Below are 70,736 nucleotides of genomic sequence, written 5' to 3'. Positions count from 1 at the left end.
TGAAAACTTTGTTCCGGCAAAACTTTCCTTTTTTAAACAAACAGCTTTTAGATTTAAGTTGATCGTGAAACAAAGCTTCTAACGATAACTACATTAAACTTCAGAACATAACTGTACTGGAAGTGGATGCTGCATGACGTCAATCAACAGAAATTGGCATTCCCCACCCCCATCTATTAATGTATTGATACAATTCCTACAACCAGGTGAAACTTGTTACAGCGACTAAAGTAATTTTATCGCAAAAACTATTTATGTGTCTACTTTACAATTGTTCCAACTGTTTGTTTTTTTGTGCAGGTTCATCTCCCTCTGTTTCTGGTTCTGGTTATAGAATCTCAGTTAAAGGATACGAAAAATGTGAGATTTACAGCTAAGAATCAGCAAATTAATTTCCGCACATTATTTTTAAAATTGTGAACGATTTGACATAAGGTCGTACAATTATCCCTAATAGCATAAGTTTTAATATAAAGTCGGAAAAACGAATAAAATTGTAATAAAATCATTTGAAAAAGCAAAATCAACTGCGAAATTTTTCAAAAACAAACACATGCGAAGGTTGAGGATGTCCCAAATAGGCACTCAACAATCGGTCAAATACTCGAGGCAGCTTTTCCACATATAAAAGTCTGATATAATTGAAATATTTGGAGAATACCTCATTTTCCACGCAGGTTTTTAAACTCATGCTTTTATTTGTTGGTTTGAGCAGAAGTAATACCATGCTTTCGCTTAGCAAAGCAGGATTGCCCGACTGCGCAGGCCTTTTATATTTGGCGATTTCTTAAATCAAGCTTAATTGTGTTCATTATTACAGGTTTTCCCAATGATGATTACGCATCAGTTTCCTTATCACAATATCCAACCACTTGCCTCAATCTATCACTTTACCACTTGCCTCAATCTATCGCAGTAAGTGAATTTAATAAAATCACTCAAAACATAAAAAAGCATCTGGTCAAATTTTATTGAAGCAATTTTTGTTAACGTTTCCCACTAAAAATATTACAGATTTTTCAATAAATTCGCAAACAACCAAAATCCCACTGACAACTCTACAAGCCACGACAATCAACCAACCTACCATCATCCCAATAACCAACCAAACATCGACCACAACAAACACCAGCTGGAATGAAAGTATTCGTAGTGAGTAAGTTAATGCAAAATCCAACGAAAAAATGTGTATTAAGTGGCTTGATATTAACCGTAGCGCTTACAAGTGGTAACAAGTCATTTTGAAAAAGGAATGGCATAATTTTGAGATATGCGTTGTTATGGAAGCAATAAACGCTTGGTTTGTCACCACGCAGGCAAACGCGTGCTTTTCTTAGAGTTACGCTGATCAGCAGTTGAAGCTCTAATCTAAGAAACTCAACATAACATTTGCTCAGGTGTGGAAAGTAATCTGTATTCTATACAACCGGCTGATTCGGATGATTTAACAAACATCGACCAACTTGTGGAGATTATCACACGTTTCTATCAAACTTCAAACATAATCACTTTCCACAATGTTAAAGCCCAACTTTACTTCAATCATACGACATTGAATGGTCCCCAGACACAACTCACTGCCAATATCTTGCTTGGTTCAACTCGCATCGACTTAACGTTGGAAACAAACGGAGCAAACCAAGTCGCATTTTCAGTTCTCCAGTTTAAGATTCCAGAGGATGTGGAGGTTGAAGGTCCGACTGACCAAGTTGGCTCCCTCGCCACGACACGTTACATAGCCATCAAAAATACGAGCTACATTGTTATTGTCGGTTTGAGCGTAGATGAAATTCCCCGACGTAGACAATATGGAAAAGTGAAAGACAACAATCGATTGCAAGGCAACGTGAGATTCGTCTTTCCTACCACGTCACCACAATCAGCGTGTGACGAAATTGAAAACATGAAGAAAAACGAAAGCAACCAGAAAATCTCCCAACTATCACATTCTTCGACGGAGCAGCGTCTTTATATTCGGATGAAGGCTGTACCACCGAAGCAAGCCCTGATCACGTGACGTGCAGTTGCAACCACCTCACTGTTTTTTCCGTCCTTCTGGCGGTAAAATCCATCGTCGTTCCACACGGTGTTAAGGCAAGTACACATATAATGTTTCATTCATAATTGCACCTTGTGCTTTATAAAATCAGTCAGTTCCATTATAATGAAACTTAAAAAAACTTGGTCGATGTCGTTATTAGGAAATACTTGAAACATTTATGACTTATCAATGTATTAATTGTTCTAGATTACTACATACGTCACAGAATCAACATCCGTCTTCTTCCTCCTGCTCACCACAATCATCCTGCTCTGTTTCAATGAGGGAGGGGACAGAATTTACATCCAGATATGTTTGACGGCATCACTTCTGTTTCTGCACGGCATCAATTTACTGCACGATATTATCGTCACGCATGATCAGCCATGCATGGCGTTAACAGTGCTATGTCATATCTTCTTGATGTGTTCAGGTAAATGGTTTTTAAATAACAACAAATCAAACATTTTTTTGAACCTTTTTTTACCATAGGAATGTGGTTTCTGATCGAGGGAATACGACTCTTCCAGGCTACCTCTAATCCAATCCACTTCCAAGCCCAGGATTCAAAAGATCGACTCAAGTACTTTATGATGTTCGGGTGGCTTCTTCCCGTCTTGATTGTGTTAATATCCGCATCCGTGGGATTCCACTTGGGCGTCTACATGAAGCCACAGCCTTATTATGAGGCGTGCCACCAATATCAAAACAACACTTCACCAATTCCCAAGTACGACAGATGCTGGTTGGCTCCCAACACTCCGGTTTTCTACACTTCTGTCATCACTCCTCTTGCTCTCGTCCTTGTCATCAACCTCCTTGTCATCGGGAAAACATCTTATGTAGCATTAACCTCCCGAAGAATGCAAAACAGAGTAGATGACCCTGATCAGGAAGATGCAAAAAGAGTTGCAAAAACGTTCATTTTCCTCTTCATGATGCTCGGTGGAACCTGGAGCTTCGCATTCTTTACTGGTGAGTTTCAATATTCTTTACTGGTGAGTTTCAATATATTTTACATTGGTTGTACCATTTGTTGTTCCATCTCACTGGTAAACAGCAGTCGCACGCAAATAAACGCTGATGCCCCCTCCACAAATTTGTGGTAATTATTACGGATTTTTTCCATGGAACGCGGGTAAAGCGGGTTTAACATTCTTGTCTTCTTGTTATTAACGCGCATGACGAACGCTTGTCGCGTTTTGTCGCAACAATTTCTCCTATCACAGTTTATGACAACATGATGACGTAAACGCAATGAACCCGATTGCCGAGGTGGAAAATTTGATAATGTCGCATAGTTGGTTTGTTATATTATGCTGGGTTGTTGGTCATTTTATTGTGTGTTCCGCAGGAAAATTTATTAAATTGTTAAATCATACATGTTGCTTGAAAATAATAACAGCTAATACCAACCAACTACCTACATATGTTTCTAGCGGCTGTTTACAATATATGTTTTTGTTGTCTTCTGACGAAACGATGTGCCGTCAGCCAATTGGACAAGGGTTGAAAAGCAGTCGTTTGGTATTGTTGGCTAACGTTCCGAAATGGGGCGTCACGTACATTGAAGCTTCCGTTTAACACTCTCTAAGACTCGCAAGCTGACTTCTTTTACTTTCGCAAGATACACGATTTTTAAATTCGTTTTCGAATCGAAGGGACACACACTCACAATCTCGTTGTTTTAATGCATTCATTTGATCTTACGACGAAACTGAAGGTTGTCTAAAAACGGTTGTTTTCGCCGCGACTGAAATAAATCAAGTGGAAATCTTCCTTGTTTCGGTTTATTGTTTGCTGGCAAACGAGGTGAAGGAGGCGGTTGGCCGCTCCTACGACAGGATCAAGCTCCTATATTCGTCTGATGATCCACCGAAAACACAAAAACTCACAAGCACTTACCCCACCAACCGTAACCTCGTAAATATCGGCACGAGTTGGCGGAAAAATTGACATCCAATCTTCGTCAGAAACATTTCGTTTCAAAAAGCATGGCAGAATTGTTTGTGTTGATTGTGTTATATAAATACGTACTTGTCAATGTTATCGTCAAATAATCCTAACCCTCGTTAGGGCAAAAGTCTATACTACTGATGTTAAATTAATTTGCAAATGTTTTGATTGTAAATCAGTGTCAATGCGAAATGCGCGCAACGCTTATTCCCTGGAGACAATCAAAATTTCCCAGTCGAATAATTGGTGAAATGATCAGGTGACTTGCACCATGGATATACAATGTGTTAAATGGAGAAAGATTTGTTTAGTTTAAGCCTACACCCTAATATTATAATTCCACATTGGTTTTGTACAGCTTACAATTATGTCCCCCAACTTGAGAATGAAGATGGTAAATCTTTGTGTTCTACGTCACAAAATTCGTGTAAGTTCGTTTAAAAATTAAGTCGGTTTAAATTTGTGTCGAAGTTTTCTTGAAACTGAAACTAAATCCATAGCACACAAAGGATGACTTTTAAAGGCAATTTTTTTTTCTCACATTTGCTCCACGAGAACTGTAAGGCAAGAGTTTTGGACATAAAAATTTTCAAAAGACTTTCAAAAAGACTGAAATTCCAGTGTGATGACTAGCATGACGTTGATGCATAAAATCATCATCAAAAATCGTTTTTCCTTTTGTAGATAACATGACAACTAAAATTATTGGCAGTAGCAGACATGGATTTTCCTGATCTTACAATAAATAGATTTACAGAGACACGTCTGGATTTTTAAAGCGATGACGACGGGCCTCGTGGACTTGACAAGACCACGCTTTTTACGCATGAATGAATCTGAAAAAAATAGCGCGTCTCTCTGCATTTTTTCCTACTAGATATTAATGAAAAAAAGTAAGCAATATACCCGATTAGTAAGTTGCAGACACTAAAAAAGTAACTAAAAGTAAAAGAGGCTTTGCTTGAATATTTACACTCCGAACACGGTCGTCTATAGACGATATATATCACCACACCTACACTGATATATCACCACACCTACACTGTTAAGACCTGGGCTACAGGACGAAGCAACTTAATACATTGATTGCACTCTAAGTTAATTTAACTTTATTGAGACAACGTTACGTCGGAGATATTAGGGGAAAGCTAATAACTTCGGTGCAAAATATTTGGAGTTAATAACTTTGAAGATGAAAGCCAAAGCTAAAATGCTGTTATACATTAGAAATAGTAAACGTTTCGAACACTAACTGCGTTCATCATCAGTACTACAATGAGTGCGTGCAAGAAAAGCGTCAGGGTAATAAAGGACTAAGCAGGCAAAAGGGGAACAGCAGCAGCACCAACACGCAACAAGCCAGAGGCATGTCGCGTGACAACAACATGGGAGCACAGCAGCGACGTCACCATTAACGATTTGTCAGGCCGCTGTACGGACCTAGATGTTGAATAGGTAAAGAGGTTTTGAGCTATCATCCACGTTCAGAACTGGTTTGTGGTGTTGGATGTACAGTGTTTCCAGAATTAGTAATTTAGATTTTATATTACAAGTGTGTAAAACTTTGGGCAAATTGAATTTAACCTAATGATCCGAATTTTCCCACAGATGGTTGCTGACCTCGCTTTCAGCTTTTGTAGAAGGATGATGCTCCTTCATGCGGATGGCAAGGTTGCGCGTGGTCTCACCAATGTAAGTGGCCCCACAGGAGCAGGTGAGTTGGTACACAACATTACAGCGATGGAGAAGCTGTTGCTTGTCTTTAAAGTTGAAGAGTTTGGAGAGGGAAATGGTATCGTGGATCATGCGCAGTTTGATGGGAAGAAAGCTGCGTGTGTTAATGAATTGTCGTAATTCCTGACGTATGTAATAGTTTACAGGGCCAAGGAAGGGCAGTCGAAATACCAAGTACTTGGTTGGTGCTTGAGGAGGGGGGGTCGGTGGGCTCACGTTCACGGTAGTATACCGACAATTGAGGTAACGCCTAATGCAAGTGGAAATGAAATGGGATGGAAAGCCATTGTTAATGAGCATGCGAGAAATATTACAATACTCAGCATGCAATCCTTGGTAAGTGGAGCAGATTTTGTACGCTCTATGTAAAAGGCAATTGACTAAGTTTCGTTTATAGATGAAAGGCACGAAACTAGACCATTTGGTGTATAGGCCAGTGTGGGTAGGCTTTCTGTAAACGGAAGTGACAGGAGTTTTTTGATTTTTATCTACCAGTATGTCTAGAAATGGCAGAACCCCGTCTTGTTCGAGTTCCTTAGTGAATGAGATATTACAATAAACACTGTTGATGATGGAAAAGAACCCATCCATTGACTGCAGATTAGGGAAAACCAAGAAAAGGTCATCCACATATCTGAACAGGGCCAGTGGTTGTTGGGCTAAACTAGCCTTTTGCAGGGCTTTGTCTACAACGTGATTCATTATTACATCAGCTAGGAGAGGGGCAATGGGAGACCCCATTGCAACACCGTCAACTTGCTGGTAGAGTGCGCCATGGAACTGGAAGGTTGTGGATTTTGTGACCCAATTGAGTAAGGATTTTAACCTCCTCTTATTCAGGCACGAGAAGTTGTCAACATCTTTTGTGAATATTAATTCCAACAAGAGTTTGATGGTGTAATCTAGAGGTATGTTAGTAAATAGACTTTTGACATCAAAAGACACCATGATGTTGTTTTGCAGGTCGGTATTGCGGATGGCGTCCACAAAGGCAAAGCTATCCTTAATGTTCGAGGGGTGAGCCCTGAACGGTGACAAAATTTCAGTGAGCCAAGTGGCACAGCGATGGGTGAAACTTCCCACTGTGGACAAAATGGGTCGCAGAGGAGTGCCAGGCTTATGTACCTTGGGAAGGCCATAAAGAGTTGGAGTGGCAGCCGATGTTGGATGAATGCGCCTATAGTCCTCATCTGACAGGGCAGCATGGTTCTTTAAGTACATTGTAGTACTGATGATGAACGCAGTTAGTGTTCGAAACGTTTACTATTTCTAATGTATAACAGCATTTTAGCTTTGGCTTTCATCTTCAAAGCTAATAACTTCATTACTCATAATTTATGGCACTCCATGTTTGGGGTTTACATGAGTAGTAACCACACAACCGCAGGTCGGGTAACCGCCGCAACGACACACTTTAGCCTTGTCATTTTTTTTAAGTAACTGCCAAGCATGGTAACACCATACCTTAGCCTTGTATGTATGAACTCCGTTTGTGTGCTGTTCACATGCTTGGCCACACAAGACACGATTGTGCGAAAAGAAAGGCCACAGATGACCGATGGGAATTTTTTGTTTGGGTAGGAGCGACCACAAAATAACGATTTTGTGTCCTATATAAATCCATAAAAACCCTGTCCAATTGAGCTAATTGCTCCTGAAGCTTGGATGCAATTCTCATTATAAATTGTTTTAGTTTGTGCTTTAGTCTATGTATAAAATGTAACAGAAGTTCTGTAGATAGTTACTGTTTTCTTAGGAAAATATGTTGGGTTGTTGAAACAAAGTTTATTAGTCATGTCGTTTGATCTACTATGGCATATCCATAATACAAATTACACGTTTTGCCACATCCGTTGATGGCCCAGCTGGAATAGCCGTGGATGGCAGCAGCTGAGCTCGTTAGACATCCATAGGTCACTGTTTCGAAAGTATCTTTTCTTCGTTGGTTGGTTCGAAAGTAGCTTAAACCAGCGTTAAAAACAATATGGGACTAGGATGGGTTTCGAACCCAGGCGTAGAGTGAAGAATGGATTTAAAGTCCAACAAATAGTTTTTAATTGTAATAAACCACAGCCAGCAGTGATTACTAAGTAAATGTGACACAGTTTAAAATTGTCACAAAGTTACTTGGAGATTCTTTTAACAACAAATGGATGTTTTCTTTTAAAAAAGCGTTATTTTTGTTCGAACAGTTTTCCACGGTCTTCGTCAAGTCTAAAAGCAAAATAAAACGTTTTGTTTTAGGGCATATTTGAAAATGGTAAATAGTGTAAACAGTTACATATTTTTAGGAAGTTTAAAAACCCTCTGTAGCAAAGAACCATCCATTTTCTTCCTATAAAATCTTTCTGCTTCAGGAAACGTCATCATCAGTTCATGGTCTTTGGTTTCAACAAGAATTGCAGCTGCCAGAGCTCCAAGCAAAGAAATCAAACCAAAAATTGTCTAAAACACAAGAAGTCTTTCAAAAAAATATTACACCCTCGTTGCGAGACATTGATTTGTTCAGATTTATCAAAAGTTTCTTTTACTTGAGTCAACCATGGGATGGTGTATTGTAGCTGAATGGTCCATGGTGTGATAATGGTTCCGATTCTGCCAGCCATTGAAGATAGTCCAATTGCAGTGGTTCTACAGAAATGCTGCCAGTAATATACTTACATAACGTTTGTCGCAAGTTGTATTGCTTTGTTTTGTTTAAGAGCAGATGCATTTGATTTGCTACAACTAGAGTTGCTTTCACTATTTTAATCACTAACAAAACCAAATATATATCAAACAGTTTTATTTTGTGATCTCACCTTCCGCTTGTCGGAAACATTTCAGCAGTATGAACAAAAATAAAAGCAAAACACATGCTTACACCGAACCGACCAATGAGAGCAAGAACTGTTCCAAAAATATGAAGACCTACAAATGATAACAGTTGTATGAACGCCGACAAATTTATATGTAGTGACATTAGTTTTTAATCATACAACATTGAGTTGTCCAGAAAAAGACCCTGCAAAGAGCACTGACCGCACAAACGTTGGTAAAAACTATCACTCTTAAAGTAAGACCTTTAACCAAGTCGCGAGAGGATTGCGCCCACAAGCCAACAATTCCCAATTGTAGCTGCTCACCATAATTATCGTCAGCAAGTTGGACGACCAAGGTGGATCCAAGACAAGCTACACCAGCCATACTGAGTGTAAACACTTCAATTTTCACTGCACCAAACTTTCTGATGACGTAGATCCCCGCCGTACAAGCCACTGCCTCCATCGCGCCACCTAGCGCATTGTTGACAAATGGATCGCCGGCCAAAGATCCGCTGTTTAAAACCAGTCCGTAATACACCAAGCTGCATGAAATAATGCAGTTTCAACAAGATCTTTATTTTTACATTACGTACACTCTTTCGTAAGATAAATGTGAACATGTCAACAATGTAGCAAGTTTTATGTGATAAATGCTTTGCAACATAAAAGTGCATTTCAAATGCTAATATAATTAATTTTTAGCGGGGCGCCAATTTGAGTGTTTTTTTAAATGCTTTGAAATAACAAAGTCAGGTTTTATAAGTTAATCCAAAACAAGGGTGAAATATGTTTTTCTGTTACTACTACCTATACTGGTTTCTTCATAATATTATTGATTAGTTGTTTTTTTAAGTTAGTTCTTACCACCACATCTAGTCTTTTCTGTGGTAATTTACATTGACCCCAAAAATTTTGAAAGTTTGTGCTGCATGAATTTTAACATGGGAATCACAGATTGTAAAATTCAGTTTCTTATCAAGGAGGGAAAAATTCCAATCTTACCTGGTTACAAACCACACAAACATGTTGCATATGATGAGAAGCCTGGAGTAGGGACGTTTGAACATTTCCTTAATTGTGTTCAACTTTTTGTTGGAAGTCTGTTTTGTTAGAGATAGGTAAAACGAACAATAGTTTTGGATAACAATGTTAAAACATCGCACTTGTACTAATCAATTTTAGTCACTCATGTTTATTTGATCAACGTATAATACATAGCGTTGAATGCAAAAAAAATCTTACTGGAACTATTGAACAGAGAAAACGTCAAAACGTGACTACAGGAATCAGCCTTTGCAAGTCGGTGAACGACGGATCTGTCTTTAAGTCTTTACAATTTATCGTTTTAATTGCTTTGGATTTTGTCTTCACAGTCCCAAAAGTGGACTTACTTTTGAGTTTTTTTTTATTTGTTTTTTATTTTTTATTGCTATGTTTTTTTAGACAGAAACTGAAGATTTTCTAATAGGCGAAATTAATATTTCTGTAAATAAATAAAGATCTTATACTGGTCCAATTGCCAGAATTTAATTTTCAGTTTCAAATTCAAATTCACCAACGTTTTGGTCTTCTGTTGTGTGATCTTTTATCACATCATCCCAAGTTTTATCCGGAAAAGGTTTTCCAGATTTTTTTGCAATTTTTTCGCAGACTTTCTTAGATTGGTTTACGCTTCCCCGTGCAAACAACCATCTGGAAAAAAACGACTAAATAAAACTTGTTAAATTGATCTACTGAAAGGAAACTTGGTTGGTGTGCACATAATTGTGTATCGAAACGGTGACGCCCGATGCAAACTCTGTATGCAACGTACGAAAACTGTCAATCCACGTTACCTTGGAGATTTGGGAAGCAGGAATGAGTAAGGTAAGATTGGAATCAACATGATGAGAGTGTAAGCACGTTGCAAGTCTCTCCATTTCCTCCAATAAAATGCAAAACCACTCAACACCATGCATTCCAATGCAAATACTGTGCTAAACGAAAGGGTAACTGCCAATCTCCAAGATGGTGGACTTACTTCCGAAACTAAACGAAATAATTTAATTTTGGTAATTTAGTTTCGGTAATTTTTTTTGCTTGGGGCACTCTAGTTTCAGTTTGCTTTGACATGATTGACACACAGTCAAAATTGCACTTGACAAAGATATATTGTTTACTACCGTATTTTAATGGTCTGTTCTTCTGTCACAATAAAACATAACTTGTTTTCACCGACGTTGTGCCTGCTATTCAGCCAAAGACTTCCTCAGGGTAATGGTACAGCACAGAACCAACACCAAGGAAACGTACCAACACGAAAAAATAACTCTAACAACGCTTGTAAAATCACGTGATGTAATGAAAAGGCAGGGAAACAATAATTCCAGCAAGTTGTTTTAAAGCAAAGATGTTGACCCCCTCGCACTCTCCACATTGAACAAACCACTTCTGGGTTCCGCTGCTTCCATAGCAATGTAATGCGACAATAAACTACGGAGTGTTGTATGGGGTCTAATGTAGACCTTAATCCCATAATCGGTCAACATCCGCTGTAAATTCTCGGTGTGTGTGGAGACATAGGGAAGAACCACCGTACCAAAGGTTGGCGTCGGGTCTTTTGTGTGACGGCCGATCTTCCACGTGATATCCACGAGGGATACCAGTTTTCCCGCACCGCGTCTTGGATGATATTGATCTCTTCAACATGATCTTCATTGCTTGAGACCAAAGCATAAGCTATCTCTTAGGGATAGAAGCAGCGGAACCAAAAGGAGTGGTTTATTTAATTCCATGTGGAGAGTACGAAGGGTTTACACATGGAATTAAATAAACCACTCCTTTTGGTTCCGCTGCTTCTATCCCTAATAGAGATAGCTTATGCTTTGGTCTCAAGCAATGAAGATCATGTTGAAGAGATCAATATCATCCGAGTCGCCGTATTAATAATGGGGAACAGTGCGTCTATTTCCCGGTGCTTCATAACGATTAGTTGTAAGTGTTGTTTCCCGTCTTCTAATTACATCACGTGATTTTACAAGCGGTGTTTTTTCGTGTTTGTGCGTTTTCTTGGTGTTGGTGCTGTACCATTACCCCGAGGAAGCCTACCTAAATAGCAGGCACGACGTCGGAGTATACCAGTTACGTTTTAATGTGCCGGAAGACCAGAGTATTAAAATATGATATGCCGGGCAGCAACATTATATTTGTAACAACTTATATGTTTACATTATACTTGCCGTATGTAAAAGCCGACGTGACGGATTGATACGAAAACATAACCTGCATAGCCCTTAGCACAGAGAATACATATATGTTTGGCGAATAAGATGTAGATACTCCCATTATAATTGCGAGTATCAACCCAAACCGTATAGTGAACAATCTTCCAAACCTGCAATAAAAACTTAGGTACAAACAATGCAATTGGATGGTATTAAACACAAGGTTTAGACAATGCAATGTAATGCATGTTAAACACAAGGTTCAAGATGTCAGTTTATATATTAATGCCTGCATATTCCCTATCATATTTACCGACTTTAAATTGATGTTAGTTATCTGTGGTACAACACTCACGTGTCGGATACAATTCCGCTTACTACAGAACCAATTCCAACACCGATGAAAAACAGAGAAGTTGAAAATGAAACGAGAGAACGTCTTTCACACACGAGATCCCACTGTAGATAAACAAGCACGGGAAAAACTTTATTGTAACGAATAAAACGAAAAGAAGATTATAAAAACAATCGGGTGATTTTACATACTTCTGTAACAATAGTTTCATCGTAGTGTGTCCTGTCGTATATATAACCATCCCTGCATGTGGTTTTGCCAATAATTTCGGATGAGTTCAAGCAAGTAAGTACGGATATATTGGATGAGCACCAACTGTCGTTGATCAAGTTTCGATGGCATCTGTCCGGTTCCTAGTTTTGTACAAATAGGAATATGTGAACTGGTCAGATTTCGAGTGTTAAAAACTTAAATTAACGAGGTTTTAATCAACAAACAAGAATGAAATCTTTCCATTTTTGTAGAGAAAAAGAAGCTCGTGTTTCTGACTACAGTAAACCGTAAATACCCCAGTGGCGTGATTCCAAGGCAGAAACTTAAAGGAGATGACATCATCAGTAAGTTGCGAATATTGTGTTGAGTTGTCGTAGGGGTCTATGTAGCATCGTGATAGGGGAACTCCCGCTATGTTCGTTGATGGTAAAAAGATTTTGTTTATTTTAGTGCATTGACTCTAGTTGTCACTTCTGCGTTTGTTGTGTCAAACTGACGGAAATTATATTCAATGGCAAACTTACAACACGGGACAGCAAAAACTTATATATTTTCACAACCTTACAAAATTCATAACTCGCAGATATCAAAAGATCATAATTTTGACGTAAGTGGTTAACGACTTGATTTAAATACTAATCATATTTTTTTATATGGGGTATTTTAGAAAAGTAGTTTATTCTAACAGGAAACACAAATAATGTCAATTTAATTTAAATTCACACACACTGTTTCGCACACAGTAAAATGTCACATGAGAGTCTCGTTTGAAAGGTATTAGTATTGCATGTACTATTTCATACCTAGAAAAACCGAACCAGTCATTATACCAGATGACGCAACGTTTACCAACAATCCAGGCAACACCAGGAAAAGTGCGTACCAACTCTTTCCCACTATTTCCTCCGTGAGTTTGTCAAAAGAAATCATATTTATTTCATATGTGCATAGCAACCTGGGGAAGAATAAATTTATGCTATGATTTAACAGACAATGAAAGTCACCAAGTCCATTGAAACTGCAAATAACTAACAAATCAGTTTTCTTGTCTAAACTTACGTAGAAATATAATTACAGTTGTCAATTTATTGGTGTTAACCAAGGGATAGACATTGGTTTAAAACACAATTCAATTAACTGCACGGCAGTATAATCACGTGACAGACCGCTTTCCATGGCCGGCGCGGCGACCACGCCCTGATGCCAAGAAACAAACACCATTTACTCTGCATCCTGTAATATTACCGTTTGCAGCAAGGAACATTTTAAAATCCATATTAAATGCCTAATTTTAAATTATGTATTTATGTGTATCAATACAACAACGCGATTATACAGTCAGTACATTTAGTTGAGGTCTAGAAAAATGTATTTCGCCTGACAAGGCATCATCAGATTCTGCAACTGTCAGAGGTGAAAACAAAAACAAAGAATTTCTGTTGATTCTCGTAAAAGTGTTTAAAATTATAACGTATTAAATGGCTGTCGTTAAAATAATAATAATTATAAAATGTGCGCACGATCGCTGTGTTGAATTTACACACACAAATCCACATCGTGATGCGCAATGCGCAAACGGGACCTTCGTTCGAATTGATCCAAATTAGTTTAGTTTTCTGAATACATATTTAATTTTCGGTTTTATAATATGCTCATTTTTTTACGTCGTTAACGCCTTTATTTGCCTGGGAAAATTAGTGACCATAACACCTTTGATAAACAGATTTTGTTTCTTAAACTTTTACCAACCCACACATCATTCGCTGAAATCATGTTTTAACTAAAATAAAGTGAAAGTTAAGGCAACTTTCCAAACTTAACCTTAACACAATCTAGGCTATACACTGCCTGCCGTGTAGATGCGTTGCATCAGACTATTTTCTTTTCAGGCGCAACATTAGTTCTTCATAACAACACAACTACTTCCTTTTCGTCTTCATTACTCCATTATAACCAGAAAGGAAACTCGTGTATTCGTTTCAACGATGGGTCGGTTTTCACAGTAAAGCGTTTATAAACCTCATGACATAAAAAATATGCGCGGCCACAACACACAGGCCAAGAAACCACCACAAAACACGGATAAAAAAATAAACCTGTCTTCCAATATGTTGTGGTCTGCCATGCGTTAAGTTGTGATGCAGAAATACATGATGTAAATGTATCAGCAAAGTAAAATTTTGCTTTTATATTGTGTTTTGTAACATCGCTGCTTTTTACCACACCGTACTGAACTTTCTTTTGCTGGAATCCCACACATACGTGCAAGGACTGCAGTGCAACATATTATTTTAAGCACAAAGAAATTCAACCTTCCTCCCAGTATTTTGAGGTCACACATGTGTGCGTTAACAACAAGTCCGGGGCTCTAACGAAGTGTTTACAAAACCTCGTGTGCGACGCACTAGAACGAATTTTACCCCTTCGCACAAATCATATATCTATCGTCACAGTTTGTTCTAATGTTATAGTTTCTAGTCACAGAAAGATGAATTAACTTGTTATTTGTTATGTTTCATAAGCGGTTAAATCAATTTCAACAATATGTAAATCGATAACGCATCCTGGTGTGCAGTCACTAGAAATAATGCACAAAATTTCAGCGTGTTAGTTCTATTTACACGATCGCAGCTCTATTACTTTGAACTGAACACTTAAGTTAATTCCTGTTTTGTAAATACTGTATTTTTGTCTTGTCACGAAACTGAATATTTTGTGCTGCCAAGAAGTCGCACCTGCACTGCTTTCGTTGGCAATTTTCGCATGAGCAATTAACCAACGCACGCATTTTTCTTGCAAAGTGCGTCGAGCGCTAATCCACTCGATCGCTTTTTTCTCTTTCGACTCGCTGACTCGGGGTTGCGGTTGTAGATTTCGTGGTGTCGGAATGTGTTTAATTGGAAATTTGAAAAGCTTTTTGCGACTTTTTTACCTGTAAAAATCCATTGAAACTATGTGTGGTCGAGCTGAATGCAAATGAATGAAGTCAAATTATTCATTGACAAATAAAGCAAGTATTTAGTAAAGTATTAGAACTGGATAGTTTGCACTTAACTACGAGGTTCCGGTACTACTTTTTATTTGCTGTTAATCACTTTACGGTTGGTTGGAACAGAAGTTTAAACAACTAAATAAACTAGTGTTTCTTTGAATATTCCAGTGTGTAAACGGGCCTTACCTTATGTTATGTATGTTGTTAAGTTATTGTCCGCATGATGTCGCCCAGGGCGAGGCACTGTAATAGTTTTGGGTGATTGGCGGCAATGGTCAAGAGCCCGACCCATACAACAGGATAAAAAAATTCGTGAAAAAAAATTCCTGGGTTCAAACCCCGATATCGTGAAAAAAAACCTTCAAATAAAACTTACTTATGTCTGGGAGTTGCTACGCACATAAATAAGTGTCAGAAACAAACGACTAATTGCGGAGAAATTGTGGTTTCTGCAGAAGCAGATGGTGTGGGATGGCAATGCAGCCAAAATTTGGAAGAAGTTTGTTTTGGAATTAAAGAAGCTTTCCGCAAATTGTGAGTTTGAAACTTTGCAAGCTTCGTTAGTAGGAGGTGAAATTCTGTATGGGCCTTGTAATATTCTATTGAGAAAAACTTTACTCAAAAAAGAAAATTTCACGTTGACTAAAGCTGTACAAATTTGTGTTGCAAATCAAACGGTGGCAACGCAAAGTTTGAACATGCAATAACGTGTTAAGACTTTTTCACTTTGCTGCACACCCATAACATCGACGAAAAAGGCCTAAGCAATAAGTTACGACTTTGTTGCTGGTTTGCAATCCAAACAGCTTACAATGTTCCCGCAAACTCCCAACTGTCCACGTCCGCAATACATATGCCATACGCAGGGTCTTTGTTTTTCATTTTGCAACAAATATTTTAAAAACAACTCCGAAATGTAATTATATTCGACATTTACTAACCGAAACCAATCATTTTCTATTTTTTTTTCACCCCGCACAACTTGACCTATGACCCCGTTTCTCGCGCATTGGCGTTGGTGCGAATCATGTGTTGAATTTGGTATTACAGCAGAAAGTGAATGGAAGTATACTTTCATTGTGAGTCAATTTACAATGCAAATATGGGGCATCATGTTAAATTACCCATGTTTCAAAATTATTTGTATTAATGTCTTGCAATTTTTAGGTGACGTAGAAGCACCTGCTGCGCAGACATTTGATACAGAGGATGAAGATGCGCCAAGCACCTCCACTGGCAAAAAACGTTAAAGAGGTATAGTGCTATACCATCTGAAAACATAGTGTGCAATTTAATTTTTCTCTTGTTTGCAGAAGAACATGTCACGAAAAAGAAGAAAAGCAAGGGTATAGCTGCCAATGTATTACATCACGTCTGTAAGTGTAAAAAAATTCACCTTTTTGAAGGCAATGATGGTTGGGAAAAATTTATTTGGGCGTATAACGATCAATGCGAAAAAGACCGTCAAAGCAGAGAAAGACTGGTGGCCACAATCAATGAATGGTTACTTTTCACTGCACTGTATTTTCTTTGCATTTTATTCAAGAAGGGTTGTGTTTCATACAGGTGATTAACAATGGGGTGTCTTCAGACAGCAAATCACTTTCTCCTAATGAGTTTGTAGATGGGTAATTTCAAAGAAACTCATTGCTACTGACATACGGCAGAAGACAGTCTGCCTGACGCCATGGAATGGCAAAATTGTTGATATGTAGCAACATGTGTTTCTTTTAAAGCGTCATGACCAACGCAGAAATAAAAACATAGCATAAAAGATTTGTCTGCGAAATCAATGACAACAATGTCATTAAAGGAAACAACAGCATCAATTTTGAAGATATCTCATCCAAATATGTGTTTGTTTTTGAAACTACGTTATCCAAACAGATAACAGATGTCATTTTTTCAATTCGAACTATATCCGCAAATTATTGAAAGGTGCTCGCGTACCACATGGAATGCGTCGCGTACCATTTGTTGGGAAACACTGTGTTAACTGAATAATGGCCTACAACGATAGTCCTTCGTTGTTAAAACTAACCTGTTTGGTGACATTTTGGTGTTGCATGTGGTTGAATGAAATATTTGCCAGCAAATACAATGGTGTCACAAATTACGTGGTTACACATCAAGTTACGTTGTATTGTGACGTCATAGTTGATTGTGATGTGTGAGATACTGTACAGTGGTAACGGAATGATTATTAAAAAAGTGAGCAGACTGTCAACAGCTTATTCTGCAGCAGTAAAGCCAGTTTCAAAAACACACCAATTAAACTAACCCGACAGCGTCGCCCAAGAAAAACAGTCTAGGGTCAGACGCGACAAATGGTATCAAACATTTTGAATAAAACGTAAATGGAAGAAGTCATGCTGGTTGAATGCACAGTAAAGCTGATATTGATCTGCGTTACAACATATGTTCGGCAAAGCAGTTTTAGGGAGGCATGCAAGCATTTATATCAAGGACATGAATGTCTAGTGGCCAGATTCGATTCCAAATTGAAACTTCGTAATGTATCGTAATTTGCGAAGTATTACAGACGAACGCAAGTGCTGTTTGTGCACTCATTCATGATTGGGGAAACAGGTCATTATATAACATTTGTTAATAAACTGGTATCATCCAATGACAATGATGTAATATTTTTGAAAGGAGGGTTGCTCAAAATACTATAGTTGGATAACACGCGAAACGCCGGTTAATAAAGTTACGTTTTTGTTGTGCCAGAAGAACAGACTATTAGATTACTTTAAACTCCGTATATCCAATACTAATTTGAGCAATGCATATCCGTAAACACTCAATAAAACCAAGAAATAGCCTGGTAGATTGAACTTGGCTTGGTTTGTGCGGTTTATTAATATAATGGGAAACCTCAAAATAAAAGCTCCAACTCAACGGCCAACATAAGCAGTAACTTAAGTCTTTAATACAACGGTACATAAATGATTTTCAAATGTGACAAGTACATATCATTAAAACGCTCGTGACAATACAGCCAGGCCATTTGAGATGCACGTTTTTGCAGCTAGTTGCAGAAGGATACATCCAAGCTTCCTGTCAAGGCAAAGACTAAAACGTTTTCAAGCAAGTTAGTCACATTTTAGGGACAATGAAAAAACTCTGTTGAACCACTTGATCTTTCGGGTTGCGCAGGACGTAAATAATCTGATGGAATTTGAATAAGTATAATGTAAGATACGATTTATTTACACCGAAATCATTACTTTTGAAAACTTTTTGATGTTGAACAACTCAGCAGGCAGATGAGTGCCCAAAATACGCAGAATGGACTGCGGCACATTCCACGAATCACGCGGCTGTGGCACACAAGCGCACTGTTGCTGTCGTGTATACGTAATGAGGCGTGACCTCAACAGGTCTTTCTTCTTTAAAGTGAATATGACACGGCCATGACAACTTTGCGTAAAACTAAAGGTACATCTACAACAAAGATATATCCAAAGTTTCACGGTTCTACGTCAACTAAAAAATGTAGAAAACTGCACGAAAGTAACGGCGATTAAAAATCGTAAACCATTTGCGCTGTGGCTTAATTGACATCACACAAGGCGCTCGCGTCGAAAAAATGCATTGTTTACATGGGAGAAGGCGCCTTATATTGCAGATATCGAATAGTTTCAAACATAGGAGAATCCACCGACTACGTTGCCTCAAAGGTCAGGACAAGATTTTACATCACACAAAAATATGTCACTGTGACGTCACAAACCAAAGGCTTATTTGTCCTAGATCATCGGTAAAGCAAGGGTATAGCAGCAACGACACTACTCTGTACTTTGATAAGACGGGATGGTGCGTTTTTTTGCTCAGTGACAGTACATGGCGTCAATTTGGGTGTGATGTCATAACTTTAACCTCACCTTTATGTTGACTTTAATTTGATGATTCCAACATTTCTAGTTACAACTATATTGCGAAAAATACATTAGTGGTTGATTGTGGCGAATTAAATAAATCATTTATGACGCGAAATCGTAGGCAACGCCACTGTCGGACAAAAAGTGGTACTATGACAGAATAACAGTGTTGTGTTGCATAATCAGCTAATTTGGTCGTTTTTTCTCGGTGGTCTTTGCCAGCCTCAAACTTAAATTAACCTACTAATTGCACGGCTGTGACATGCAAGCGCACTGTTGCTGCCCTTTATACGTAATGAGGCGTGACCTCAACACCTCCCCACCGAAGATAGAAAAACCCTCCATCAGGTTAATAGGGAAACCGCTCTGGAGGTTTGCGCGATCGCTTGCAGTTTTGTGGATTGCTGGAACCGAACGCAGGAGTGCTGGGAATAGTTGGAACGTTAAATTCTGGAGACGGAGGCTGCAGAAATCTTCCTTCTTCCACCGGTTCCAAATCTTGGTCAGAAACGTATCGAACGCGTATAAATCATAACATGGTGTTACGTCTACGTAAAATGGACATTGCACATTTATGCATTTCATGAACATTGATCACAAATAGCCAAATTGCGTCATTAAATTTCGGGAGTTTGAAATTCGGATTGTACTGTGGTAAAAAGGGATGCGCATTCGTTTGGGACTTCATAACCTACTGTATGGTAGAATTGTGTTTTTTTGAGAATCTCGCACGCGATGTTCGTTGTTTTGTTTGATTAACATGTGGTTATTAACTGACCACTCTTAGCACACTTTATTCGGTTTCTAAGCAGTTTGTTTGTCCATCGAATATATGTTTTACATAGGTTCGTCTTCGGTTGTGTGTACCTAACGGATGTATGGCACCTGGATTATGGCAGCACACATAATCCAGGTCGGCTTAGACAAAAGTTCAGGATGGTTTTAAAGAAACAGTGAACACCTTTTTGTGTAGTTTTTTGCCATTGTAACGCCACTGAAAAAGGATTGCCGGACCCTGATCTAATTTTTGGTTGATTTTGTGTTTAAAGCGTCACGCACTACATAACGCGAACCTTCAAAACCTGGTTCTTTCGTATTGTTGTTGAATCGTTATGGGGAAAGGTGAAAAGAATTTTTTTTTAATTTTTTACAGAGTGCTGCAGACACGGCCACTATTTCGACCTTCTCATAAGTGCAGTTACGGCGCGAAGACTTCCACTCTGTTGTGACTATAAAGTCGCCACCTTTGGGTACCAAAAAAGGTGTTTTTTATTGTTGGCTCTATTTTTACCTTCCTACTGATATTACTTACAGTAGGATTATTTACACAAAAATTGTTGTGAACATTTACATGTGCTTACAAATCATGTCAATAAACAGTAAATTATTTACATCATACAGTGTCGATTATGATGCGCTATAAAATTAAAAAAATGCAAAATGAGCTTAGAAAAGATAGAAGTGGAAAGAAAGATACGTTTTTATTAATATGTTTTGTTAAATATGTTAAGTATAAAGATATATACAATGTAAATCATAGGCTAAGAGTTTAACGAAGAAGTTCAGGTGGAATGTACATATTCCTTGGATCAAAAGCTGATGTTGTTGCTCCGTCCATTTCACCTGCGAGTTCGTTTCCATCATCAAGTCGGTGGGAAACTCCTCCTACATCAAAACAATCATCATTATCTAACATGAATAAAAGACCTGTTTTACAAGCATGGTCTCATGGATATGATTGTTTCCGTTAAGATCGTTGAATTGTTGTTGAGTTAACAAAGACTTGGTGATGAGTAACAAAGACTTGGTGCTTGAATTTTTCGACAAAACACACTGATCCTCTTAATTCTACAACTAACTGTCACGATTACACAGCATCAAGACCAAGTCGGTACCAAACAAACTTTCCATGGTACAATTTCGAGTACAAGAGCTTGCCAATCTATAATTAACTTAATACCAGGTAAACGTAACGCAAACATACACAAATATCAATCAACTAACCAATATTTTCATTGCATTCAGGACAACGGCTTCGTTGTGTCGCTCCACCACATTCCCCGATGGCGTACACGTGGCCATTCCTACACTTGTACCAGTGACCTTTGCTCAAGCTCATCGCTCTCAAAACCATCTTCCGCTCATCTTCCGAAACCCCCAACACGGAAAACAGGGATGGATTCTAGAACAGCGTAAAGATGAAATTTTTTATTTTTGTTTTATTTTTTTTACTCAGCCACCTTTGACTTGATTTCATCCAGAAGTTTTTTCACTTTATCTTCCTTTATTTGTGAGTAGGGAGAAAGATCTTTCAACAAAACATTTTCAAGTTCTTCCACCTCTTCGCAATCCCTGTTTGTTTTGCACGAGTTGTTATGACAACGTTTTGTAACAAACGAATATTTTTTGACAAACTCACTCCAAAATTGGGTTCCGTTCAATCGAAGATTTGATGTTGATCAAAACCATCCAATGTTTCAGTCTCGCAAATTCACGCTCCAAGTCGTCAGTTTCTTGACCAGAAAAGTTGTTTCTTTTGTTTGTTAACCACCTGGAAATTCGACGACAACTTTTTTCAAATTCTTTCTTCATTCCTGGAAAAATTAGCTCAAGGAATAAAGGCGGAAAGAACTCAATTTATGACGTTGATCACCTTGCAATGTGGAGTTTGTCGACGGTAAATATATCTTGTTTGAATTTTGCATTAAACTTGACAAAAAACTTAAACCATTGTATTTTACTTCCACCACGTGGACGTCGGTCATCGTTCGAATTCGTCTCTGGAAATTTGAGTTTGCATAAATTTTGTCTGTGACAAATGTTTAGAATATCCGATACCTCGTTTATTTCGTCGATGATTCCTTGTGCTTGCTTTTCGAAGTGAAGTTTCAGGTTTTGGTCGCTTTTTATTTTGCTTTTTAAATTTCCCACTTCGGACTTGATGTTTTTGCTGTTGCCAGCAATTTTCATCTTACATGCGTTAATCAGTCTGTTATAAAATAAATCAATAGTACAACAAAAAACGCAACTGCTTTAATCCCACAATTTAAAAGGAAAGCAACGTTTAAAAAATTTATTTAGGAAAAGAAAAAGTATGTTTTTCGTTGGATGAATCCGGCAAAAAAAACAAAGGCATTAATTATATCATCACAAAATTGTACAAAAGCTAATTTTACTTTTTCATTAAAACCTGGTAAAAACTAAAGCAAGAATTCTGTTTTTACTCAAGTTGTTTATTGATGACATTTTTGTATCTCCTCGATTTTTTTATGGGGGTTTTGCATCGTGGGCATTCCTTCAAAGCAATATTCATTTCTTCGTCTGTTTCTTCGTCGTTCATCCATTTATCCAGTCCTTGATACGTGAATATATCTCCGCACTCCTCAAGCTGTACAAATCTATGCAGATAACACAATCAACTGTAAGTTCTTCCTGGATCAACAACAAGTTAAAGTTTGTACCGAACTTCTTCTTCGTCACGCAATAAAAAATCGATGCCCTGCTCTTGCATGGTAATTATTCGCAATTCATTGTCCTGAAAGCTAAAAAATCCATACACCCTACCTGCTCTTCTGGTAATTGGACGCAACTAAAACATTGATGCCTCTGTCGCCCCTGACTATCTCACCCGACGCGTTGACGTCACTGGTGCTTTGTCTGCTTCCTTTCAAATCACAAAGAAAGCAGTTTTGATGTAGGGAAACCACCGGCGCGTTGACGCAGGTTTTCGGAGGTTATGAATAATGTACGTCATCCGTCAAGCTTTTGAAATTTTCCTCATGTATTTCAGCCTGTATTAAGTAAATATTATTATTTTGCGAACAAAGCTTTCACAAGTATCTCCAACGTTTGTGTAATGCTTGTTTTTTTTAAACTTCTTGCGATTGATTGTTGAACGACCAGACTTCCTTCAATAACACGGATCTTTCAAAGCAGACACAATGTATATCGGAAAGCTTTTGTTCGACGAACGATTTCAGACAATAGAATGGATCGTAAGGCTTTGCACACATTATTTATGTAGCAGGTGAATGGCGTAACATGGCACACAATGTTTAGACAAATAAACACACAAGGTTGTTTACGGCACACGCCATAGATAAAGGTCCGAAACACCCAATCATATCAATTCGACAAAGCGTAACGCGGACCTGTTCAATTGTTTGTTACGTCATACTACCACGAGCATTGTTACGCAACACATGCATCTGGTTATTGTGGAACTGAATAATTCGAAGGTGAATCCATGCATTCGGATGTGAATTGTGACATACCGCACAAAAAACAGACGTTAATGTTTAACGACTAATCGGTAACACGTCATAGTGCAGGAAACTGGGACATGCGGCAAATTAATGTTCCGACCAACAAGATCATACATTTATTCCAAAGTAAGGATAGCTAGAGAAAAATATACCGTTTTAAGGCAAAACAAAACGAAACAGTCCTTTCTGCATGTGACACGGAAAACATATTAAAAATTGAACTAAGATATGTTCATAACTTTTTTGGCGAAAAACGTAGCTTGATATGGCGACTGGTTTCTGAGATACAGCTGATCAAAGTCGCATTTTTGCCGCTACGAACGAAATTGTGCGAAAGCGAGATTATTGTTGCGTGACGTCATAGAAGGCGCTTTGGTCGTGCGAGTGCTGGCAGCAAGCTTTATGCGTAGGAATGGAAAACATTGTAAAACTGGTTTAGTATAGTATTGCATTAAACAGGGGACAACAAGTGAATAAGTACAACAAACGGATTATAATGTTAATTTGAGCTGCAGACAGATGGCTGCTGTTTCGACCTATTATGTCTTATTTAGTTGTGTAATAATAAAACAGTTACTGGGACAGGGTGTTCTTGTTGTTACAGCATTTATCATCGCTAACGTGGTACATGAACTTTGAAAACACGACAGATTGTCGTTTTGTCCACTCACGGCGAAAGATATAATAGGTTAATTGAATTTTGGCAAAGACCGCTTAGAAAAAAACGACCAAATTAGCTGATTATGCAACACAACACTGTTATTCTGTCATAGTACCACTTTTTATCGGACAGTTGCGTTGCCTGCGAGTTCGCGTCATAAATGATTTATTTAATTCGCCACAATCATCCACTAATGTATTTTTTGCAATATAGTTGTAACTAGAAATGTTGCAATCATCAAATTAAAGTCAACATAAAGGTGAGGTTAAAGTTATGACATCATACCCAAAATTACGAAATGTAATATCACTAAGCAAAGAAACCCACCATCCCCGTCTTATCGAAGTACAGAGTAATGTCGTTTTTGCTATACCCTTTGGTCTTCCGGTAATCAGAGACAAATAATCCTTTGGTTTGTGACGTCACAGTGACATATTTTTGTGTGATGTAAAACCTTTTCCTGACCATTGTGGTAAAGTAATTTGTGAATTCTCCTGTTTGCTTCGATATCTGCAATATAAGGCGCCTTCTCCTATGTAAACAATGCCTTTTTTCGATGCGAGCGCCTTGTGTGATTTCAATTTCGCCACAGCGAACAAAGTTTACGATTTTTGGTCGCCGCTACTTTTCGTGCAGTTTTCTACATTTTTTAGTTGACGTAGAAGCGAAAAAGTTTGGATATATGTTTGTTGTAGATGTACCTTTAGTTTTGCGCAAAGTTGTCATCACCGTGTCATTTGCACTTTAAATCTATGTATCGGTCAAGAATCTAGTGTTGATTAACGGGAAAGTAAATAAAATCGGTCATAATCCCAGATTTTCCTTCAAAATTACTAAAAACACAAAATGATTTTGCATGTAACTTTTTTGAGCGTGGTCCACCTGTAGGCCCGCGACCCAATTTGGGCCCCTAATGTAATTTTTGTTGGGCCGTGATTTGTAACCTGATCAGGAATCACAACTTTGTATTGTAGTCTTCGCATGGCCGTAACCAAAACTCCCATTTCGTTACCGCTAAAAGAAGCAGTTCGACCACAAATGCGGGGCGTAACACTTACAACAAGTTGTTGTAAACTGCTGAAAAGTACACACATTGCTCCTTGTCATTCACGCAATGGTTGTTCTTCTGAATGTTGAGCGTCTCCAGGAATAGACGTTTTGTGTGATCCTTCTCCATCTCTAGGACTCGGACCTCGTCGAAGTTAACTCGGTGGCCGAGTGTGGCAGCGTGTTTCGCCAGTGCTGTCCTCTGGCTATACTTCGTTGCAACGTCGCGGCAACGCTCAAACGGTGGTCATGAACCATTCCGAATATAATACTAAACTGCTGGAACTTGTAAGTGACAAAAAACCTTACAAAAAGTTCCAGAAACCCTACCCCGTCCTTAGAACGAAAGATAAACCGCTTCGTTGGTTACTTACGCAGGGACCGTGAGGCGTTATCTGTTGGTGAGTTTCGACAGCTGCATTGCACAGACGGTAGGACGCCCGAATTGCACGGGCTTTCCAGGGTCCAGAAGCCGGGCGTGCCTCTCAGACCCATTTTTTCCTTTAGCGGGTCACCGTCTCGCCAAATTCATATCAAGGATTATTTTCCCTTTGGTTGGGAACAGTCCATACCACGTAAAAAACTTACGTGAATTTGCAGCTGAAGTGAGAAACTTAGCAATAGCGGAAGATGAGTGTATGGCGTCCTTTGACGTCTCTTTTAACCAATTTGCAAATATCGGTAGCTGTTGCTAATGTCATGGCACGCTTAGAGGATGACAGTAACCTTGAGCAGCGCAAGTTGCTATCATGTGAGGATATTGCTGAAGGGCTGAAATTATGTTCGAACGCCACTTATTTTTCCTTTCGTGGTGTTTTTTACCTACAGGTGTTTGGTACGGCGATGGGTTCGCCCATCTCTGTGGTAGTGGCGAATGTAGTAATGGAAACAATTGAGGATAAGGCACTCGCCACTTTTGCGCATTCTACCCGTTACTGGAAGCGTTATGTCGACGACACCTTCGCCATCGTTAATGAAGCACAGCTCCAGTTGTTCCTTAACCACAATAACCATGGAGAAGATTCAATCAAATTCAGAAAAGGAAAGTGGTGGCACACTACCGTTTTTAGATACAGAGGTTATCCGTGATGAGAATGGTTTGATCAGCACTCGTGTGTATCGCAAGCCGACGCACACCATGCGGTACCTGTCGTTCAAGTCGGCACATCCGATACAGCGCAAGACAGCGGTAGTGCGGTCGCTGATGGATAGAGCCGCGACAAAGAGATGAGGTTTATCAAGAATGCACTGCAGACAAATCTGTATCCGTCATGGATGTTTAGAAAAAAGCCCGCGGTCAAGCCACAAGAAACAGCGATAACTACCGGTACGATCTTTTTGCCACACGTTCCTGTTCTAACAGGCACGCTAAGCGTATGATGTTACACTATGGCAGCGGTGCACAACCTGCGGCCGCGGACGCTATTTTTGGCGGCCGTGCACATTTATATCCAAATACATGCATTGGCGGCCGTCGTTGCTTCTGAAACTTGTTTTTTAATGTCTCAAGAGTTAAGCTTTTAATTAGGCCCATTTCCATTTCCGCGTTGTACACATTCGTTCGCTGTAGCGAGTAGTAACTGTTGCAGCCACCGCAACTTTTGAAACACAGGCGAAACAAAGCGAAACAATACGGATGGTGACGTCACAAAACATTGATAGCATGTCTGTCAATTGTCATGTACGCATGTACATTTGTCAAAAAGCTAAACAGTGGACTCAATCAGTCATGTCGCTGAAACGCAAAAGGTTGCTAAAAGAAGAGAAAAGGGCGTTTAATCCCAAATGGGAGGTGGATTATTTCATGATGCAGACAGCAACACATTCCATGAAGTGTTTAATTTGCAGCCAAATCGTTAAAACTGTAAAAGGGGATAATGCAAAGCAGCATTTTCAGCGGCATTTGTCACACGCCTATGCAAAGTTGGATGGAGAGTCTAGGAAGGTCTGTGTCGAAAATTTAAAAAAGCGTGTTCGTCAGCAAACCGCTTGCATCTCTTCTTTCGTTCACTCCACCAATCACCGTTGCGAAGCTTCCTACAGAGTGGCATATCATCTTGGTGTTGCAGGAAAGCCTTATTCCGATGGGGAACTTGTTAAGCGATGTATCATGGACGTTGTGAAATGCATTCATCCCGGCAAAGAAATAGATTACTCATCGATTCCTCTTTCGCGCGCTACTGTGCAGCGCCGGCAATCTGACATCGCTCAGCAGTTGAAGCTCTCTCTGAAAGCAAAAGTTAATAAAGAAGGAAGTTTACTTGCGCTCGCTGTTGACGAATCTACAGACATCAACGACTCTGCGCAACTGCTAGTCTTCGTTCGTTCTCTATCTACAAGTTTTGAGTTGTGTGAGGATCTTCTTTCAATGGAAACACTGGCTACCCGCACCCGTGGTGAAGACATATTTGATGCAGTCAAAAATGCCTGCATTCGGTCCGGATTAGATTTAAAAAGTCTTCGTGGCATTTGCACGGATGGCGCACCTGCCATGACGGGTAAGCAACAAGGATTTGTGACAAGATTGTCAGATTACGTATGTAAGGAGCATGAAAATAACGAGCTCGTTAATCTTCATTGTATTATCCACCAGGAAGCATTGTGTGCCAAATCCGTTGCTTTAAGTAACGTTCTGAAAGACGTAAATGGTATTATTTTATTCATTCGGGCAAATGCTCTTCATCACAGGCAATTTCAAGAAATTTTAAGCTCAAGTGATACGTCAGCAGAGGATGTGCTTTATCACTCCTCCGTCCGTTGGTTGTCTCAGGGAGAGACGTCTTGCCGTGTTTTGCTTTTGCGAAAAGAAATAACAGAATATTATGGCTTTAAAAACAAGTACTGCCCCCTGATCAACGTTGACTTCCTCACATCTCTTGCTTTTCTGGTGGATTTTCTAACTCATGTCAACTATCTGAACCAAAGTTTGCAAGGAAAAACAACAACAGTTTGTCTCCTGTACAAAAAAGTACAAGATTTCCGGGACAAATGTCTACTCTTTAAAAGTCATCTAAGGCAACGCAATTTCTTTCATTTTCCGCAAGTGACAGCGCTGATTGACAGCAAAGAAATAAATGTTGGGAATATTCCAATCGATATATTTTCCGGCGTTTTCGACGGGCTGTTGGAGGAATTCGCTAACCGTTTTAAAGATTTTGAGAAAATTTCGCAAACAATCAGAATCGTTGCTTTTCCACATCTGGTGGAAACCGAAATTGCACCGTTACGTCTTCAAATGGAGCTGGTTGAGTTGAAAATAACGAGCAGCTAGTCAAGAAATTTAAAGACGAAGAAGATTTGCTGAATACCTGGAAAAGTGCAGTTGAATATCCTAAACTGCAAGAATTGGCCAGAAAAACTCTTGTTCTTTTTGGAAGCACTTACGTGTGCGAAGCAGCGTTTTCAAAAATGAAGTATTTGAAGAACAAGTACCGAACACGTATGTTGGACAGCAATTTGGAGTCGGGTCTTCGTCTGATGATTTCAAACGAGCAACCTAACTTCGAAAGTTTGTCTATGGGCGTGCAAGAACAAGGCAGCCATTAAATACTTCAACTCTTCGTTACATTGTATATACGTAATTTGTAAATAATAAATAGTGCACATTTTTCAGGTATGGAATCATTTTCATTCCTTTCTTATATTGCTCACGTCAACTTGTCGAAATTATCAGTAGTATACCGTTGGAAAGGCAGTATATTTAACTGCGGCCGTTAGGACACAGTAGTGCGTGCGTTGCGGCCGGCAGTAGTAAAAAGGTTGTGCACCCCTGCACTATGGTATTGCGGTATACACAAAGGCACTTAGAACACTGGGCAGTATGGTGTCACACCCTATCGAGAAGGGTGCGGCCCAACCCAAAGGCGTTGTTTATTACATTCCGTGTAAGGACTGCGGTAGAGCATATATCTGTGAAACCGGAAGAGCGTTGCAGACGCGGGTAAAAGAGCATCGCCGCGACGTTGCAACGAAAAATAGCCAGAGGACAGCACTGGCAAAACACGGTGTCACACTCGGCCACCGAGTTAACTTCGACGAGGTCCGAGTCCTAGAGATGGAAGAGGATCACACAAAACGTCTATTCCTGGAGACGCTCCACATTCACAAGAACAAACATTGCGTGAATGACAAGGAGCAATGCGTGTACTTTTCAGCAGTTTACAACAACTTGTCGTAAGTGTTACGCCCCGCTACACACCTGGTTACGTGACGACACAAGCGGTGCCAATGTTATCTATTCCCCTTTTTCTTGGGTTTCAAACGTGTTTTCTTGCGTTTTTAGTGTTTATGCGCTTGATGCAATATGTTGGCATAACCCTGAGGAAGTCTCGCCGAATGGCAGACGAAACGTCGGTTTCGAATAAGTAACTTCAGAAACTTATGTGCCAAGAACGATTTTGAATAATCAGCAAAATCATTTTGTCTCGCAGAGTGCCACTTCCTTTTTATACTAAAAAGAATGGAAGAAATTGAACCTATTTATCGTGCACTGGCGCTGGTATGATTGTGGTACCAAGAAAAAGAAATCTGCAAGAATATGTGTAGACTATACTCAGTTGAAAAAAAAAACGTGTTTGTTGTGAACGACTGATGCTGCCTACTGTAGATGCAACACTTGCTCGCCTATCTGGTTCTCAATATTTTTCTAAACTGGACTTGGGCAGATTTTACTCTCAAAAAAATCTCGATTGCTCACCACTATCATAATACCTGTAGGGAGGTTCTTTTTTAACAGATTACCTCAAAAATTTATCTTAAATTTTCTCATTTGAATTGCTGGATGGCCATTCGCAAGGAAATAAAAACACGGTATTTCTTTATTTGAATATTTACTTCTTTTAACACAGTATTCAACACGGAAGTGTCCTGTAGTGATGTCTCTTCAAGACGGAAAAAAGGATTTCCCCCTCATGATAAATTGAAACGGACTGGAGAATCGTTCGGTGAGCCATTTACAATAATCGTGTTTTTAATTGTTAAAATGTACTTGTTTGAAATAGAGGACACGTAAGCAACATATCAACAATGGCAGTGTAGCAATACTTTTCTGCAAAAAAGTAAATATACCCTTTGTTACATTAGGCTGTAAAAGAAACGTTTTATTCTTGTTTTGTTTCTTGAAACATTACCCAAACAGGTGGGCCTGATATAAGCATTCTGTTAAATACGAAAACTTAATTTCATCTCAAGATGGAAACGCAGCTATATCGCTACTCAAAGTTAGAAGATTGTATGCGATGACAAAGACAAATTGGGAACCCTTTTCTACAACCCTCGGCAGTCTGATCAAGGACATTCCACCAAACTACAGAACCTTCGCAAAGAAGGCTGCGAGACGAAAACATTCAGTCAGATCTGCAACCTGTATCCAAAGCTTGCGGGCATGAGCCAAATAAAAATGATTTCGCCTGGGAAACGCTCAGCCGCTAGTTTACCCGACTGCTCGAAAGACTGTGACCAAACGCTTTCTTGTCAGCGTACGCCCGCGGTAATGAAACAAACAAAGAATCGTGTGTATGGACCTTATCTAACATTTCAACCTGGGTACAAGCGGGAGCTATTGCAATGATCGAGCACATTATCTATTATAACAGCAATACGCATCTGACTATCTTTTATTTTTACACTCTGGCCTTTTGACACAACTAAACGTGATAATATTAAACACACGATTCTTTGTTTTGTTGTAAAATCACGTGATAATATCTAAAAAAACGCGGGAAACAGCAGTCACAACAAGTTCTTGTAATGTTGTGCAGAGGGAGGCAGATCACAGTACGATCCCCTTCTGGAATCGATTCAAATTCAAAAGAGCAATCTGTGTTTGAATTACAGAGAACAGTGCGTATATTTCCCGGTGCTTACAAGAACTTGCTTTAACTGTTGTTCCCGCGTTTTAATTATTTTACGTGAATTTACAAGCGGTGTTAGCGGCACTATATTTTCATTTTTCGTGTATGTACAGGTTTTGGTGCTTGTTTGTGTGTGTGACGCACCAATACCCTGATGAAGCCCAGCTGTATCGCAGGTGAAACGTGGGACAATAAAAGTCACGTTAAAAGTCACGCTAATTATAAAAAACTATAAGTTATTTTTGTAGTTCGCTAACTCACTCGATCACAAGCAAGTTTTATTTTGCATTTCATGAACCTTATCATACAGGAAAAATACATACGCATATACTTTGAACAAAACATCGGATTTGGGATTTTTAATGTATAGAATAAAGTAAATAAAAACCATGGAGAGAAATACAACCAATATGCAGCAAAAAACGACCTAAATTTGTATTAGGACTTTGAAAACTGGATAAAAGGCGGTTTGCCACAAACAAACTTCCGATGAAACCAATACTTATTGCCTGTTGCGAAACCAAGTTGGGTATTTTGAATATTAGCAATTGAAAAGAAAATCATATTTAATCAGTACATTTGACGTAAGTTCGCACGTGAGCTCTCTTTTGATGCGATGTAAAATCTGATGCAATAACCCCGCCACTGTTTATTTCAGTTATTTGATAGTAGAGGTGAAGTTAAAAGAATAAATTATACCAGGAAGTCATACACTTTATATACAGTGGAGAGAGGCGGTTTGGAAGAAGGGTTGTCACAAGACCACAACCAGAAAGCATTTAACAAAGGATAAACAATTGCACAAAAACAGCGATGAGCTTTTCACACTGGAAACCTTCACGAGGGCTAAAGCAAACAGTTTCACTGACCAAGAAAACAAACGCGTGTAAAGTAAGCAGTTCAAACATGATCGGACAAGAATATCGCGAGGGAAACTAATATCGTTTGGATATAAATATCGCATCGTGTGCGCAATCCTACACGGAAATGACGGTTCCAAACGTTGTTGGAGTAATCTGGCTATTTCTGTGACCAATGCTCTTATTGGCGTTCCAAGCCAATAATTTGCTAAAAAAATAACATGTATTTAATTTATGTACATGCCAATGTAACTGAAGTTCTTACTGGATGTTTCAGTTTTCTCTGCTCTTCCTCTACAATTCGAATAGACTCGGAATCTAATCCGCACCCAGAAAGGTACAACTTTCCATTAACTTTCGGTAAAATCCGACAAATAATTTCAATATCGTGTTTCTCAAACTTGTTGCTACTCAGGTATAGATCTTTTAACTGTAAAGATTGGTTGTAAGCGACAATTGCATTTGAAAGTAGATAATCTGTAATCAAACATACCTTGTGTTTCATCTTTAGAATTCCATCGCAAATTACATTCAAATTTTGTGTATTAAGTTGACACGCCACCATCCACAGACTCAAACCACGTCTTTTTATCCGAGAAAGGAAATCAGCCACAGCGTGACTATCAGAGACTTTAATTGGAATGTTGTTTAAATGCAACACCTCAGGACAAGATCGGGAAATTTCATCTCTGAACTTTTCTTGTATTTCTTGCAAATCTCCAAGGAAATCTGAAACAGGTTTAACACAGACGTGTAGCTAATTACAATGTTAATAGGTGTTTTTTCGGAGTAAACACACACATTTTTATACGAATAAAACTACGAACTGCGACGGACACAAATACTAACCCAATAAAACTCCTTTATCTGAAATTTCGGGAAGAAATTTGCAAAGCTTTTTTAATAACCTTTTTCCACGTTTGTCTAAAAAAGTCAAAACATTTTTTATAAAACATTATCGGAAGTGCTCATTTCTTATCTGTAAAGTGTTGAAGAGTTTGTTCTCTTCAACCAAGTTTAGACAATAAAATAGTCTATGTTTGCTGACGTTGCTCAATAGTCAATAACACCTTTTTGTCACAAATAGTGTAACAAAACGAATTTTATTTAAGTATTGCCACCATTTAAGAGCTCCGCCGCGCCATTGCTGATCGTAGGTGTTTGTACATTCGATTTCAGTTTACCAAATGTTTAAACAATTACCAGACGAATACGCTTTGTATTCCGTTCCGAGTTTACCTTGTTTCGGTTGATAGCTAGGATTACGACTTGATGATGTAGTAGATTGTTTCGGAAGCGTGTTTGAAGAAGCTGTTAAAAGAATTTTAAGAACTATATTTTCCATGCAAAGTCGTGGTAACCTAATTTGAATTAAAAACAAACCTTTTCTTGGACGCTTCGATTGTTTTTCGAAACGATTTGTCGAGTAACGCTTTGTTCCTCTAGAATTTTCTGCAAAAAGATATTAAAACACTACAGTGACACGATAAACCACGCGAGTTTTCAATTCTACACAACTGGGTTAAAAGTCAAGCAGAATTGTTAATTTTCTTTTATTTAATGGTGTAATGCTGTAAATATAGTTCTTTAACCAATGTTTTTTAACGCAATATTTTTCAACATTTAAAAAACAGGAAAAATAAATTGAAGGCTGACCTATTTTTTGAGTCCTTGAATTTACTGTTTGACTGGTAGTACTGGACTCCAAACTGGTTTCATTTCGGTTATCATCATTGGCTTGTTTTAAAAGCAAAATAATTGAATAAGTAATTGTTTTTTAAAAGTACAATATTGGTTGTAGTATGTTCCACATACCCAATTTGTGTCCGAGCAGAAGGCCACAAACAAAACGACGAGTCATTGCCCAGTGGGATTTTGTAACTAAATCGTCGACGATTTGATCAAATTCTTTTTCTAACATTGACAGGACAATGTAGTATGCTCCAAACACTTCTTGTAACATTTGATGCATGAAGTAAAACAGAACATCCGCCCCGTCAAAAACTTTCCGTGTGAGGAGCCAGGACAGTTTTACCATTTTGATTATGACATCTTGTACTTTTATATCTTCCAAACCCACGTTTCGAAGGTCGTCTTGCTTAAAAACAACAGTTCTGCGAACTATTCCTTTGTAAGCCATTTGACCAAGTGATAATTTAAGGTCCTCTAATTTCTCCCCCCCTTGTGAATGCTGGGAGCTGTCAAGTTGTTGCAAGACGGCATCAAACACATTCGTTGCGGTGGAAATGTGATTTGCATCACCAAACAATCCAGCGTAAACTGTGAATTGTAAAAGCATAGGATTGCGACATAAATCGAGCAACTGTGGAGATCTTGTTTCAAGGTTGTTCCACAGGTCATTGGCTTTATCTGCTGCATAACCATAAAACAACGCCTTTGCATCCTCTGGAGAAAAATCGCCAACATAAATTGTAAGCTTCGGTCGGAGTCCTAAAGGTATTGAGAATAATGTGTGGGGCCGAGATGTAAAAATCAGCATAGATTTCGCAAAACACTGCCTGCTGCAAAGGTTAGCAACAAGCTGTTGTACTGGCAAGGGAGTGTCATACTTCACATTTATGGGTGCCATGTTTTTTAGTGTCCAAGTTGCCTGATCTAAACCATCAAAAACGAAAGTACACTTTTCCTGGTTGGTTATCATCCACTGGAAAACCAAACTAAGTGTTTCCTCAGAAGCATCAATAAACTGATTATCCAGCAAAAGCTCCCGAAGGGTAAGTTGTTTTTCGCCGTAGTTTAAGTACATGAACCTGAGATGAAGCACTAAGCGATCTTCTGCTTCTAAATGTCTGAACAATCTCTTTGAAAGCGTAGTTTTGCCACATCCTGCAGGACCCAGAAATGCAAGGAATGCGCCTTTCTGTTTTTCTCCTTTGTAATTTGAAACTAGATCCATAAATTTTATATGTTCACCAACAAATCGATCATTAACTCTCTTGTTTGTTGATGGCTGAAACTCAATTTCATTTTCAGGATCAATTCCTTTGTAAATATCAGTATTGATAAGTGATGGATGAACCTCTGGAATGTCAGCCTTTTTAAGCTTTTCACTGTAAGAGTCGACATCTGTCTCAAGTTTTTCCAATTGGTACATTTTGATTTCTTTAATTGCCTGTTGCATCCCTTTTTCTGGAAGTTTTAAATAGGTTTTTAACTGGAGAACAAAATATTTTACAGTTGATAAAGTATTTGGTCTTTGAATTTAAAGGCAAATATATCCTTTTTTGGCTGGAAGTTCTCTTACAAGACAGACAGCTCCTGTTGTACGATATTATATTGCTAGTTTAAAAAATTAAAAATTGTTGCCATTATGCAAAAGTAATACCACGCTTTCGCATAGCATCAAGGCAGGATCGCCCCACTGCGCAGGCCCTTTATATTTGGCGATCACAGCTCTAATATTATGATCATATTGCCATTATTTGTCGTCTATCACTAGAATGCTTCACGGCCAAACCCTGAGGAAGCCTAGCTGAAAAGCAGGTGAAACGTCGGTGAATACAAGTTTACGTTTTAATGTGCCAGAAGAACGGACTATGAGTATTTTGGGCTCTCATAGCTTACACTGAAACGAAATGACCTACCGTCCAAAACAACGGACTTTGCGTTCGAACCGAAGACTTTTTAAGCAAGAACATGTGGAAAAAACATTTGTCATACAACTTTTCGTCCCGAACAAGTGGAATGTGGCAACGTACCCCCCGCAGTTTTGAATTGGTGTACTCTAATGTAATTCATTTGAAGAGCGGAGCTTTGCCGCCACTTGCCTAGTAACTGCAGTCAGTAATGTTAAAGCCAAAAAGGAAGGATTTCACATCTGACAAGATTTATGTATTAGGTTCGTCTTGTTTCGATGTGCATGGACCGAGTGAAGCGGACCTTGATGTTTTTGTAATATTTTATTGTACCATATTTTGCGCACATTGTTTTGGTTTTTGTGTTCGTCGTATTATTGTTACTGTTGTATACGTGACATACTTACACAACTGAAACGACTTGGTTTGTCTTGCAATCAGCTCTAGTTTAGAATTGGTGGCGGGATTTTTAGTAATTCTTTATCATAGGTGTGGTGTTGATTTAAATGCTTGTAATATGGCACTTTCATGTTTTGTATTTGTGGGCCAGGTGACTTCATTGTCAACTGTTATGATGTTACGGGTTAGTGCTGACGATGAGTCACAGAAATTTGCTTGCTAGCAGTTCCCAGTTACTACGCGAACACCTCTTTCCCGTTAAACCACGTTACACAATATTTGTCGTTGCTTTCGCTTAATTGCATTCACAGCGTTTTAATGCTACATTGATTAACACGCCGCCCATTTAAGCCATTATTTTCGCTAATAACACAAGCATGAAGCATTGTTTTTTTCAGGCACATGTCTTGCTTTTATTCTTGGTGAATGCGCAATCAATGTACGTTTGCATTTCGGGACACTTGTCACAATATGCCTGAGAGTAAGCACTTTTTTTGTCACTGGCATTGGTGATGTACCGAAGCTTCGGCCGAATCAGCGAATTTTACGAAGATTTGGTTTCGGCGAATAGTTTGTTTTACCTCTGCCAAAAACCGAATTTTTACGCGCAAGAAAAACGTTCTGGAATACCAATAGCGTATGGACTATGGATAATTTTTAAATAGTATTTTGGGCGCAAAACATGTCTTTTCCGCGTAATTGTATATCACGCAATCTTACAAACTGCGCTAAAACTAACGCGGAATCAACAACGCCTTATGATTGTTCAGTGAATTGACAACAAAACTGTTGCTTGTTATTTTTGTGAAGTCTTTGGTGTTCATTGAAGTATTATCGTTATGCCCAAGCCAATAACAATATCGGTAATCAGGGGCGTATCCAGGAATTTTTAAAGGGGGGTCCAAATTTTTTAGAGAATTCCCCGATTTTCAGGTATAAACTAAGGTTAATTGTGGGCGAGAATCGCAAAATACGAACGCCGGTGTTCGCGCCAATCGTTACATAAACGGTGGCTTTCTGGCTTGCGCAATTGTGTAACGCTATGGCAAGTTTGACTTTCACGCAAGTAAACCGCTTGTCATTACAACGTGGCCACTGAAAAACGACGTTTCGTCCGTAAACTGACGAAAAATTACACTTGTTTTGTAACAATGCACCATGTTTGGTAACAATGCCAAGTGTTCGGTAACGATGCTCCCTGTTTGGAAACAATGGCGAATGTAAGCACGATGCGGTTTTTAGGTCAACGTCAAAGAAAATTTCTGGTTTTCACGCGGATTTTGATAAAAAAATACAGTGGCATTTGTTTAGTTGTCAAAAAGGACCAAATATTTTACAAAAGGGGGGGGGTCCGGACCCCTCGGACCCTCCCCCCCTGGATACGCCCATGTCGGTAATATACACTTGAACAACTATCCTGTTGCAGCACGATTGTTTGTCTCACAAGTGATTCGGTTTCGGTCCGAACCGAATTAATACGATTCGAAATTTCACTAATTGACATACAGATGACGTAGCGGTTGTGACACACTATACTTAGATTCGGTAGCAGCACACACACTTGCACTTAAGTAAAGTTTCAAGTAAAAACATTATTTACCTTTATCTTCTTCAGTGTTTGTTGCACCTAATTGCAAAAGTACAATCTTAGAAAGTTAAACTAGTTTTCCATAACATCAGTAGTCATACTGTATGTATGTTGCGATCAGGAAATAGCGTTTCCGTGCATGCGAAATCAATTACGAAATGTGATGATTGTTTTGCCATTGCATATTGTTAATGTGTTCAGTTTTGACATTCTTCAAAAACCAAATGGTTTACTCCACCAATAACTTGACAAAACAGCGATATCGAACTTAATACACAAACTAATGCATGCTTTAGTCGTTTTACTACATATGAGATACCTGGAGAAAAGTTACCAATGTTGACGTTGCCCTGAACTCCGAAAATGCAGCCATGAATTTTTGCTCCGTGTGCGGATATTTGTAGCGATGAACCTAAAAACAAATAGTCTTCTTTATGACAAATAGATGTTCCAGTCTGGGATAAAATCATGGAAAACCCATAAAAACACAAACAAATCTGGCAAGATCTTATGAATCCAGTAAAATATCAACCAGGGCCATTAAAATAGAAGTTGAAACTTGGCTGTGGAAGGAAGCGTTTCTTGTCGACTATGAAATATAAGTTAATGGAAAAAATTGCTTATGAGCGAGAGCAACAAAATTACGTCTCCACGAAGTTAATTACAGTTTGGGCAATCAAAATGGCCGCCGAAAACAATCTGTGGGAGTTTACAGCGTCTCACTGTTGGCTTTGCAAGTTTTTGAGATGGTTCAATTTACAATAAGCAGGCGGACAACCACTGATCAGTGCCACGTTATTTGTACAATAAACTTCAAAGTTTTGTGGCTTTTATCCACTGATCAGTGCCACGTTACTTGTATAATAAACTTCAAAGTTTTGTGGCTTTTAACAAAAGCAAAGAGATCTGCACATCTTTTATCTTTCGTTGATTTGCCCAACAACACCACCGTCGACCTAAGGGGTACAACGATGTTGTAATGTCTGTGTGTGTATCAACAAACCATTTGAGCAATACTTTCGCGAGTTCTACGATGACTGGTTTCGTAAAGACAAGTTTGACTACACATTAGGCGGTTAAATAAAGGCACCTAATCTTTAACAACAAATTAAATGGGTAGTCCAAGCATGGCCAAGGTTTCAACGGAAGTCATAGTCAATTATTTTTATGTTTGTGGAACAACAACTGATGATGACGCGAAACCTTGTTGCGCAAAGCTTACAATCGAGGAAGGCTACATCAAGTTTCAGCCTCCTATTCGGTCAGCTACTCGATTACTACTTGTATGAATTGAATCAAGTTTATTATGAGCACACATCCGGGACACACCTTTTTTAGTTTTGTTGTTAATGCACCGATGGACGTCAAGTTATTCAAGAAAAACAGGAAAAAAATGTCAAGATTACTTTACAAAGTCAGGTTCTTTAGGGTGTGTAGCTTCGCCAAATACAAGTGGTTGGATGAAAGCTGAAGATTTTATGTTTTTTCTTCAACATTAACGGTTTTAATTTAACTTGACAACCACATATCACACATGAGTATTCCTTGAACTGATTACAGCAGAAATAATGGTGTGGTACTACTAACTCTACCACCCCAGGATAGAACAGTATTTTAACTATTCAAAAAGTATGTAAAAACTGCCTGTGATGGATGAAAAGCAATCCTGGCAAAATAATGAAAATTTATGATATTCCAGCAATTGTAAAGAAGACATCACCAATTTCTGCAACTCCAAAACATATATAAAAAGGATTTGTAGTTACAGGAATTTTTCCTTACAATAGCAATGTATTTTCAGATGAAGATTTTAGGCCAGGTTATGTCAGTGACAAACCTGTGGGTGAAATTTCGAAGTCTGCATTATTACCATGTGAAAATATCCATTCTGAAAGCAAATACCACTCTAAAAGTCCTAGCAATACCAAGTTGATGATTTCTGCTCCTGATCCTTTCATTGAATTAGACACGTATGGCAGTTGTCCAACTTCTTGCAGCAAAGAGTATACAGGATTTTCCCCGAGGCATTTTCCAGTCCCCTAAAATGATATTGTTACAACCGCTTGTGCGCAGCCTGGTGCTGCGCCGTTCGTCCCACTAGACATAAACGCGCCCACCCAACTTTCCACCAACAGGATAACCCACTCCTGGTCTGAATGGTCGTCATGTGTATTCTGAGCGTAGCGTTTTTTCTGTAACCACAACATTCATAATAGCAGATTGCCACGTCACAATATAAGTAGTGAAACAATACACCACGAAATACGCCTTCCACCACAGTTTACAAACTGCAACTCTCCCCTAAATATGGCTAATGACTTGAAGTAATCATGGAAGATCATGTGAATTGTGGTGAAAGAAAAGTGATATTATCCTGCCAGTCAATACTGGGTGTAACGAACCAAATGCAGACTAAATCCAACAGATTTGCCGCAAACTTCTTGTCATCTGTTTGTTTGTTACACTTCTTCATATTATGACAATAAGCTGTAATATTCTTAGCGTTTGGACATTATTTGGGACAAGTATTAGCAAAAAATACACAAGTAATTTTAAGATTGTTTGCCGGCGTTGCAAAATGATATTATAGAGACTACTACATTACATACGTCATCGTCTTTTTACTTGCAACTACATCTACGCCAGTAGAACCTGCGTTGGAGGGGTACAGCTTACCAAGCAAAGACCAAATAACAAAACTATTTGCGGTTCATATGAAAATCTTTTGGAAACACGCGGATACTCGCGAACTGCACTGAACAGAGACAAGGTATTTGCATCACTTAAATCAGGATGAACAAAAAATATGCAATGAATGGCAGTTGTCTTTGGGCAAGATCCACGTAGGTGTAAATTTTTGACGGGATGTGTAGTCAGATGCTTTTGAACTTTATTTTTGGAAACGGAAGGAGACTTTACATATCGAATTTCTTATGGAAGATCATTCCATAAACGAATGGATTAGCAAAAAAAAGAGGTAATTTTTCTATTTCCGTGGCAGACAATGGGGTGAATTTCAAGTGGGTATGTAGATCATGTTTAACTAAGTGTTTAGTATAGTGGGGATTTCTGTCCATCACAGTATTTATTTTGGTTTATTATTAAGGGCATGTGGGTTAGTAGTTTGAGACAAAGATTAAAAGATATAAGAAGATCCATTCTAAAATTGGCCAAACAAAATCCAAATTATAATTTTATAGAAGACCGCCATAAACGTACTTTACAGTTTCATACGCAGATAGTTACAAAAAGTGCTTTTAATAATAAGTAGGTGCACGATTTTACACACTTTAATGTCAATCTACTACCAAAATTGTCATGATATGCAAATTGTAATGAAATAATCTGGTTTCTTTTCAGAGGCTGGAAAATCTTATCCAAACCGATGACCTATTACATTTCACAGATATCTGGCAATCTAAATTTAACCAACAGGTGTGAGGTTTAGGCAAATGTGTGATGTAGTGAGTTTTTGTTGTGTTTGTAACCTATATTCCACGTTTTATTTTGCTTTATTGGCTTGTCAGATGGAATAACAAATAAGTGCATTTTTCAATTAACTTTTCTTTACACTGTTTGCCAAGGATTTAAAGCGTGGCCATTTTGTTTGCTGGGCCTTGTCCACACTTGCACAACCCGCCAGTGAAATGTAAAGAAAAATCCGGCTTGATTGTTGTTGTTTTTTAGGAAGGAAAAAGTTTTGTTGCTTTGGCCAACTATTTTGAATGAAAACATTGCATTATATTTCATTACAAACCAGGTCATTGCATATATTTTCGTTATTTGTGAATGAGTAATGTTTCAAAAATTTAATCTGGGTTTGACGCTTCAAGCTGGGGGGAAATACTTGTCTTGATATGAAAGTTATGCGTTGCATCTAACTTGTCAGAAGCCGTTGTTGCAATGATATGCAGTTATTGGATGCTCTTTTTTGGTTTTCCTGAGCAGTTCCTGAAGTCTCCACAACTTTTCTGCAGCACTTTAGTGAAAAATCGCCCCATTTGTGTACAGCGTGTTTTAAACAAGCTGTAGGCGACAGGTGCAAACTGTGCGATATACAATCGTCAAAAGCGTGCATGAGAATAAAATTTATGACACCTTGTTTTGTACGAAACGGTGTCAGTTCAGCCGCAGAAATAGAGCTAAGTGGTATATACCACCAAGGGTGTCAAGTTCTCATCTTCAATGGTGGAAACCATTGTGGGACGCGAAGCTACCTCACGGTGGAGTTTGTGGACCACCTTTTTTAGTTGCAATTTACATTCTACTGTTTGATACAATAATTTAAACGATATTGAAAGCCACTTGCGGTATTAATTTACAAATATCTTTCTTTTTGAAGCATCTGTGAATTAATTGAGAAACACAACTTACCTGCTTTTTGTTGTTGGTTAATTTGTGAATCAATTTCTGAAATAGTTTTCTTTTCGATTTCTGACATGATGTTTGTTGATAACTATCTTCCTTAGAATAAAAAAATAGTTATCACTAAGCAAAAATGATTACTTATCACAAACTCATAAATCTTAAGGTTTGTAAACAGTACACGCAAATTTTAGTTCATAATGGGGAGAAATATAAACTGCACATATGTCTTTCAAACATGCTTTACATTTCAGAATCATCGCTATCACTAAATATATAGAACAACGTGGTTTACAACCAACACAAGTAAAAGCTCACAAACTGACAGTCTTATCTTAGATTGCAGTTTGCTGAAGCCTAACATTTAACTAAATTGCCTGAAAACCGGGACACGTTACTCCAGATCGCGTAATAGTAAATGAATAGAACAAACATTTCGACCCAGTCGCTTGGTGGCACTCATGAGCTGAACCTAAAATTTAACAAATTTTCACACTGCGTTTACCGTGTGTGGCTTGCCTAGTTCAGATATGGGCCGTAAAAAACAACCAACACGTCACTAACAGCAAAATACTGTGTAAGCTGCAGACAGATGGCCACTGTTTCTCATCAGTGCAGCTGGTGTGACTATCAGCCGACCACCTTGATGATGAAACGCCCAAGCAAAGACATCCACTCAGTGTTGACTGTACAGTTTAAAGCAAAATATTGTACAAAAATTTAAATCGTGATAAAATCTTGTTGTTTCATAAGTGGTTTGTCACGGTATGGGTGCAGAAAAACCTGAACCTGAACCAAATTCCTATAACAAGCGGTATCTTCCACGTTTCCCAATTTATTTCCTCGTCATGTTAACGAGTGGCGGAATGGGCACCATTGCCACGAAGTTAAGTCGATTAAATTAATCTGTGTTTACGGTCTCAAAATGTGACCCATTGCACAATACAACCGTTGTGTAATTAAAGAAAAACTATTGAAACTGGTTGTAGAGCTTCACAACGTCTTTTTTACCTGGCAAATTATGACAATTCTGTGAATACACTGGTTGGTAAATTCTGTTTGCTGGCAAATAAAATCCCCGATTATAGTATTACTACAACTTAAACGGTTGCACCAGTCAGTAAACGCTATCACAGGTTCACATACGGTAAATGACAAGAATTTTTCGCGGGTGGACTCCCAGTCAAACTTTATCCCAGTCGCATCACTGATATATGCCATATTCTCACTCATGACGGTCAAGTATAGTCATTCATGTTTAGGTGTTCCAGAATTATAGCCGAATTTGGGGGTGCAAATCTATAATGATAATTAATGATCGCTCGGTACAACATTAGTGATACCGGGATAATTTTCTAACTGGGCTAGGCTAAATGTGGACAGAATAAATGGAACATAAGTGGACGCAAGTTTATTGTTTCTTGTTTTGTCTTCGTCGACATCTGTTTTTATTTTAATCAACACGGCCTTGCGCAACCTTGCTAAACTAAACGTGACCTTGCGAACCAATGTGTTTACACAACAATCACCAACCGCCTCTATGCCCTATCTTCAAATACAACGACATGTTACTAAACTGAACAAAATACCAAATACAACGAAACTGTGGACCGCGGAATCCAGAAACATGCTTATTTTCTTGTTCGCGTACAACTGGACGGTTGTGATACTTTTGCGCTGTAAAAGTTGTGACATTCACGCACAAAAACGCGCTTCCAAATAGACCCAGTCAAGCGTATTTCAGCTTCATACACAACGTACAAGTTTTGTCTGACAATGAATCGTAATAAACTACAGCAAAATATTAGCGAACATGAAACACGGAATACGTCATATTAGGGTACAACCAGACATACAGAAGGCCACGACCTGGACCTCGAACGTCATGGTGCCCAAGGGGCGGAAATTACCCTGGCGCGCATCGAAGCGTACTCCTGGATTTGTATTGTTCGTTCAACGCAGCACTTCAGTACTTCCTGCCACGGCTATACCCTTCGAAATATGAGCGTTTGTTTGTGATATGCAGTTGTTTTTTCATCTTATGCAAGCCTCACAATTGCCATAGGTTTTAAGTTTTAATTAAACGTAAGTTTGACTTGATTTCATTTGGTGCGCAGTGATGCAATATCTGTCATTTTGAAACTTAATCAATCCGCGAGTTGACCTTAAGGCAATGGATCTTAGATTACCGTTTATATAGGCAAAATATTAAAACCGGTTGTAGAGCACCACAACGTCTCTTTTAACTGGTAAATTACGACAACCCTGTGATTATATAAACAAAATTGCCGATTATAGTATTACAACAAATTCCTGGTGGAAACTTCGCACAGTTTATTGGCTCGCAATGCGTTCAGGTCTTTTTGTAAATCTATGTAAAGTGATTGGTGGACACGTGGCTATACCGGGTTTATGGAAATCGCATCAAGTTGCTTGCTAAGCGCAATTTGTTTCTTGGTGAGGCAGCATCACAACTCTTAAGTCAATACACTTTGTTCCCAATAGTACCACATGCCATAAAAATCTGAATACAACTAGTTGTTACGTGAGACAAACCTGTTGTTCAATGGCGGGCCAGTTCAAAATGTTACAAGCTCAAGCAGCCGAAAGGCTTGCACAGATTCACGTCTGTCGTTCAAATTCGTGCACGCCTACATCTTTTCTGCAGGAGCGCGGCAGCTAGCACAAAACGGTTGCACCAATCGGTAATCTCTATCACAGGTTTATATGGTAAGTGACGAAAAAATTTTCGCGCGTGGACTAGACTAAATGTGAACACCATTAATAAAAATAAGTCGTGGTTTTTTAATCAACACAGTCTTGCGTAACCTTGTTAAGCTAAACGTGACCTTGCGAACCAATTTGTTTCACCAAGCGCCTTTATTCGCCATCTTCAGAAGCTGCGACATGGCACTGAACTGAACAAAATATACCAAACACAACGAAACTGTGAACCGCGGAATCTAGAAACATGCTTATTTTCTTGTTTACGTACAACTGGACGGTTGTGATACTTTTGCGCTGTAAAAGTAGTGGCAATCACGCACAAAAAAGCGCTACCGAATAGGCCCAGTCAAGCGTATTTCGTCTTTTTACACAACGTACAAGTTTTCCCTGACAATGAATTGTTTTAAACTACATATGAGCGAACATGAAACACGGAATACGTCATATTAGGGCACAACTATACATACTGAAGGCCACGACCTGGACCTCGAACGTCATGGTGCTCAAGGGGCGGAAATTACCCTGGCGCGCATCGAAGCGTACTCCTGGATTTGTTTTGTTCGTTCAACGCAGCACTTCAGTACTTCCTGCCACGGCTATACCCTTCGAAATATGAGCGTTTGTTTATGATATGCAGTTGTTTTTTCATCTTATGCAAGCCTCCTAATTGCCGTAGGTTTTGTGTTTTAATTAAACGTAAGTTTGACTTGATTTCATCTGGTGCGTAGTGTTGCAATATCTGTCATTTTAAAACTTAATCAATCCGCAAGTTGACCTTAAGGCAATGGATCTTAGATTACCGTTTATATAGGCAAAATATTAAAACCGGTTGTAGAGCACCACAACGTCTCTTTTAACTGGTAAATTACCACAAACCTGTGATTATATAAACAAAATTGCCGATTATAGTATTACAACAAATTCCTGGTGGAAACTTCGCAAAGTTTATTGGCTCGCAATGCGTTCAGGTCTTTTTGTAAATCTATGTAAAGTGATTGGTGGACACGTGGCTATACTGGGTTTATGGAAATCGCATCAAGTTGCTTGCTAAGCGCAATTTGTTTCTTGGTGAGGCAGCATCACACCTCTTAAGTCAATATACTTTGTTCCCAATAGTACCACATGCCATAAAAATCTGAATACAACTACTTGTTACGTGAGACAAACCTGTTGTTCAATGGCGGGCCAGTTAAAAATGTTACAAGCTCAAGCAGCCGAAAGGCTTGCACAGATTCATGTCTGTCGTTCAAATTCGTGCACGCCTACATCTTTTCTACAGGGGCGCGGCAGCTGGCACAAAACGGTTGCACCAATCGGTAATCTCTATCACAGGTTTATATGGTAAGTGACGAGAAATTTTTCGCGCGTGGACTAGGCTAAATGTGAACAGCATCAATGAAAAATAAGTCTAATCAACAAAGTCTTGCGTAACCTTGTTAAGGTAAACGTGACCTTGCGAACCAATCTGTTTCACCAAGCGCCTTTATGCGCCATCTTCAGAAGCTGCGACATGGCACTGAACTGAACAAAATATACCAAACACAACGAAACTGTGGACCGCGGAATCTAACAATATGCTTATTTTCTTGTTCGCGTACAACTGGACGGTTGTGATACTTTTGCGCTGTAAAAGTTGTGACATTCACGCACAAAAACGCGCTACCGAATAGAGCCAGTCAAGCGTATTTCGTCTTTATACACAACGTACAAGTTTTCCCTGACAATGAATTGTTTTAAACTACATATGAGCGAACATGAAACACGGAATACGTCATATTAGGGCACAACTATACATACTGAAGGCCACGACCTGGACCTCGAACGTCATGGTGCTCAAGGGGCGGAAATTACCCTGGCGCGCATCGAAGCGTACTTTTGGATTTGTATTGTTCGTTCTACTCAGCACTTCAGTACTTCCTGCCACGGCCATACCCTTCGAAATATGAGCGTTTGTTTGTGATATGCAGTTGTTTTTTCATCTTATGCAAGCCTCGTAATTGCCGTAGGTTTTGTGTTTTAATTAAACGTAAGTTTGACTTGATTTCATCTGGTGCGTAGTGTTGCAATATCTGTCATTTTAAAACTTAATCAATCCGCAAGTTGACCTTAAGGCAATGGATCTTAGATTACCGTTTATATAGGCAAAATATTAAAACCGGTTGTAGAGCACCACAACGTCCCTTTTAACTGGTAAATTACGACAACCCTGTGATTATATAAACAAAATTGCCGATTATAGTATTACAACAAATTCCTGGTGGAAACTTCGCAAAGTTTATTGGCTCGCAATGCGTTCAGGTCTTTTTGTAAATCTATGTAAAGTGATTGGTGGACACGTGGCTATACTGGGTTTATGGAAATCGCATCAAGTTGCTTGCTAAGCGCAATTTGTTTCTTGGTGAGGCAGCATCACACCTCTTAAGTCAATATACTTTGTTCCCAATAGTACCACATGCCATAAAAATCTGAATACAACTACTTGTTACGTGAGACAAACCTGTTGTGCAATGGCGGGCCAGTTGAAAATGTTGCAAGCTCAAGCAGCCGAAAGGCTTGCACAGATTCATGTCTGTCGTTCAAATTCGTGCACGCCTACATCTTTTTTGCAGGAGCGCGGCAGCTAGCACAAAACGGTTGCACCAATCGGTAATCTCTATCACAGGTTTTTTGGTAAGTGACGAAAAAATTTTCGCGCGTGGACTAGACTAAATGTGGACACCATTAATAAAAATAAGTCGTGGTTTTTTAATCAACACAGTCTTGCGTAACCTTGTTAAGCTAAACGTGACCTTGCGAACCAATTTGTTTCACCAAGCGCCTTTATGCGTCATCTTCAAAAGCTGCGACATGCCACTGAACTGAACAAAATACCAAACACAACGAAACTGTGGACCGCGGAATCTAGAAACATGCTTATTTTCTTGTTCGCGTACAACTGGACGGTTGTGATACTGTTACGCTGTAAAAGTTGTGGCAATCACGCACAAAAACGCGCTTCCGAATAGACCCAGTCAAGCGTATTTCGTCTTCATACACAACGTACAAGTTTTTCCTGACAATAAATCGTATTAAACTACATATGAGCGAACATCAAACACGGAATACGTCATATTAGGGCACAACCATACATACTGAAGGCCACGACCTTGACCTCGAACGTCATGGTGCCCAAGGGGCGGAAATTACCCTGGCGCGCATCGACGCGTGCTCCTTATTTTGTTCGAGAAAAGATTTGGCTGGATTTGTATTGTTCGTTCTACGCAGTACTTCCTGCCACGACTATACCCTTGGGAATATGAGCGTTAGTTTGTGATATGCCGTTGTTGTTTTCTGCAAGCCTCACAATTGCTGTATGTTTGTGTTTTAATGAAACGTAAGTTTGGCACAAAGTTCCACATTAACTTGATTTCGTCTAGTGCGTAGTGTTACAATATCAGTCGTTTTGAAACTTAATCAGTCCGCAAGTTGACCTCAAGGCAATGGATCTTCGATCAATATTCACAGCTGGTTGTGGTTTGTGGGTAATGTAACCAAACATCAAGTTTCGCTTAATACATGTGCAAATAGTGTAAATCAAGATACGCATAAATACCGACTTGCACGTTCATTGATTTGCTAAAAATCCTCACCTCGAATAATTCCCACACCTTGATATGGATTCTGTTTCTCCTAACATGCAAAACAACGTTTGATTGTTACCCTAAGCTTCGCGCTGACACTGGACTGTATTTGCGCAAACGCTGTAAGCGAACATTCATTCCCGATAAGCGAGACCGAAGAAAAACTCAAGCGTTTCACGCATCACCGAACACAGACATAAACCAAACGTGTCTGAATATTTTCTCCATGTTGAAGCGGAACGTTTTACGTCAGTTGAGATACGGGAATAACCATTTAGCAAATTATATCTTCGCAACTGTGGAGCAATAAACCGTGTACAAAAGCCTTGAGACTGCGTTTTCTTTGTTAAGAAAACCTTCTAGATCAGTTTGGAATGATTTTTAGCCAATGTATCACATTGTTGTTCAAATACACTGGTAAATTTGCTTCACATAATGTAACGCTACGTGTTTGAGAGCGATGATGCTAATATTAAAAAGTCGTGAATGTAAAAAAGGTAATAGCAGTGCAATATGTACATAATAAGCAAATCCTTAACAGGTGTAAGGTCTCTGGACTAGCTTTGAGACTAGCATGCACACAAATTTATTCTTTGTAGTTATCTGTGTGCCTCCTAACCCAGTGCAACAATCAATATTGCAGGCCACCGCCTTGGTCGCTTCCCTGATAGGCAGAAGGCTTGCGGAGCACTTTTGACATTACACCAAAGCGTTGTTGTTAAAAGCAGTTATCATTTGCTTGACTTGGCGTCGGCCGACTGCAAAGTTGCAGCTGTCTTCCCTGGCGTGCAAGTCGAGGACCAAAAATCCACGAAATCCTCTTTTGTCAGATTAACACTTATTTCTTCCGGCATTTGTTGTATTAACAAATATTCGATAATGAACCAAATGTAAAAAAATGTTATTTTTTGATCGATGCGTACTTCTCTTCTGCTGGTGGAGAGTCAAGAAAATCAATGAAACATTTGGAGCAGTATCCTGATCCAAAGCCGCCACCTCGTAGAAGTATTTGGTTTGGTGATCTGAAATTCCTCGCAGTGCAGCATCAGCATGTGTGGTAACTTGTGAGCAACAGAATGTTTTTTTCATTTTATTAAAGCAGTCGTGCTTGATACTCGGGTCACCAACGTGGTATATTTGGACATAGTGTGACACCACAATGCCGAACAAATTGTACCTGCTTAGCAGTTACTTTGGCAAGACCTTATAGGTCGAAACGAAACAGCGAATTAAAAATTTATTAGCGCAAGTTTAGAAAAACTGCATATATGCAGGTTACATAAGAAAAACTATGTTCAAGATATTGTCTACATGCTTTGATCTGTGCAGTGAATCTGGGTATTTTTTGTTCGCTCGGTGGAACACACAAAAAAGTATTAGGCCCATAAATCTACCTCTCCAACCAAAAACCAACAGCTAATGAACTTCATGACACATACACTAAATACAAGAATAGGTTGAGGTTTTGTTGATGTTGGTACTTTGGATCTTGCTAATGTTGTTGTAGTTGCTTGCTTCAAATCTGTGTGTGGAAGAGGCAGATCATCCGTTATGTCTGCAAAGCAGTGACTAAATTTAGTTTTGGTTGGTTGTACAACTGTATACCATCAATATGTAAGTAAACTACAACGCGAGAATTGTCAACTTCGTGGTTAAATAGTTTTGCATCCCGGCTAACGTTAGCCAGCTTCTTACACTCTTCTTACATACACCCAGTTACAAAAAATATAACGTCAGCTGTTTTACGGTTTTTAATCCAAGACTCGTATTTCGCCACCCTTGTGTACAGTCCTGGGAACTTCGGTTTACCACACTCGACGCCGTTGGATGTAACCCCGATCAAAAACCACTTCTGATCGTTGATCAAGCAAACAAACGGCCCGCCTGAATCGCCCTAAGAAAAATGATTATACGAAGTTAGTTTAATTTTTTTGCTGAATAATTGCACTCAATTGTGACGCAAATCAGTTTCATAGTTTCACCACAGGATCGCAAAACGCGGGAAGTGAGCCACTAAAGTTTCACTTATGAACAATAATACATGTAAAACACAGGTAGGGATTGTGGTGAAAGTTTATAGCTGGTGGTATTTTAGTATACAACTTGGGCAATATATAGAACAAACCACGTTTGAAAAAGCTGCGGACGCTAAACTAAAGGTTTTCAGACATTTATGGAGGCAACACAATAATTTTCGCACGCACTTAGCATAAAATACCGCACTGCAACCATGTGCGTGCACTTTGTGCTGTATTGTGAAATGTTTACATTGCACGATGTTTACAGTGATTTTTCGTATGTCGTACGTTCTGTCTAAAAACATACCTGGCAAGTATCCACTCCACCAAAATCGTAATTCCCGGCACAGAAGTTGGTGTCAGTGATTGAATAGGACGACTGACAGGTCTGTTTTTTAATCATGGCCAGGCGAACTTGGTGCAGAATTGTAGGACTGGTTATGTTGAAAGCTGTAAACAAGTGGTTATGTCCTTATCCCTTTACAACGTTACGCAAACCTCTGCTTTTATGTATTTTTTTTACTTTTGATACTTCCCAGTTTAGAAAATATCTTTGGGGGCCATTACTTGCAGCATAATTAGTAAACAATTTTGTTCATTGATGTAACTTCTACCACCCTCTATATACCTAGCGTTCCCCAACCGGTAGCGACACATACAGTCCCAGGAGGAACATCAAAAGTGGATGTGTCACGTGGTAAGCAGATAGGACGAACGGTCTTTGAGAAATTTAACGGAGTCTTAAGTTGAATCAGTGAAATGTCGTTGTGATATGAAGGCTCCCTTCAAAAAATATAGACAAACGTTAAGCATTCTTTCCGTTTTCACTAAAATCCTAGGGCGCTTGGACCAAATTTTTTTGTTTGTTTTTAACCAGTTTTACAGAGTTTTTCACCCGGAATATTCTTTGTGGTTAATGACACGCTTAGACTCAATCTTCTGGGTCATGCTGTTAAGTGAGATTGATCCAGCGTAAACAATCACAGCCCTGCGCAGACAAAACAGCAAAATTGTTTATTTCACATTCCATAAAGTTTGTCACATGTCTAACATATATGTCTCGCTTGCCTGTGACTTTGCCCCACAGTGCAGTGGGCCGCCGTTACAATCCACTGTGAGGTGATGATTGAGCCACCACACACGTAGCTCTTGTCAATCACTAAGTACACCTGCCAAGGCCATGAACCAGAAATAGCCTTGTTGCCTCCGACAATCCGTAGATCCTAAAATTTGGGACAACACAAAATTACTTCAGTGTTTGAATCAAATCTGCGTTCCGAAAACTTTCTTTGGGGCAAGTTAGGAAAAGGGGTTGCATAATGTTTTAAATTTTAAAAGTATATAGAATAAGACCTACATAAAAGTATTTTTTTGTGCAAAACTATAATGGCAGAATATTTTGGGCCAGCTGTCCCTATGGGAAAATTCGTCACTCGGCAACTCACCCAGAGAAATTTAGGGGCGACGCTAGGCTTTCCGCATTCACTGAAGTTTGAACTCGTTAAAGCTAAACACAAGAAAGCGTCCCTTGCCACTTTGTTATTTTATTAAATATCACGTTTTTTGCTCTTTTTATCATAACTGTTTACTGTCAAAATTTTACTTTTAAAACTCACCGCATTCTATTTCATCGCTTTGATCCACACATTGTGCTTTGCCGTCGCAGTGCTGACTAGAAGGAATGCAAACTCCATCCCAGCATTGAAACTGGTTATCGGGACAGCGATCTAAATACAATTTATATTTAAAAAAATGATTTTCTCAGGCTTGTGATTGATTTTGAACATTTCATTGGCTCTGTTGTTGTTACATTCGCGGTTGAGAAAATTTGCCATCATAAAGGTGTTACTTAAGAAAACCTGATCAGGATTCCTGGCCAGGATATCCTGATGTGGTTAAAACACATGTCGTTTTTTAAATAGGGCGATTGGCAAAAAAAACACATACTTGGAAGAAAAGGATCAAGAGATTCTAGGTTCGAATCCCGATGTGATTAAATAACGTCTCGTATTGATCATGTGCGTTACCAGACAAAACAATCATATCCCAATTAACGAAATTTACAGTAAACGGGTTTCAGTCCGTGACAACATGTTATTACAAACCGCTTGTCGTCCATTGAAGTAAGAATCCTTGTCCCTCGTAGGTGTCGTCAGACACAAACTTCAAAGTAACAGAGGAATGATGGGCCACAAAATCACGAGGGCCCTCACTTCCGCAATAACTTCGACTTGTGTACTTTAAATAAACCAATTAATTCTCTTGACAACAAATCAGAAAATTCGCGTAGTAGGGGTGTGAAATTACGATGAAATCGAACGTCAAAACATATTTACCAGTACTGGACCATCGTAAATGAGAAGTTTGTCGAATTGACAATTTTGATCATTTTCGATGTGAAATCCAAGAAAGGAAATCGTTATCTTCTAAAAATTATGAAAAAAATGATTATTATTACACAATCATCCATGATACTTCTTTGCAGAATAGCATTTATGTTGTAATGTTCAAAGCTGGAACAAACAAATACATTTCTAGCCTAAAAGAGTAGCTTGTTCCAGTGTCATTGCAAAAAAAAATCAATCCCGGATAAGACTTTATACACCGCTTATTTTTATTCAATCGTTCCGGTAAGATTTTTTTATTTTCAATCATGCCTATGTGGTTTGCTGATGTGAACAAACATTTTGCAGAAAATATTAAGATGGAAGATAGCTATCCTCACCTTATTTTGTGTTGTTGATATTATGGTCGTGCATTCTAAATTGGCCTCGTAGGGAGAAGGGTAATTCGGGGCTGCAGGCAAGGTTGCAGTCTGGATTCCTTGCATATGTTGTGAAGCCCTTAAATAAACACACATGGAATATGTTTAATTTCTACTGTTGCTGCTATTATTATTATTATTAGATACAGTCATCCAGCATTTTTCCCGGTGTTGATACGATAATAAGTGTTCGCTTCTGTGCAACATCCACCCACGGAAAAATCATGCAGACTAATGTGAGTAATGTTTTCCGGCGTACCGAAATTCGTCAACAGCGTACGTTACCAAGTAACTTAATTCGCGGCACGATACCTTGTGTTGTATATTTCAAATCAATGCAAACATATAAACCGTATGCGGTCACCTTTTACGCACTGCGAAGAATATTTGCTCCACTCCCCACCAAGATTACAGAACGCAATCACGGAACCTGATGATCCGAAGCCCTCATTGCAAAGACACGAGACAGACGAACCAATATTAAGAGTTGCGGTGTTTGCATACAGCGTTTTCTGCGTCCTGCGGCGTGCTGCATGATTTTTTCCAGTAGCAGAAAGGTATGATAGAGAAACATGAGAAATATATCAAAAGCCACAATGCAACAATACAGAGTAATAACAAGACAACGGAGCTTACAAACATTGTTATAAACCGATATCACAGACAATTGCAAAAAGCAGTTTAAAAAAATAAGAAATAATGATGGTATGGCAATCCTGATTATAATGCTTTCTAAGGTCTAAATAAATACTTGCAGCACTCTAGCAACCTTCGCTTTTTGCAATTCCTTCCTCTGGCTATATTTCAAATGCCATAATAAACGCAGTTTGAAGTTTTGATTCTGCATAGGATGCACGGAAAAAATATAACAATATGCACAAGTGCCAAGATATTTTGTTGATGATTTAATACGGGGTTTGTTCTAGCTTTTTTTCTGAGCGTTGAAAAGCTAAAACAAATTCTTAAACCAATTAGCTGTACAACATTTCACATTTGGTCACTTTGTCTCACTAAACATTACTTACTGTTGTAGTATGCTGATAAACCCACATCTACGGGTATATTCGGTTTAACGCAGGCGCCTTCCTATCATGTGTGGAGCACAGCATCCTGTTTAACCATTTATAGCTCTTTCCTGTATTAAAGTGCTTCTGAGTGGGCTGTGTACCGCCTGTGAGGTGCTGGCAAAACGTTACGTACGCCATTTTGAAGGGGCAAAGAAAAATCCACTAGGGCACAGTATAACTGTATAGCACAGGCGCTAAATAGTCGCCCCCATTCCAGAAGCACAGGAAGAAACGGTCAAATCACAACATATGACATTTTCCAAGACGAAGACAACATAAAATACAGAGAACATTACAACAACCCGGCATTTTTTTCGAAAGCACGAGTTTCATTAAAATATAAGATTAGGGATCGAGTTCATGAAGAAAACTATGCACCAAAGGAATTGGCATTTGTATCACACTGCCCCATTGTCTTCTTAAGAGTGAACTATGACTGTTGAGTACATGACGTATATTTTTTTGGAGTGCAGTCCAACAAACATAACTGAAGAAAAAAAGGAAACAACTACACATTTGGTCCCCTCATCTCACTAAACATTACTTACTGTAACGCATATGCTGATAAACCCACATCTACGGTTTGCATTTCAGGTATATTCTATTTAACGTAGGCGCTTTCATATGGTTGGCCATAGGTGTCATAATTCGTCATATTGTACGCGTACCTTAGATAACGTGCGTGTGCCTTGTTAACGAACATGCACGTTATTTAAAGCCTGGAGCGACATCATGTGGAATAATAAGGTAGGCGCGCGTTAATAAGCAGCACGTTCGCTATTAGTGTACATGTACCTTAATAGGATACATTTCATGGCCATCCGTGTCTAAGTCAAACTCATGTACGCGTACCTAATTAACGAACATGTAACTTAGTAACGTGCGCGCATGTTAAGTTGGCCGGTAGTGTCATAATCTTAGGAAAAATTACTTGTACTGTCTTCAGGTTATGGGCGTAGATATGCTCTTGTTTTCTGCTTTCGATTTTGCAAATATCACTCCTGTATCCATCTAGTTTCTAGTGGATATCTGTAGTTCGCGCCGTTTACTTTGTTGTTAATCTGGACCAGTCCGCAGTTATTTTTTGGCGCGACTGACAAAAAATATTCCTAATGTCTTGCGACCCCAACAGGTACTTGCAACGTGAGGTTTTACTGCAATCAACTCTGCCTTTGGCAAACTCAACACAATTAAATTGCGACGTATTGAGCCTTAAATCACTATTTTGACAATATTGAGCAGTTAAAATTGCACATATCTTTTATCAAGGAGTTGTGAGATTTACACACCAAAGGTAACATATTTGTCGCCAAATCAAGTGTAGCTTTGGCCCGGCTTTGCTAAAGGTTGCCCATCCCTAGTTTAATCTACAAGGGCAAGTGCCTGTAGTAGTCTCCTTTAGCACATGGCCGACAGTGTCAGATCTCAAATGTTATCGCAACTGCTTAAAAAATGTTTGATCACAGGCCCAAATTGCCCCACACAAATTTGTAAGAACTGGAAATGTATGTTTCAAATATTTAAAATTTGTCCTCTTAAACATTTGAACAGCGGAGTTGCGCTGTATTCTCAGCTAACCTTGCACTTTTTTAAATTTTTTGTTATGGGGGCAGGGGCACATCATAATTTTGTTTTTTTCATGTTGTTACATATATCCAATGCATGCCAGTTACTTACTGAGCAAATTATATAATTATTGGTCACCCTCCGGAACTTGGGTCGGAGATGGGTCTAGGCAATATTTCAGATAAATTCGCTCAAAGCAAAAAGTCTAGACCAACAACAAAATAAACGGCGCGAACTACAGATATCCACTAGATGGATACATGATTGATATTTGCAAATGTGAAAGCAAAAAACAAGAGCATGTCGACGTCCATAAGCTGATGACAGTACAAGTAATTTTACCTAAGATTATGTTGAAACCCTGTTATGTCACCACACACTCTACCTGGTTGAAAAGCTAAAACAAATTCTTAAACCAATTAGCTGTACAACATTTCACATTTGGTCACTTTGTCTCACTAAACATTACTTACTGTTGTAGTATGCTGATAAACCCACATCTACAGGTATATTCGGTTTAACGCAGGCGCCTTCCTATCATGTGTGGAGCACAGCATCCTGTTTAACCATTTATAGCTCTTTCCTGTATTAAAGTGCTTCTGAGTGGGTTGTGTACCGCCTGTGAGGTGCCGGCAAAACGTTACGTATGCCATTTTGAAGGGGCAAAGAAAAATCCACTAGGGCACAGTATAACTGTATAGCACAGGCGCTAAATAGTCGCCCCCATTCCAGAAGCACAGGAAGAAACGGTCAAATCACAACATATGACATTTTCCAAGACAAAGACAACATATAATACATAGAACATTACAACAACCCGGTAATTTGCATTTTTTTCGAAAGCACGAGTTTCATTAAAATATAAGATTAGGGATCGAGTTCATGAAGAAAACTATGCACCAAATGAATTGGCATTTGTATCACACTGCCCCATTGTCTTCTTAAGAGTGAACTATGACTGTTGAGTACATGACGTGTATTTTTTTGGAGTGCAGTCCAACAAACATAACTGAAGAAAAAAAGGAAACAACTACACATTTGGTCCCCTCATCTCACTAAACATTACTTACTGTAACGCATATGCTGATAAACCCACATCTACGGTTTGCATTTCAGGTATATTCGATTTAACGTAGGCGCTTTCATATGGTTGGCCATAGGTGTCATAATTCGTCATATTGTACGCGTACCTTAGATAACGTGCGTGTGCCTTGTTAACGAACATGCACGTTGTTTAAAGCCTGGAGCGACATCATGTGGAATAATAAGGTAGGCGCGCGTTAATAAGCAGCACGTTCGCTATTAGTGTACATGTACCTTAATAGGATACATTTCATGGCCATCCGTGTCTAAGTCAAACTCATGTACGCGTACCTAATTAACGAACATGTAACTTAGTAACGTGCGCGTATGTTAAGTTGGCCGGTAGTGTCATAATCTTAGGAAACATTACTTGTACTTCAGGTTATGGGCGTAGATATGCTCTTGTTTTCTGCTTTCGATTTTGCAAATATCACTCATGTATCCTTCTAGTTTCTAGTGGATATCTGCAGTTCGCGCCGTTTACTTTGTTGTTAATCTGGACCAGTCCGCAGTTATTTTTTGGCGCGACTGACAAAAAATATTCCTAATGTCTTGCGACCCCAACAGGTACTTGCAACGTGAGGTTTTACTGCAATCAACTCTGCTTTTGGCAAACTCAACACAATTAAATTGCGACGTATTGAGCCTTAAATCACTATTTTGACAATATTGAGCAGTTAAAATTGCACATATCTTTTATCAAGGAGTTAATAATTGTGAGATTTACACACCAAAGGTAACATATTTTTCGCCAAATCAAGTGTAGCTTTGGCCCGGCTTTGCTAAAGGTTGCCCATCCCTAGCTTAATCTACAAGGGCAAGTGCCTGTAGTAGTCTCCTTTAGCACATGGCCGATAGTGTCAGATCTATGTCAAATCCTCAAATGTTATCGCAACTGCTTAAAAAATATTTGATCACAGGCCCAAATGGCCGCACACAAATTTGTAAGAACTGGAAATGTATTTTTCAAATATTTAAAATTTGTCCTCTTAAACATTTGAACAGCGGAGTTGCGCTGTATTCTCAGCTAACCTTGTACTTTTTTAAATTTTTGTTATGGGGGCAGGGGCACATCATAATTTTGTTTTTTTCAGGTTGTTACATATATCCAATGCATGCCAGTTACTTACTGAGCAAATTATATAATTATTGGTCACCCTCCGGAACTTGGGTCGGAGATGGGTCTAGGCAATATTTCAGATAAATTCGCTCAAAGCAAAAAGTCTAGACCAACAACAGTACAAGTAATTTTACCTAAGATTATGTTGAAACCCTGTTATGTCACCACACACTCTACCTGGATATTTTAATCAAGCAAGTGCAGCAGAACAAAAAAAACAGGTAACTGACAAACTTAACTCAGCATTGGCAGATTTACAAGCGATTAAAGAAAGATTTCATGTCACAAAAAATCAAACTGAAGAAGAACTAAAAGCAGTCAAAAAAGAAAATATGGAACTGAAGAAAACATCAAAGGATTAACAATTGGAATGGCTGCCTGTTCTGATGAAGTCAATGCATTGGAACAGTATGGGAGGCGAGATTGTCTGGAGTTTAAAGGCATTCCTCACACCAAGGAGACAGATTGTCTCCATTGCAAAAAAGGTTGGAGTGATCATCAACAAAAGTGACATCAGTAAATCCCACAGACTGTCAATGCATACGCACAATACTCAGCAACCGCCAACTATAATAGCAAAGTTTTTATCAAGAAAAACTCGAGATAGTTTGTTTTAAAATCGGGCAAAGCTACAAAAACTAAACATGAAAAATATGAACAACAAAATCTTTATCAATGAAAGCCTAACAAAAGTCAATAGAAAAATATTCAATACTTGCCTTGCCTATATAAGTTTATTTGGACCAAAAATGGAACAACACTACTTAAAAAAGATAAAAAATGAAGATGATTTACGTTAGTACAAAATTCCCAGCATCCAATAAGGTACTGTACTGACACAGTCAATTAATGTAAATATGATCACCTGCAACAACAATTATTGTGATATTTTGTCTGTCAGTGTATTTTCATCCTCTTCACTTCTCACCCGTTACGACGCTCACTGTTTGCAATTTGTGGAAACCATTGAAAACGTACTCAGCGGGAAAACAATTGCAACACAATTTCCTGATATAAATGCAGATAATCTAATGACCGAGGTTTGCCAAGAAGAATCTTCGATGCACCATGACACAAAAAACGCCTTAGGCCCACATGACATTCCCATTAACCTAGTCAAATTAGCAGCACCGGTTATTTCACCAATCTTTGCCAATTGCTAAACCGCTGCATCCAAACAGCAACATATCCTAAGTGATAAAAGGGACTCTGAAAACTTAAGTAATTACAGACCAATATCATTATACCAATCTTTGCAAAAATATTTGAAACAGTTATACATAAAAGGATGATGTACTACTTACTAAAATTTGACCTTCTCACCAAATTTCAAAATGGATTTAGGCCTGGACATTCTACTGACTTAGCCATGATCACATAGTCATGGTTTTCGGGGTAAACTAAAACCCTCCTTAAGAGCTACCTAACAGGCCGACAGCAATGTGGTTTGTGGCATACCTCAGGGATCACCTTTAGGACCCCTTTTCTTCCTTATGCGCCTCCACGTTCCACACAACACTATTTTCCGATGACACATGTTTAATCATGTCACATAAAAACAAAATATTAAAATTAACAAGGTCAATATGCAATCCAATAAACCAACAGTTAATTGCTAGAAAACCAAGTTCATGCTCTTCTCCAAATGTGAAAAATTGAACAATAAATCATTTCACCTGAAAATCAATGGCATCGAACGTAAAAAAGTTGAGACAGCTAAATATCTTGCCATAGAGTTTGATAGCCAACGTTTATGTGGTTGATGCTACTATGTACAAGCATAAGCTTAAGCACCACATAGGCCAAGGTACACTACGAACTGTGTATCATGCACTAGTACACTCTTACTTAAGATATGGTCTTCTAGCATGGAGTTTTGCTAGTCCGTCACTGCTACATCCTCTAGTCTAGGGGTTCTTAACCTGGGGTTCATGAACCCCCAAGGGGTCCAAGAAGATGCATTAAGGGGTCCATGAAACGAAATACATTTATCCCCCAAATCCACGTATTTTCCCCTGTCCATAAGGTTTCGCTGTCCACGAATTTTCCTCTGTCCTCGTTTCCACTTGATCAGGCCGCAACGGCAGCCTAACATGCACTTTGAATAGTTTGAGCAATTGCGAAACCGCCTTTGATTAAAACCTAATTTCGACATTTGCAATGTATTTTTCGCAAAGGGGTCCATAGCTTTTCAAAGAATGTTTTAGGGGTTCGTGATCCAAAAAAGGTTAAGAAACACTGCTCTAGTGGTTATGCAGAATCGGGCACTGCGCTTAGTAACCAATAGCCCTTTTCACACCTGGCAACTACACGTAAAAACTAAAATTCTGCCTATTTATTTAATGCATAAACTACAACTTGGAAAGTTCGTGCACAATTACAAAAATCAACACCAGCTTTCAAAAATTATTTTACACCAGTTGCTAGAGTTCATGCCCACACAACCAGAAGTCATACTAACCACAAATATTTTCTCCCACGTGCATCAACGGAATTGGGCAAAAAAGAAACTAAATTACAAAGGCGTAGAAATATGGAACAACATTCCAGAAAACATCAAGAAGTTCAGTTTAACCGGATTCCACAAAGCACTGCACGCATTCCTTCTCAATTCATGTGCCTGCTTAACATAAATTTACACAACAACACGTGGGCGAGGTAAACACCCCAGGAATTATATGGTTGAACCAGACGCGATAATCAATTAATCAAATAATTATCGAAAACTTTCCGTCAGCATATGACCGAAGTCCATAGACATGCCTAGAAATGTGTTAACACCGTTTAATGTCTTCTGTTTAGGCAAAAGTTCATTAATTAAGGATACGAAACACATTGTTTTTTTGTTTTTTTTCAAAAACAGTTTTTTAATTGCCGATTTGTGTTTTTCCTTTTGTAACGCCTGTAACCTTGCATAGGGCCGGTTGTATAACCAAGAATGGTTCCAATTGTCCACCGCAAGTTGTACTGATTTTTCGCTAACGTTCACGAAAATAAAATGAATTGAGAACATTACAACAACCCGGTAATTCGCATTTTTTCTGAAGGCATGAGTTTCATTGAAATATAAGATTAAAGATCTAAATCATGAATGAAACTGGAAGATACTTATACACCGGGTCACAAAGTTTTTTCCAAACTTGATACACATATAAGCCTATGTGACATAGAAATCTGTGCGAATATTAACGCTACGATTTCGTGTAGTATTTTAACTCAAATTTATAAACAAAAATAACAGGTGGTGCCCCTGTTCACGCCTAAACATTAAAATTGGCACAGATTTCAGTTTTACACATACTTATATGTGGATCAATTTTGGAAAAAACTTTGTGACCAGGTGTAGTAGTATTTTCAAATGAAATGAAACTATGCACTAATGCAGTGCTTTTCAACCTTTTTGATGTGTGTCCGCACTTTTTTGTAGCACGAAAATTTCATCCGCACAATGCGGCCCAATGAATTAAATGTTTATTACTATAAGTCGTCTCTTCTGGCTAGTTGAAGTTATAACATTTCGACTCATTTCGTTACATCCTAATTAGGACTGTTGCAAAGCAACCGAAGCTTTGGATGCGTAAAGAATATTGCCACAAGCAGTAGCTATAACCAGATACTGCCGGCTGCAATTTCACAAAGGAAATTTTGCAACACAAGAGTGAAGAAAATTTAGTTGTAGAGAAACTAACTTATAACCTTATTTACTATCAGGTCAGAGTTTCCTTCGGAGATGTAAACCGCTCTAAAAAGTGAGTTGTAATCATTATTTTACGCTCGAACCAAATTGTATTTGCAAAGCCCGTGCCAGGTCCGAAAAAAAAATTTTTTCAACCATATTCTCCAACCGGACCCGAGAAGCCAGCAGGTAAGTTCCAAAACTCTTAACAGCTCAGTACAAAACTGCATCATAGTTTGTGTAAAATAAATAGGGTCTTCAGAGACGCATTTTAAACGGTCTGCGATAAATGCGACAAAACGGTTGGCCTTCATTTTAGTTACGATCCCATTTCAGCCGATCACACACATAACCAAATTACATTTAAGTGATTCCAAACTTTGGCAAAGTCAAACTTAAGGCTATTTATCGGGCGAATGTCATCCGCACCATGTTGCCCATCCGCACAACAAATTTTCACATCCGCACCAGTGCGAATGGTCCCACAGGTTGAAAAGCACTGCACTAATGAAATTGGGACTTGTATCACACTGCCCGATTGTCTTCTTAGCGTAAACTATGTCCGGACATTTGTTAGACAACCTTGGTCTTGTGTAAGCTGAAGACAGATGGCCACTGTTTCGACCTAAAAGGTCTCATCACCTTGGTCTTGGTGGATTTAAAAAAGTACAAGTTACAGAATCGCAGCACACATAACTGAAGAGAAATGGGACTTAAAAATGATCATGTGATTACATTTGGTTGGGCTTTTGCATGTCCCGTGGACTGTTTTTTTTTGTGTCATTTGTCGGTCATTAACCGAATTTTTTTTAGAAATGGTAGACTATTCGAGCGTCTCATCGGTAAGCGAAAATGCCCTATTATGTGTTGCCCCGGACGTCGTTTTTATGATTCTAGGCGAATCGTTTTCGAGCGGCCGACGGTCGATAACACCCAGCAAGATGCGGATTTTGCAATAGGGATTGTCCTTCTATTGTTTTTTTAATTAAAGAAACGCAGTATATTGCCTGTCTACCCTTGAAAGTTGCTTTTGATCGCTATAACACATAACTCACCGAATAATGGAGCGTGAAGAACAACCTAGAAAAAGATTTGAAGTTGTATCTGGCACAGGCCAATCCACCTTACTAGGATTTTTCACTCAGCCAGCTAGTGGTGTGAGTGAGAGTAAAAAAAATGCAGAGGTGGAAACGGAAACAACCGAAAGTTCGGGATGAGGGGAAAGTTCAAACATTCAAAAATGGTAAGTAGCCTTATTTTAAATAAATTTTAAAAAAATTTATAATTATTAATATTTGTTTAGGTCTGCCAAATAACGCCTCTTCAAACTTGCGTGGCTTAGCACCTTCTCCTGGCTCCGCTATGATAAAGAATCAACCATTGCTTATTGTCACGTTTGTCGAGAAGCAAAAGTGAAAAATACATTTGCGGAAGGGACGAAAGGAACTTCCGGCTCCTGCAAACTTCTTGATGATCATCGGTCCAATGCTTCAACTTATGCAATACTTTTAATGTGCACAAAGAGGGGAAGAAACCTAAAGCAACTGAGGAAATATCACTAACATTAGCTAAATTTTTAATGAAGAATTCTATATATAGTCTCCCTGGAGAAAAACTTGTATTTCTTGTTTTTTACGTGCCAACTCCACAGATAAACCTACTTGTAGAGACAGTAAAGAAATGGATGTGTCATTCGTATCTGAGGATTTAGAAAAAGAAAGCCAGCTCTCTATTCTCAACACGTCGTTTACACAAAATAATATTTCCCCTCTTTCTATCAACCAAAACGTCAACAAATTTTACAGGCCCAAAACAATTTTTTTTTGTTTTCTTTTCATTATCAACAAAAGACGGATGTGCTGGTCAATGTCAAAACTTCAAAAATCTGTTGAATCTCATCTATCATAATAAAGACTTCGGCCTAAATGCAAATTGGAACTTTTTCGCAACAAGTCATGGGAAGTCACAATCAAGCGTAGATTAATGCATGAAAGCTTAACTCGGACCACATCAAACCAAATTTTAACTGCCACAGATGCGTTTACATACTAACAATCAAGTATGAAGGAAACTTTATTTTACTTTATCACATCAGAAGAACTGAAAAGATTCATTCACAGCGTTATATACACGGCACCACAATTCCAGGCACGAGAAGTTTTCACGTTTTCATTCCGACTGCTGTTGGCTGTATTTCATTTAAGCGGACTGCAGAAGATGAAGAAGTTGCAGTAACTTTTCAATTTAATTCACATTTTTGTACAGAACATTCACTTGAACTCGACAAACCTTTTTTTGGCCCACAAAAGATTATGTGTCTTGGGTACCTTGCAATAATATTTTGAAAAAAGTCAAAGTTCCATCTACAAGTTCAACAGGGAGTGTTAATCTTCCGATGTCACTGTAGCGTTTCGGCTCTGGATTTAACTAAGCTGCCTGAAACACCGGCACACGTCAGACTCCAGATCGTGTAATCCAATGAATAGAAAACAAACATTTACCAACACAGTCGCATGGTGGCACTCATGGTCTAAACGTTTATACATGGGATATCATTGAAACACAAACACTACAGTCACCATGCCACAAATGGTGCTTCCTAATTTAGGCTTCACCACAGCAACAATATTTTACGTCTGGCGAGACAAACTCCTGCTCCCTGAAGACCTTTCCTTGCGGACTAGATGTGATCTTCAGAAAAATATGAAACATGTCAAACATTTTCAAGAAACTTTGCTTTGCATTCAGTACGACGATATGAATAACTTGCCATAAAGTATAATTCCCAGCAATAATCTTTCACCTATCATGAGATAAAAAAGCACAATTGCTTCCAAAATACCTTTTATTGTGTTTTGTACGACGATGTGATCTGTTTTTGATATATAACACATTCAACATTTTAGGCTTACATAAAAAAGGCATAATTTACAGCAATAATGTTGCACCTGTCGCTAGATGAAGAAGCACTGCTTCTTCTATAAAGCCTCAAGGCTGGTTCACACTGAACGCGGTTTGCGGCAAACTTCCGCGACTAACGGACAACGGCAAGCATGTCACACAAAACGCGGTAACAACGTCAACGGTAAACAAGTCGGTTCGAAGCGGCAAACTGCAAGGTTGAATTAATTCAACTTTTGCGCGGCGTCTTGCGACATACTGTCGATGTTGTATTAAGTACAATAGTACACTGTTTTGTTTGTAGCCAATAATAATTATAATGGAAACTTTTAATGAAATGTTAATACATTTGGTTTCACAATCGCCATTTATCTATAATACCAAGCACAGAGATTATAAGGACACTTCCAGAAAAGAAAATGCATGGGTGATGATATCTAAAGAACTTGGACAGCCTGGTAATGAAGGCAGGACTAGTTTAATTTAATCAAGAAAATCAAGTTTTTTTCATAGATTGTTGCCTTAGAAGATTGAAACAAGCTTAATGTGAACTTCCTTAATGATTTCTGACATTGCTCATTATCAATTTAGTGTTTATTTCATTTCTGAATAGTGGCAGACTGCATGAGGAGATGGAAGAGTCTTAGAGACCGTTATACAAAGTTTAAAAAAACTAGTGTGGAAAGCAGGAAAAGTGGATGTGAAGCTGTTTTAGTAAAACAGTGGGAGCATTATTCAAGTTTACAGTTTCTTGATGACCACCTCCGCCATAGATTGTATGTTCAAATAAAAGAAATTTAATTGTCGTAATTTTACCCAAATGTAAAGGGTTCATCTAAAACAAACCTTTAAATTTATTAGATTTTTTATTGTACCTCCACTTTTTATCACAAATTTAATATATTCTTAGAACTGTCAATAATTATGAGATGCTGGATCTTACCCAGCAAACTGAACATGAGGATGTCACAGTTTTGGGTGAAAAACTTCTTGTTGTGTGGTCAAATCACCAATTATACTACAGTTGCAGAGAAACTATTTTATTTAAACGTCATTTTTTGTGTATTGAAATTCCGTACAAGCGCAACTGGCATGTAGGTCAATCGCTTCGTTTCTATTTTCGCCAGATGTGTTAATCTCGCACAGATGTGTTAATCGGTTTATATTTTTAATTTCGAAATCGACGTTCCTTAATAATCGCATTTTTCTCATTTTCAAAAATATTATAAATACCGTCGCACGGCCTTAAGCCGGGGAGAATATAGAAAACGATATGGACAGAGGATAGAGAACACTTTCGAAGCGATAAAACTACGCTCTGGACGCTGCGCGTTTTGTGTTGTTTGTTTTGAATCAAGGTATGTTTGTGTTACGTTTTATGTTTGGATTAAAAGTCGCAAGGGTAGTTTCTTTGGTAGAAGTTTTTAATAGATTCAGGAGTCAGATATACGGCAGTGTTTCGTTCTGCACACCTCAGGCGCTGCAGAAATTGGTGACCCCGACGTGATATTTGGACACGCAAACTTAAACCTTCTGAAATAATAACTGCGCAATTGAAACAGCTAAACTGTATTTATTGATATTTTTTGAATTTAATTAACTTACGAAACGAGATATAACCATGTCAAGCAAGTTTTTCAGGTTTGTTCCCTGTAAGATATTTTGGCAGACAGGTACAACGAAGAAAACAAGCACTTGGGTATTTCGAAAAGGTTTGGTGCATTTTTTATTGCGTTAAAACGTTGTATAATTAAGCTCAATGCCAAACTGCTTTGAAAAGCATGTTTTGTTGAAACGTAAGTAAATGTTAATTATTGTTACGTAATGCCTAACCAGCATTTTAGTGGTTACGTCATATGTCAACCTTATATAATGTTGTGCAGATATTATTAAATACTTTTTCAAATTTCGTTGATTAATACATGACTCCGAATCGTCAATTAATTACTTTTTATTGCGGGACTTACGGCTTCTTAATACCCGAAATCGAATTAACATCGGACGTGGATAACCCTATTTGTTGTCTGTGATAAAGGATACGGTATAACAATGATTTTAGATTTGTTATTGTCATGGTTAATTCCAAAACGTAAACTTTTATATTAATTAATCAACTTGTCAATAGGAAAAAAACAGGAGAAATGCATAATTTACAGAATGGTGTTTTCAGTGAGCAATCACAGGGCTATCGCGCTGGTCGCGACGCATTCACTCAATGCACACATTTTTTTCTTCACATTACCGGACAACTAGTCCGAAGAGCAGCACGTGACTGCTAGTCGCACGGCGCACCTGATGACGCCTCAACTTCGCAAGTGACCAGAAGCCACACGCTTGGTTGCTGAGCCTGAAGCCATGCATTGTGCAGTGGGTGAATTAAAAATCCACTTAGTGATTTACCCATTAGCTCATTTTGCACTGGTAACTTTCAATGCGACTATTTTTTTTTATTTTCCTCAGACCGCAGCTTGATGCATCACACACATATATTTGCACTGCGTGTCAACAAATTGCCTTGTGGGAGATTCGTGATTACGGCCAAAACACGAGTTACATTTCACATTGCAACACCTTTCCCATAAAGCCCGTCACCTAGTGGACTGTATTAAATGCCAATCCTGGAAATTACTAAAGACATGTTTGATTTTTTCACTGTTAATTTGAACTTTTGACACATGACAATACTCAAACCTATTATTATTTGTATATTATCCTCAAGTTCTCTGTCCTTGTTGTTGTTCCAGCGCTTGAATTAAATGTCACTTGCTTCATCGCAAAAACCGAAGCTGTTTGTCACGCAAATATAAAAAGAAAATTACTAACAAAACACCTGACAAATCATGACAACGCGCGATACGTATGTAGTAACTTAGGCCTAGAAAATTTAACTGTTGTTTGTTCGAGAATGTCTACAGATTGCAACAACGATCTACGTCGAACTTCAGTGCACGTTCAAATGCTACTGGACGTTTCAACGATATATCGATTCACGAAGATGTTCGGCACGATTAAACCTCAGCGTGCTAATCCAAGACGCACGTTAACACCTGACATTCACCCAACAAACACTTTCGCAGCGGGGGACTTTCTGCAGAGAAACTATTTTATTTAAACGTCATTTTTTGTGTATTGAAATTCCGTACAAGCGCAACTGGCATGTAGGTCAATCGCTTCGTTTCTATTTTCGCCAGATGTGTTAATCTCGCACAGATGTGTTAATCGGTTTATATTTTTAATTTCGAAATCGACGTTCCTTAATAATCGCATTTTTCTCATTTTCAAAAATATTATAAATACCGTCGCACGGCCTTAAGCCGGGGAGAATATAGAAAACGATATGGACAGAGGATAGAGAACACTTTCGAAGCGATAAAACTACGCTCTGGACGCTGCGCGTTTTGTGTTGTTTGTTTTGAATCAAGGTATGTTTGTGTTACGTTTTATGTTTGGATTAAAAGTCGCAAGGGTAGTTTCTTTGGTAGAAGTTTTTAATAGATTCAGGAGTCAGATATACGGCAGTGTTTCGTTCTGCACACCTCAGGCGCTGCACAGTCATCATTATTTACAAATTATGATATACACCTAAATGTAGATTTGGAAGAAGTACAAGCAGACACAAGTGTAGCTTCAGAAAAAGTGAAGCCTCTTAAAAAAAGAAATGAAACCCAATTGAGTTTTCAATTTTTCATGTGAATTAGTTTAAGCTTTTGAAATGTTGGTAATGGTATGATTGTACATGATTTTTGATGTGTTGTTTTCCACTTAAATCAGAAAAAATTAATAGTTTTTTGTTTTCAGGATAAAATATATGAAATGATAGAAAAAAAATGCAAAGCTATTGAAGCAGCAATGGAATCATCCAAAGGACACAGTGATGATGCTGCTGCTCAATTTGGGAAGCTGATTGCAATTAAACTGCGGTCAATGGATGAAGTGAAAGCTGACCATGCTATGACCCATATCTTGCAGTATATTTGTGAGTTGCAACATAAGTAAACAATAAAACACATTTACACTGACTGTTATCAAAAATAAAATTATGATTGTTTTTAAAACTTGTGTGAGTTTTATGTTCGGGTAACAACAGAGTTTTGCCATGGCAGTTGACCGACATCTGAAACAAAAAAATCCTTGAAATGATCCCTCACTTGTGCAGCATTACGAGTGTAGTTATTGGAGCTTATTTGGCCTAGTTCTTGGAGGTTGTTTCCAATAGTTTCCGCTCTCCAGGACCCTGGTACAAGTTCACCATTATCCTCTCTATCTAGTAGGTGTGAAGGCAAGTAACTTTCATCCCCTTGGTCTTGAAGAAAGTTGTGAAGGGAACAAGCGGCCTTGGTAATTAAAACTGCTTTGTCTACGTTAGGTATTATAGGTCGCCTGAAAATTCGCCAACGTGTAGATAAAATTCCAAATGTATTTTCAATTACCCGCCTTGCTCTTGAAAGCCTATAGTTAAAAATTCTTTTGTCAGTTGGCAAGAAATGACCCGGATAAGGCATCATTAGGTTGTTTCTGAGTGGAAAGGCTGCATCTCCAACAAAACAATAGGGTACAGTTGTTGTTGTATTCGGGAGACAACGAGGAGCAGGCAACGGTAAGTTGCCGTGCAACAATTGCTGGCCGAAGATTGAGTTTGAAAAAACTCCCCCGTCGCTGTGTCTTCCGGAGTCTCCTATATCGACGTACGAAAACTTGTAATTAGCTGTGCAGCAAGCCATCAATACAATGCTGAAGTGCCCCTTGTAGTTGTAAAACTCTGAACCTGACATCGGCGGGGCTTGGTGTGTCCTGTTTCTCTATTAAGGGCTGAACCAGCGATAAAAGCAAATCATATGAAGCAGTGTCCATCCGAAAATACTTATGGAAACTCTGGGGGTCGTTTCTCATTTCTTGCACCAGATTTTGCTCGCCCATATTTTTTCTCTTCTGCAATATGGGTCTCACCCACCACCTTCGTTTCTGTTGCTTCATTAACAATAGGAGAATAAGGTTTTGCTGTTCAAGCAATAAAGAACACACAAGTTCATCCATGACCACTTTTACTACAACTTTACTGGTGACAAGATAAGGAAAATAAGCTAAAAATGGTCCACTACAGAAAATATACAAACCTTTGACCTTGTTTGACCCCGTCGCGCAGACAACACTAGACGCTAACGCTGCGTGGCGCCGTCGAGCAATGTGAACGTTGTGCGGTTGGCGACATTGACGCTAGGCGGTTTCCGCAATCCGTTTACGATTTGCGCGTTCAGTGTGAACCAGCCTTTACCTTGCGTTCAGCATGATGAAATGATGTACATGATAACATGACACATTAACCATATAGGCCTTGATAATGTTTTGCATTGTCAATGTAAATTAACCTTTAAATTTGTGTGTGTTTTTGTAAACATTAAAACAACTTACCCAGATGTACTTGGCACATCTTTATGCTCCATCGTATCTAAAATGAATACATGATTTGCACCAACGCCAATGCGCGAGAATCGGGGTCATAGGTTAAGTTTTGCTATGCGCGTTTTGTTGTGTAGAAAATGATTGGTCTTGGTTGGCAAATGTCAAATATAACAACAGTTTTGGGATGTTTTTAAATAAACACCTTAAGCATGGCATAGGCGTTGCGGACGTGGACAGTTGGGAGTTTGCGGGAACATTGTAAGCTGTTTGGTTTGCAAACCCATAACAAAACAAAGTCGAAACATGTTGCTTTGGTCTTTTCCGCAGATGTTATGGGTGTGCAGTAAAGAATTAAGTTGTTAAATCACCAAGGGTAGTAGCCTACATAAGTATTTTACGTTTTTCTGAAAAAGAGCAACTGCTTGACCCATGTGATGGCATTGCAAAGACAATCTGCTTTGTCTAAATGAAAACGATGTCGATTTACGTGGGCAAAAAGCTCCTAAATGTCAACCTATAAGCAGAGCATTTTAATACCTGGAGTCTCATTATATTAAACCTTTAAAATGCTGCCTACTGCAGAAGTACTGATTTTTCACATCCAAGTGTACACCATCCCAAAAGATTCTCCTTGTGTTAGACCATCTGGAGAAATTTTGCGGGCATACTGCACCTGTACAGGTAAGTTGTTTGGGTAGTCCTATTAATTGTGAAGTAGCCGAAAATAGGAAATCAGTCTGCCTTGAAACCATGGCATTTTTTAGATTAAATCAGAACTGCAATCACATTGCAGCATCGAGCTGAAACTACAGCAACTAAATTAAGAGAAATCGTGTACTTCACTTCTCTTTCAGAGGAATGTATCAAACTCAAATTTTATAGCTTCATTGAAAGCTAAAGAAATAGATTTCTAGCAATCGGGTTTATATCTTTAAAAGCACATTGTTAAACTGCCCTTCTTATGTTGTACTTTGTTCAA

General features: G+C 38.7%; 6 protein-coding genes and 1 pseudogene across 14 annotated transcripts; 2 read left to right on the top strand and 5 right to left on the bottom strand.

The window, feature by feature from the left end:
* Window positions 1-5,581: 5,581 nt before the first annotated feature.
* LOC145909688 (uncharacterized) lies at window positions 5,582-6,952 on the bottom strand. The gene has a single exon (XM_082997042.1). It carries the CDS (start codon window positions 6,950-6,952, stop codon window positions 5,582-5,584), a length of 1,371 nt encoding a protein of 456 aa, XP_082853168.1.
* Window positions 6,953-7,508: 556 nt separating this feature from the next.
* LOC145908643 (organic cation transporter protein-like) lies at window positions 7,509-13,257 on the bottom strand. Its single transcript, XM_082995960.1, has 13 exons — window positions 13,110-13,257; window positions 12,602-12,717; window positions 12,285-12,446; window positions 12,094-12,197; window positions 11,754-11,908; window positions 10,371-10,563; window positions 10,095-10,227; window positions 9,538-9,635; window positions 8,857-9,077; window positions 8,533-8,641; window positions 8,263-8,362; window positions 8,013-8,176; window positions 7,509-7,945 (listed from the first exon to the last, which is right to left on the bottom strand). The coding sequence occupies exons 1-13, from the start codon at window positions 13,234-13,236 to the stop codon at window positions 7,906-7,908; spliced, it is 1,722 nt and encodes a 573-aa protein (XP_082852086.1). The 5' UTR covers window positions 13,237-13,257; the 3' UTR covers window positions 7,509-7,905.
* A 7,198-nt stretch (window positions 13,258-20,455) lies between these two features.
* Window positions 20,456-22,759, bottom strand: LOC145908726 (NFX1-type zinc finger-containing protein 1-like). Its single transcript, XM_082996055.1, has 8 exons — window positions 22,644-22,759; window positions 22,407-22,580; window positions 22,021-22,171; window positions 21,836-21,962; window positions 21,602-21,776; window positions 21,423-21,534; window positions 21,187-21,364; window positions 20,456-20,847 (listed from the first exon to the last, which is right to left on the bottom strand). The coding sequence occupies exons 1-8, from the start codon at window positions 22,691-22,693 to the stop codon at window positions 20,732-20,734; spliced, it is 1,083 nt and encodes a 360-aa protein (XP_082852181.1). The 5' UTR covers window positions 22,694-22,759; the 3' UTR covers window positions 20,456-20,731.
* A 4,125-nt stretch (window positions 22,760-26,884) lies between these two features.
* LOC145909686 (general transcription factor II-I repeat domain-containing protein 2A-like) lies at window positions 26,885-28,701 on the top strand (annotated as a pseudogene).
* Window positions 28,702-31,636: 2,935 nt separating this feature from the next.
* Window positions 31,637-48,298, bottom strand: LOC145907940 (uncharacterized). Of its 8 annotated transcripts, XM_082995063.1 has the most exons (14): window positions 48,172-48,298; window positions 44,372-44,494; window positions 43,672-43,807; window positions 41,825-41,914; window positions 37,770-37,862; window positions 37,463-37,489; window positions 33,683-35,017; window positions 33,524-33,604; window positions 33,251-33,319; window positions 33,107-33,178; window positions 32,717-32,791; window positions 32,361-32,596; window positions 32,133-32,297; window positions 31,637-32,075 (listed from the first exon to the last, which is right to left on the bottom strand). In XM_082995063.1, exons 4-14 carry the CDS (start codon window positions 41,889-41,891, stop codon window positions 32,049-32,051), a joined length of 2,247 nt encoding a protein of 748 aa, XP_082851189.1. In that variant the 5' UTR covers window positions 41,892-41,914; window positions 43,672-43,807; window positions 44,372-44,494; window positions 48,172-48,298; the 3' UTR covers window positions 31,637-32,048. The 8 variants fall into 8 exon arrangements, with proteins under 8 accessions (XP_082851189.1, XP_082851187.1, XP_082851186.1 ...); XM_082995061.1 differs by lacking the exons at window positions 43,672-43,807; window positions 44,372-44,494 and adding an exon at window positions 45,010-45,145 and having other exon boundaries at window positions 48,172-48,256; XM_082995060.1 differs by lacking the exons at window positions 43,672-43,807; window positions 44,372-44,494; window positions 48,172-48,298 and adding exons at window positions 45,010-45,145; window positions 45,710-45,810.
* Window positions 48,299-49,078: 780 nt separating this feature from the next.
* LOC145908447 (chymotrypsinogen 2-like) lies at window positions 49,079-54,594 on the bottom strand. 2 transcript variants are annotated; one of them, XM_082995730.1, is made up of 13 exons: window positions 53,309-54,594; window positions 52,906-53,023; window positions 52,517-52,606; window positions 52,286-52,418; window positions 51,797-51,907; window positions 51,626-51,687; window positions 51,249-51,403; window positions 51,076-51,168; window positions 50,809-50,963; window positions 50,488-50,630; window positions 49,909-50,056; window positions 49,602-49,717; window positions 49,079-49,223 (listed from the first exon to the last, which is right to left on the bottom strand). In XM_082995730.1, the coding sequence occupies exons 2-13, from the start codon at window positions 53,008-53,010 to the stop codon at window positions 49,116-49,118; spliced, it is 1,419 nt and encodes a 472-aa protein (XP_082851856.1). In that variant the 5' UTR covers window positions 53,011-53,023; window positions 53,309-54,594; the 3' UTR covers window positions 49,079-49,115. The 2 variants fall into 2 exon arrangements, 1 of the variants encoding a protein (XP_082851856.1); XR_014402996.1 differs by lacking the exon at window positions 49,079-49,223 and having other exon boundaries at window positions 49,624-49,650; window positions 49,790-50,056.
* Window positions 54,595-64,676: 10,082 nt separating this feature from the next.
* Window positions 64,677-68,050, top strand: LOC145909685 (transcription factor Adf-1-like). The gene is made up of 4 exons (XM_082997041.1): window positions 64,677-64,815; window positions 64,971-65,133; window positions 65,268-65,335; window positions 67,950-68,050. Exons 1-4 carry the CDS (start codon window positions 64,677-64,679, stop codon window positions 68,048-68,050), a joined length of 471 nt encoding a protein of 156 aa, XP_082853167.1.
* The last annotated feature ends 2,686 nt before the right edge of the window (window positions 68,051-70,736 follow it).

This window comes from Ascidia mentula, chromosome 7 (genome assembly GCF_947561715.1).
Source record: "Ascidia mentula chromosome 7, kaAscMent1.1, whole genome shotgun sequence".
Taxonomy (NCBI): Eukaryota; Metazoa; Chordata; class Ascidiacea; order Phlebobranchia; family Ascidiidae; genus Ascidia; species Ascidia mentula.
Note: the sequence above shows the minus strand (reverse complement) of the source record. Positions and strands in the feature narration are given on the sequence as shown.

Excerpts from the sequence above, each read along its gene's own strand:
- LOC145909685 (XM_082997041.1), top strand. The coding sequence starts at position 64,677 with ATGGAAACTTTTAATGAAATGTTAATACATTTGGTTTCACAATCGCCA. Across the intron at positions 65,134-65,267 it reads GACCACCTCCGCCATAGATT|AACTGTCAATAATTATGAGA; the intron begins GTATGTTCAAAT and ends ATATATTCTTAG. Across the intron at positions 65,336-67,949 it reads TGAGGATGTCACAGTTTTGG|ATTTGGAAGAAGTACAAGCA; the intron begins GTGAAAAACTTC and ends ACCTAAATGTAG.
- LOC145909688 (XM_082997042.1), bottom strand. The coding sequence starts at position 6,952 with ATGTACTTAAAGAACCATGCTGCCCTGTCAGATGAGGACTATAGGCGC.
- LOC145907940 (XM_082995063.1), bottom strand. The coding sequence starts at position 41,891 with ATGTCAGAAATCGAAAAGAAAACTATTTCAGAAATTGATTCACAAATT. Across the intron at positions 37,863-41,824 it reads TAACCAACAACAAAAAGCAG|GTTCATCGCTACAAATATCC; the intron begins GTAAGTTGTGTT and ends ATTTGTTTTTAG. Across the intron at positions 33,320-33,523 it reads TTCAAGGACTCAAAAAATAG|AAAATTCTAGAGGAACAAAG; the intron begins GTCAGCCTTCAA and ends ATCTTTTTGCAG.
- LOC145908726 (XM_082996055.1), bottom strand. The coding sequence starts at position 22,693 with ATGCAAGAGCAGGGCATCGATTTTTTATTGCGTGACGAAGAAGAAGTT. Across the intron at positions 21,777-21,835 it reads GACAAACTCCACATTGCAAG|GAATGAAGAAAGAATTTGAA; the intron begins GTGATCAACGTC and ends TAATTTTTCCAG. Across the intron at positions 20,848-21,186 it reads TGAATGCAATGAAAATATTG|GAGGAGTTTCCCACCGACTT; the intron begins GTTAGTTGATTG and ends GTTTTGATGTAG.
- LOC145908643 (XM_082995960.1), bottom strand. The coding sequence starts at position 13,236 with ATGATTTCTTTTGACAAACTCACGGAGGAAATAGTGGGAAAGAGTTGG. Across the intron at positions 10,228-10,370 it reads CTGCTTCCCAAATCTCCAAG|ATGGTTGTTTGCACGGGGAA; the intron begins GTAACGTGGATT and ends GTTTTTTTCCAG. Across the intron at positions 9,636-10,094 it reads ACACAACAGAAGACCAAAAC|ACTTCCAACAAAAAGTTGAA; the intron begins GTTGGTGAATTT and ends CTAACAAAACAG.
- LOC145908447 (XM_082995730.1), bottom strand. The coding sequence starts at position 53,010 with ATGCAAGGAATCCAGACTGCAACCTTGCCTGCAGCCCCGAATTACCCT. Across the intron at positions 52,419-52,516 it reads TTTACGATGGTCCAGTACTG|TACACAAGTCGAAGTTATTG; the intron begins GTAAATATGTTT and ends GTTTATTTAAAG. Across the intron at positions 51,169-51,248 it reads ACTGTGGGGCAAAGTCACAG|GGCTGTGATTGTTTACGCTG; the intron begins GCAAGCGAGACA and ends TTGTCTGCGCAG.